This window comes from Pyrus communis, chromosome 16 (genome assembly GCF_041283825.1).
Source record: "Pyrus communis isolate YQ-2024b chromosome 16, ASM4128382v1, whole genome shotgun sequence".
Lineage (NCBI taxonomy): Eukaryota > Viridiplantae > Streptophyta > Magnoliopsida > Rosales > Rosaceae > Pyrus > Pyrus communis.
The window spans coordinates 11,479,465-11,539,837 of NC_142580.1; the positions used below are offsets into that span (position 1 = coordinate 11,479,465).

The following is a 60,373-nucleotide window of genomic DNA, read 5'->3' on the forward strand; positions in this document are numbered from 1 at the left end:
CAACTTGTTAAATAATCTAATTGAAGGTTGTAGAACAAATTGTCAAACAATTAATTAATAAGCTTCGATCTTGATGTCTAGAGTTGGAGTCGATCGAGAGCATGAGAGAGTCTTCCATTTCTTCGAATATTCAAACTAATCAACATACAAAGCTAATCTTTGATTCCTAATCTTTATTCAAGCGTGACTAATAGTTTTGTTTTTTCTTTTCATCAACAGAGCTAGCGCGATTAATAGTCTTCGGATTAACATTTCTTTTCAACATTTGGCGGGTTTATGTGTCGATGATATATATTGTTATCGTACTTTTGTTAGTATAACACCGAAACCCTAATTAGTCATAACCTAAATATTTTGGAACAAAATTGATCTGGCCGTAAATGTAACACACACACAAAAGTTTAGTTTTAACCAATGTTAATTTGCTTGTAATTCTCTTATACGTATATCATCGTATATTTACAATTTTGCACGTGCAATATATACACACGTGAGAGAGAGAGAGAGAGAGAGAGAGAGAGATGTTGGATTTGGTATAAAATTGGAATTGTATTCCTAACTAAAGTAGGAATCCTAGTTGTAATGAGTACAGGAAACTTGGATGCAAGTTTCCAGGTGATGTTTGGATTCTAACCTAGTTTAGGATTAGGTTTGTGGCTAGGTTGTCTAGTATAAATATGTGTAAACCTTAACGTTAGGGTGTGTGAATTTGAGAGACTTGAGAGGCAAGAGAACTATTGTGAAGATTAATGTGAGTTCTTTTGTAATCCTTTATTAATTAATAAAGTGAGTTTCCGTTGTTCATATCTTTGTGTGATTGTTTTGGTTTAGTCATCTTACTTGTGTTACAACAAGTGGTATCAAGAGCTTGGTTCAGTGATTAAGCCAAAACAATGACAAAACCTGAAGACTCTAGCAAGAGTAGAGATGATGGGGGCACTGAGGTTACCAAAACATCGGTGCAAAGTGCTAGGTTCGAGATCGAGAAGTTTGTCGGGACTAATAACTTCGCTATGTGGCAGTGCGAAGTTAAGGATGTGTTGATACAACAAGGACTACTTGTAGTACTTGAAGATATGCCTATGTCGATGAAAAATGAGGAATGGCAGCAGCTGAATGCACATGCATGTTCCACAATTCGGTTATGTCTTGGCAAGGCACAAAAGTATGGTGTGATGAATATTTCATCGACCAAAGAACTATGGGATACACTGGAGTCCAAATATTTGAAAAAGAGTGCAGAAAATAGACTTTATCTTAAGAGTAAGCTTTATCGTTTCCAATATAAGGAAGGAACGAAGATGATTGATCATCTCGAAGAGTTTAACAAAATGATTGCTGAATTGTTGAATTTAGAAGAAACGATCAAGGATGAAGACAAAGCGTTGATCTTGATGAATTCTTTGCCTGAATCCTATGAATCATTTGTTACGACATGGATTTATGGTAGAGAAACTATTAAATTTGATGAGATCTCAAGTGCTGTGATGAATCATGAAGTTCGAAATCTTGATAGACAAGAGAGGAACAACTCTGAAGCACTAATGGTGAGAGGAAGATTAAAAGAAAGAAAGTCTGCAAATAGGAAGAAAAGCAAGTCTCGCACAAGAGGTAACTCAAGCAATAGAAAATTCTTGGATAAAGATGAGTGCACTTTTTGCCATGAGAAGGGACATTGGAAGAAGGATTGTCCTAAAATCAAGGCTAAAAACAAGGAAAGGAAATATGAGGATTCAGAGGCAAACATTGTTGAAGCTGATGATGAGGATTTTGTTTGTGCCCTAATAGCAGCGGAAATCATAGACTATGTAAATCAATGGGTGCTTGACACTGGATGCACTCATCATATGACTTCCCAACGTCATTGGTTCTCATCTTTCAAAAGTATCACTGGAACTGTGTATATGGGTGATGATAATCCATGTTCAACGCAAGGGATTGGCAGTGTTATGATTAAGCACCATGATGGTGTAGTTCGAGAGTTACAAGGAGTAAGATATGTTCCAGACCTCAAGAATTAATTTCCTTAGGCACCCTTGAATCCCAAGGTTGCAAATTTTATTCTGAGAATAATATACTTAAGGTAGCTAGAGGGGCGTTAGTGATAATGAAGGCTCCAAGAAGAGGTTTGCTTTACTTGTTGGAGGGCAAAACCATGGAAAAATAGGTGGCTATGGTGGCAGAATGTGATCAAGATGATACATCTTCTCTATGGCATATGAGGTTGGGGCATGTGGGAAACAAAGCACTGCAAGGGTTGATTAAACAAGGGATTTTAAAGGGAGCCAAAAGTGGAAAAATAGACTTTTGTGAACATTGCATTCTTGGCAAACAAACAAGGGTAAAATTTGGCACTGCAATACATCAAACTGAGGGTATTTTGGAGTATGTACACTCAGATGTCTGGGGACCTGCAAAGAATGAATCTTTAGGAGGGAAAAGATGGTTTGTGTCCTTTATTGATGATTACTCACGGAGATCATGGATTTATATGATGAAGCACAAACATGAGGTGTTGAATATTTTTTTGAAATGGAAAAACATGGTTGAAAAGAAGACTGGCAAGAAGTTGAAAGTCTTAAGAAGTGATAATGACGGGGAATATACTTCTGATCCCTTCTTCAAGATATGCAAAAAGGAAGGTATTACTCATCACTTTAGTGTTAGGAAAACTCCCCAACAAAATGGCATTGCAGAGAGGTTGAATCGAACATTGCTGGAAAAGGTGAGATGTATGCTTTCACAAGCAAAATTGTTTTGGGCAGAAGCATTAAATTATGCATGCCATATTTTGAATCGTCTACCTTCTGCAGCTTTAAATGGTAAGACTCCAATGGAGTTATGGTCAGGAAAAATAGCTCAAGACTATGAAAGACTAAGGGTTTTTGGGTGTGATGCTTACTACCACGTGAAAGAAAACAAACTGGATCCGAGAGCAAGGAAAGCTATCTTTTTAGGGTTCAATAGTGGCGTCAAGGGATTCAGGTTGTGGAGCACAGAACTCAAAAAGGTAGTAGTGAGTAGAGATGTGACATTTAATGAATCCCATATGAAACTTAGAGAGGACAGGAATGTTGTCCATGAGGTGGAGCTATCAACAAATAATTCTCAAAAATCAAGCATTAAGAATGACGAACAAAATAGGGACGACCAAGAAGAAAGAGAAGACGAAGAAGTTGTGGTTGACGATATTCAAGAAGAGTGCATTGCCAAGAGGAGAGGAAGAAGAGAGGTTGTGCTTCCTGCCATATTCAAAGATTGTGTTGCATGTATGGCATACGCGTTACCAGTAATCGAAGTTGATATCCCTACAAGTTTTACTGAAGCAGCGAGTAGTGGAGAAGCAAAGCATTGGCATGAAGCTATGGATGACGAGATGTTGTCACTTAAGAAGAATAAAACCTGGGAATTGGTGAAGTTGCCTAAAGGAAGGAAGGCCATTGGGTGCAAGTGGGTATATGCAAAGAAAGATGGAATAGATCATGCAAGTCCAGTACGGTTCAAAGCCAGACTAGTGGCTAAAGGTAATGCTCAGAATGAAGGAGTAGATTATAACGAAATCTTTTCTCCTGTAGTGAAACACTCATCCATCCGAATTCTACTTGCATTAGTGGTACAATTTGATCTTGAGTTAGTCCAGTTAGATGTAAAAACTGCTTTTTTACATGGAAATCTGTCCGAAGAGATTTACATAAGGCAACCTAAAGGTTATGAAGAACAAGGAAAAAAGGGTCTAGTCTGCAAGCTCAACAAGTCACTATATGGTTTAAAGCAATCACCGAGGCAATGGTATTTGAGGTTTGATAAGTTTATGAAGGATCAGGACTACACTAGAAGTCATTACGATCCTTGCGTGTATCACAAGAAATTAAGTAAAGGTACATATGTCTACTTATTAATTTATGTGGATGATATGCTTATTGCCTCTAGTGATATAACCGAAATTACAAAGCTCAAAGGTCAGATGCAGAAAGAGTTTGAGATGAAAGATCTTGGTGAAGCAAGGAAGATTTTGGGGATGGAAATCACTCGAAACAGGAATGAGGGATTGGTGTATTTATCGCAGAAACAGTACTTGGAAAAACTGCTACACAAGTTTGGCATTAGTGAGGAAACCAAATCTGTGAGTACACCTCTTGCTCCTCATTTTAAGTTGAGCACTCAACTATGCCCTAAACGTGATGAAGAAAAAGCTAGGATGAAAGATGTTCCTTATTCCAGTTTGGTTGGAGGGTTGATGTACGCTATGGTATGTACTCGGCCCGATGTTGCTCATGCAGTGGGAATTGTAAGTAGGTTTATGCATAATCCTGGAAAAATGCATTGGGATGCTGCTAAATGGATACTGAGATATCTTCATAGAACAAGGAATACAGGAATTTGTTTTGAACATAATGACGGAGAAATTGATAAGTTCTTCATTGGTTATGTGGACTTTGATTTTGCTAGTGATTTAGACAAAAGAAGGTCTACCACAGGGTATGTATTCACTATGGTGAAAGGTCTTATATGTTGGAGATCAATACTACAACCAACCGTTGCTTTATCAACCACAGAAGCTGAATATATGGCGATGGCTGAGGCTATTAAGGAGGCCATTTGGACACTTGGTTTGATAGAAGATTTGGGTGTAAACCAACACAAGTTGGATGTGTATTGTGACAGTCAAAGTGCCATTTACTTGGCAAAGTATCAAGTACATCATGCGAGGAGCAAACATATAGATGTGCGATATCATTTTGTTCGAGAGATTATAGCTGAAGGTGAGATTCGTGTTAAGAAGATTGCTACGGCTGATAATCCTGCTGATATGTTAACAAAGGTAGTTGGTGTATCAAAGTTCAAGCATTGCTTGGATTTGGTGCATGTTAGACAAGTTTGAAACTTGACAATGGTGGAGCGACGGAAGCAGATGAAGTCTCTGATGGAATTTCTTACCAAGGTGGAGATTGTTGGATTTGGTATAAAATTGGAATTGTATTCCTAACTAAAGTAGGAATCCTAGTTGTAATGAGTATAGGAAACTTGGACGCAAGTTTCCAGGTGATGTTTGGATTCTAACTTAGTTTAGGATTAGGTTTGTGGCTAGGTTGTCTAGTATAAATATGTGTAAACCTTAACGTTAGGGTGTGTGAATTTGAGAGACTTGAGAGGCAAGAGAACTATTGTGAAGATTAATGTGAGTTCTTTTGTAATCCTTTATTAATTAATAAAGTGAGTTTCCGTTGTTCATATCTTTGTGTGATTGTTTTGGTTTAGTCATCTTGCTTGTGTTACAACAAGAGAGAGAGAGAGCGCACTACAAATAAGTAAATATTTCCTTCTACATATCCATCAAAAGACATTTTTTTCACTTAGATTTAACTTTTGATTTGGAGTATAGTTTCTATATTTTGAGGAATCACGATAGCTGTTGCACCCAAAATATGAAGAAACTCGGGAGCAATCATAAGCAAGCTTTACACAAATACACTTTATGTAATAGAATCCACATAATATATAATACAACAATGTTTGGCTATTTAAGAATGAATAGAGAAACTCCTACTCAAAATTTTTGGTGTTCAAATTACAAAGTTTTGTGGTTATGATTAGGACCGTTCGTCACTTTATGAAAATCATCTCTGTAAATGAATTAAAACTAAGATTATTTAGTCAATCTATTCTTCGGGATAAAATTTCAAGTACAAACTTTGCCCGACAAAATCATGTATGGCAAAACCTTTAACCACGAAATCCTTATTTAGTCGGAAATCTTTTCGTTTGAAAAGGTAGCTTTTTTGTAATAATCATATCCCTAAAAAAAGTAGCATAGTTAAGGGAGTACTAACTAGAAGAGTAGTTGAGTGGGACTTGCTCCCAACTTGGATTGAGCTCCAAAACCATACTTACTAAGACAAATTAAAAGATAGGCATGTGATTAATAACCATTCAAGTGATTTCCATCCTCAAGTTGGTGGGGTTTGGATTTATTGGCTGAATATGCACCAAGTTATTCATACCATATGGCAGCAAAATCTACAAATTATGGCTACGGTTATTTTCAAAACTTCATGATTACTTGTGCCACATTAGTAGGAAAACTTTTAGAGTTGTCAAAACCAGGTTGGGAAAAAATAGTTTGACAAGATATTGAAGCAATAAGTCATGGGTGCCCAATATTAGATTATGAAAAACTACCGAATTGGTTCTTTTTGTATGCATGACGATTCACCAATATTCATTGGTTTTGCGTGTAACTGAATTTTCATATTAGAGGCCTCATTGCGCAAGGCCTCTGCATAAGTGTATTTCAAAGGGTTAGGTCTAAGAATGGGTAGGTAAATGTCAATATAAACGAGGTAGTATGTATATATGTGTATATATAACCTTTTCCCACGTTAGAAACAGAAGTATCATTAGACTAATAGTTAACTGGCGAATATAGTGAATATCACATAATTACTAGGAGATAAACTAATATAAGCAACTAGAATGCTAGAAATCACATAGTTGGTGTTAGAATGCTAGAATGCTAGAAATATAAGCAACTAGAATGCTAGAAATATAAACCTTGTTTGTGATCCCATCTAGACAGAGAAAACCTTTGTAGTTGTCTGCATATCCCAAAAATGTACAAGTTGTTGTTTTGAGTTGTAGTTTTGAGTTGTTATAAGGTTTTAATAAAGGATAACAGGCACATCCAAATACTTTGAGATGTGTAAGAGTTGGAGGTTTACCAATTAAGAACTTGTAAGGGGATTGCATTTTTAAAGAAATACAAGGCATTTTGTTTATCAAATAAATGGATGTTAAACAAGCAAAAAACCAGAACTTGGATGGAAGTGTAGCTGTTTGCAATAATGCGACGGCAGTTTCTAGAATGTGCATGTGTTTCCTTTCTGCCAATCCATTTTGCTTTGGAGTGTATGGGCAAGATTTTTGATGCAAAATGTCTTCGGATGCTAGTAAGTGTTGAAATTGATGACTTGTATATTCACCACCACCATCACTTTGGAAGGTTTTAATATGGGTAAAAAATTGGGTACTTAAGAATGCATGAAACTTAACAAATATTTAAAATACTTCTGCTTTATTTCTCATTGGAAAAATCCATGTGTATCGAGTACATTCATCAATAAAACTAGCATAGTACCTATACCCTTCAAAAGACAACACAGGGGAAGGTCCCCATACATCACTATGAATCACCTCTGATAGGGTTACAAACTTATTTCAGGAAAAGAAAAAGCCAATTTTGTAAATTTGCCTTTCAAACAAGGAGTACAAATGGTTTGACAAGTATCTGTGAATGTAGAAGCTTTGGTGTGTTGCAACATTGCAGAAGTGACTGTATTTAAGGGATGCCCTAATCGTTGATGCCATAAGCTTGTAGTAACTGGTTTGGCTAGATAGCATGCATGTAATGTGGATGATGCAGGTAGTGTCTTCTGTGGAGATTTAAACGGAATGGGGTAATAGCCAGCTTTACACAGTCCCTCTAGTAGAATTTTCCTTGTGATTTTGTCTTGAACCCAAAAGGAAATATCATCACATATGAATCTACATTTGTTATCCTTGCAGAGTTGATATATGGATAATAAGTGTTGTGATAGTTTAGGAACATGAAACGCATTTTTCAATGTAAAGGTATGACTAGGAGCTTGCAGTGTAGATGTACCAATACTAGAAATTGTTCAACCTGTACCACTCGCAGTGGTTATTGTATTTGTGCCTTGATATTGAGTAGCCAAATCAAGATTTGCAAGCTCTAAAGTCATATGAGATGTGGCACCAATATCCACAACCCAAAACTGTTCAAGTGGTGTAGAAGGATTGTGACCTACTTGCATCGCGGTGAGATTAACTGAGGGTGGTCTTCTTTGGTATGCAAAGTTGTTTCTGTGATAGCAATGAGTAACAAAGTGCCCAAACTTCCAACATATTTGACATTGAATAGTTGCTTCATGTCCTGCCGTTGGTATATTATGCCTTTGAAAACAATCTGCAACCACATGACCTTTTTTGTTGCAGATTTGACAAGTAGGAATCTCATTTGGATGATCAGGGCAGGTGTGTTGAAAAACTTTTGGAGCTCCAAGAATTCTAAGACTAGAATTGTATGCTGGAGAGTGAAATATGGGACCATTGTTATACTGAAACCTACCTCTTCCTTGTCCTTTATAGTTTGTCCCTTTATATCCCCCAGAAGAAAATGAATTGCCATAATTGCCAAATATGGGACCATTGTTATACTGAAACTTACCTCTTCCTTGTCCTCTATAGTTTGTCCCTTGGTATCCCCCAAAAGAAAATGAATTGCCATAATTGCCATTAAAATTTCCAAAGTCATATTGAGAAGATGACCCTTGTCCAGAGTTATATCCATTAGAAGTAGATCCTCCATTGAGACTATAGCCTTGGCTCGAAGACCCTATGTCAAATCCCTGAGACTGAGATGAACTGTGATCAAGACTAAGAGCTTTTCCTTTTTCAGACTGAGTGCTTGCAACCATTGCAGTTCCAAAAGAGGAAGACTTACAAGACTGTCCAATTATAGCTTCTTCAGCAAGAAGCTATGATCGAAATTCTTTCAAGGAAATCCCAGTTTCTCTTCCTCTAATAACACACCAAAATGTATTATAATCAGTAGACAACCCTTTTAGAGCAAGGATGATTATATCATCATTGTCAAATAGAACACTGGCTGCAGCAAGATGGTCTCTGTCATCTTTGATTTTTTGTAGATAGATAGATATTGAATCAGATCGTTTTTGTATGTTCTGAAGCTCTGTCTTCATTTGAAAAATTGTAGCCTTTGTAACCATATAAAACCGTTCTTTGAGATTTGTCCACATTGCATGAGAACTAGTACTGCCAAGAACACAAGAAATCGCAGTAGATGACAACATAGCTATGAGAAACTGTATAGGAGCACGATCGTGCATTTTCCAAACCTGATAGGCATCTGTTTCAACTCCTTCAAGATTTGCCTTATCAAGAACCGTGGAGGACATTGCTTGGATCCATCAACAAACTAAGAATTCCATAACTGTCTAGCAGAAGATTGATCTGAAAACTCCATACAAGATAGTTTGAGTCATCCAATTTGACTGTAATAGAAGATGACACAGTAGAGATGGGACTTTGTAATGGGCGATTGCACAATTTGCAAATTGAGCGGCGGTAACCATTGTTGTAACAACAAGATATTTCTTTACTTCGAACTTTTATTGAACAGTTGGTGGGCAACTATTTAGGAGTCAAGTATCTTAAGAACTGGGATTTTGATCAACCCAGAAAACACACAGAATCAACAAATAAGAAGGTTGAGAGAAAGAAATATATGTATCAGATAATATGCGGAAGCTTTGGATTCACCTATGGCAATGATACTATGTTAGAACTACAGAAATCTTGAAGAAAGAAAGTAGAAGAAAGAAGAGAGAATTAGAGAGAGAATCAGGCTAAGAAAGAGAGAAAGAAAGATGATTGTATTTTTTTCAGAATGTAATTTTCACTGTTTACAAAAATTGTTAATTCTCGTTACAAAGCTTTCTCTCTAAGCTAAGAACTAAATGCCTAACTACCTTATAACAGACTATGTAATCTCTTGACAAGTGTCATTCATTTTTGCCATAGATTTATCTGTCACTCGGATGTTGGTTTTCTTCATTTCACTACCCTTACAGTTGGACTATGTCATAACCATTAGTCTTCAAGTTTATTTCTTTCTAGGACTTGAAGTTTAATTGAAATAACCAATAGTGAAACAAGGATCGACAATGAAAGAGGAGAAGGGAGAGTCAGTCTTCCTTAAAATGAGAAGAAAAAAGAAGGACAATTATGCCATTCGGAAGAAGTCTTCGACAAAAGGAAAGCATGTTACAATTAAGTAGAGAGGTTGGATTCTTATCTCATTCCATTTTAGTGGCTCATAACAAGCTTTCCTCGTAAGATATGCATGGATTATTGTCCATTGATTTTCTTCAAATTCATTTGATCCAACGGTAAAAAATTAAGAGAAGTATGTAATAAGTAAAAATAAGTGTGTAGATAGCATCATCCTTTTCAAATCTCAAAATAGTTTTCAAGACCAATTTCGCATCATAAAGCATTAATATGAAAACGTGAGCTTTTAAAATGGAACATATTTTATTGGGTGTGCCCTAGTCTCACATTTTAGCGTTTTCAATTTTATCTTGTATTGAGCTGTTCTATTTAGGTCTTGCTTATGTTGCTAGAATTTTTTTATTTTGGGCCACTACATCTTGTAATATTCCATATTAAATTGAAAAGATAATATTTTCTGGCACATTTTTTTCCCGGTTGAATATTTTTAAACAAACAATATTATCTACACTAAGGGTGAGAGGTAGGCTAAATCTCACAATGGACTAGCAATAATGTGGTTCAAATTCGCCTTTGACGATAATTGAACCTAAAACCTCTCACATATAAATGAAGAGAAATACCACTATACCGTAGTACTAAGTGGCTTTTTCACAGTTGAATTAATTAGATAAGATTTAATTAAATTTTAACCATATTTTAATATGAAATAATGCGCAGGAGAGCAATCCTCTTGGGCCTTCTTGTTTATCTTCTTAAGCCCATAACACAAATAACCCATACCACTTGGGCCTTCTTGTTTATCTTCTTAAGCCCATATACATTTTTTTTTTTTCAAAAGAAGGGGAAAAGGCCCATATTTCACAATACACGCGCTCGCACTATAGAAGCGCGTGTGTGTCTATAACTTGCCACGTCATCCGCGAGAGTAGTTGGCAGGGCCGCCAACCGTGACCATCTCTGATGCAGATTTGCAGACTATTCACTCTCTCTCAGTCTCTCTTGTCCAATCTTCACCTGAAATTTGCATTCAAATACGAAATTAAATTAAAAATAAAAATGTTATTTAATCGGAGCGCCTGATTCTGACATGAATCGCTCGCTGTCTGCGTCGTCTTCGTCTTCTTCTTCGTCGTCTTCCTCCGGTTCTTGGTTCTCCGGCGTAGTCCGGGGCCGGTCCGACCGGGCCGGGTCTGTCAAGATGGGAGCAGACTCCGTTTCGGGCGGTTCCGGCGACCATTCCGGTCCCGTTGTGCGGAAGAATCAGTTCCGGGGTGTGCTCTTCAAGTACGGCCCCAAACCTATTGAGGTCTGTCAATTTCTTATGCCAATTAATGCTTCTTGTTTCTGGATTTTTCTGCATTGTGTTTGAATTTTGAGTGGCGATTGAGTTGTGAGAGCTCGATCTCTGTTTGGAAGTTGATAATTTGAAATAATTGAGGTAATTGGTGCCATTTCGATGTCCAAAAATGTAAATTTTAACTTTTTGGCGGTCTGAATTATGTTAATGGGGTGTTGGGAAGATTGAAATTTGGTGGATAAAATATTTTTTGAGCAGTTGTCAATTACTGAGATTGGTATTTCGAAGGAATGGGGTTAATTGGTGCCATTTTGCTGTCGAAAACTGTGCAATTTTTAGCTGTTAGATAGTATGAAATTATGTTAATGGGTGTTGGGAAGATTTGACTTTGGTGGGTAAAGTTTTTGTTGAGCAGTTTCCAATTACTGAGATTGGTAGTTTGAAAGAGTGGGGTAATATGGTGCCATTTTGCTGTCGAAAGATGCAATTGTTAACTGTTAGCTAATCTGAATTATGTTATTGGGATGTTGGGAAGATTTGAATTTGGTGCATAAAGTTTATGCCAATTACTGAGATTGGGATTTGAGGTGAAATGCTGGAGCTTGGGTGGGAACTTAGAAAGTCAGGATGGATTTTGATAACATGCAAAAGATAGATGTGAAGTAGTTCACTGGCAGCTACTGAGAGAGAACAGCATTTAAAAAATGATAGGATTTTCAAAATCATTTGTTTGGATGCTATTTATCTACAGAAACTAAGAGGAGAAATTACCTGGTTCTGTGGTTTGAAGATTCAGTTGTGTCTTCTCTATCGATTGTACCTGTATCCTTTTAGTTCAATCGAAGCCATTGCTCTCCATAAAAAATGTTGGAAGGTTCAGTGAGCTGCATCAAGAGCACAAGTTTCATGCATATTGGTTTAACTTGGTAACATTTTGCAAGAGTAAACTTGTAAACTAGATTTCTGTTTAAACTTTAAATTGCTCATAGAATTAACTAATTAAGTACTTTGGATTTTGGGGTAAAGCCCACCGTTCGAACAGAAAAAGTTACTATCTTAGTATATAGGCTAGTTCAACCAGATCACACTATGGAATTTTTTTTCTTTTCTTTTCCAGTGCATGTATTATATGTCATTCTGTTCTGATAAATCCTCTATTTTCATTGAATATAAATTATAAAGTTCTTGCTGTTTGTTATTGGTGTCAAGTATAGGTTAGTCACTGTTATTGTGCTTGCCTTAGGAGTCTATTTTTTATTATGCTTATACATTAATTTCCTTGATGCAGGTTGCATTTAAAACAGGTGATTATAGACAGCAAGTCATTTTTATTGGTGGATTGACTGATGGTTTTCTGGCAACAGAGTATGTAACATTGCTTGTTAACTTTTCATTTGAAGTGATATTTTGTCTTACATCACCAACGCTTGTTTGTGTGACTAGATTTCAGCCTATATATGATTTTCACTCAGAGCAGTTTTCTTCATTCAATAAACGGAAGTTCACTGCACAATGTTGCGAGGTGCTTAAAGAAAATTTTAATAATGTGTCATTCCTTTCATTTCCTTCTTTTATGTGATTTACAGATACTTGGAACCTCTTGCAATTGCTTTGGACAAGGAGAAATGGTCACTTGTTCAACCTCTGTTGTCATCTTCATACAGTGGATATGGCACTTCCAGCTTGAAACAAGTAACTTAACTCAACTAATTCCTTGCTTTTTTACATAGGTTCTTGATTCATGCCTGTTTCCTATGTTTTTAGGTACAATAGGGTAAAACATACCCTTGCAAGTTGCAAGACAGTTTTAAGTGTATTGTATCATTATGGTTGTAAGGATCCATGGTGACTGGCCTGGACCTTTTCATCAAGTTTAGCCTGTTTAGGTTATTACATGTTTAAGCTTTCGATTTTTAAGTGGGCTAAGTTGGCCTGGAAAAGTGAACTTTGGTTGTTCAACTTTTTTTCTAAATATTCATATATATATATATATATATATATGTTATATATACATATTTTTCTCTCTATTTTTAGGGTTTGGGTGCTGAAGTTACAAATATTACTGCTTTTACTTATAAGATATTGTCGCCTTATGTATTGAAGGATGCAATTGAACTTGATCAGCTGATCAGTCACTTTATAAACAAAGAAGATTCCGAGGGTGTGGTACTGCTTGGCCATAGTACTGGCTGTCAGGTTTGTGTTGATTGCATTTAGACTTGAGCTTCTGAAGTTAACGAGAGCACTCATCGTTATCACTTTTTGATGCATATAATTAGAATTCCATATTTTTGTTCCGACTCTAGGATATTGTACATTATATGCGCACAAATGCTGCATGCTCCCGAGCGGTTCGTGCTGCCATTTTGCAGGTACTACACTTCCCTTAATTTGGTTCTTTTGGTCATGTTGAAATGAAAATTTGAATGCAAATAAGTTCAAACTGCTAGATGTGAAGCACCTCATTCAGACTTTGTGTTAAAGATATCATCTTGCCATTTGGGTGTTAAGCTGGCTCCCTTGTTACTTGTTACTTGTCACCAAATTATCAGTTATAGATTGTAGTTGATTGGAAATATGTTAAGAGATTTGTACTCACAAGATCGTAGTTTTCATCAAAGAAAAATTTTGTCTAATTCATATTATGTCAACATCGTGTTGAGCCATCTTTTATTTGATGTCTGATGACTCGATGATTGATGTAAAGTCCTTAAATCTTTCTTGCGGCAATATCTTCTATCCTTGTCTGTATGAAGTTATGAACCTATACTTGAATCTATGGTCATAATGCCAATTAAATGTCAGGCCCCAGTCAGTGATCGGGAATACAGAGCAACTCTTCCTGAAACAGCTGCTATGATTGACTTGGCTTCAACCATGATTACTGAAGGACGTGGTTCAGAATTAATGCCAAGTGCAGCTGATCCAGGAGCCCCAATAACCGCCTATCGGTGGGTATACACCCATATTATCATCATCCGTAGTAATAAGATATGAAAGTATTACCAGTTTTGAAATGAGCTTTATTAGAAAGAATAGGCTTCAAAATACATAGAGGCTTGCAATGGGTTGCACCATGACATTAAGATCATCTTGCTGCTCAGCAATCAAATACCATATTGCCTTTCATTAGTGCTATTCGTCTTCGTCTAAAGAAACAAATGCCTCGCAGGTATCACTCCCTTTGTGCATACAACGGGGATGATGACATGTTTAGTTCTGACCTTACTGATGACCAGCTGAGGCTGAGACTCGGGCACATGACTAACACACCGTGCCAGGTGGAGTATCCCTTATTTTATTTTCTTATTTGCAAGGAAGAGTGTTTCTAAAGTAACTTAATTTGATTTGAAGTAAACCATTAGGCAAGATGTTAACGACTTTAGATAAGAACACAATTAAAGGAATTTCAGAATAATATAATTATATATTTTTGTTAGGAAAGTACTTAATCATAGATTTTTTAGAGGGGACGATAGGAAAAAGGATAAGAAATATAAGAAGACAAAGGTAGAATTGCATTGCTTCAGGATTCCAACATAAAAATGGCAAATGCATTATCAGCCTCTTGGTTGTTATCTCTAGTGACAAGCATAAGTTTTGTTTACCTTTTATGTAAGAACGATGCTACTTTCTGGTTTAGTGTATGGAATACAAATTAAATTACTCATATTTCTTTTGTAGGTTATATTTTCCATGGCTGATGAATATGTGCCAGACTATGTTGACAAGAAAGCACTGGTTCAAAGGTTAAGATATAGAAACTTTTGCTTATTTTACGTGCATTTTTTATATGACATTTTGTGTTGTTAAGAACCTCGCGAAAGTAGTACAAACAAATTAATACTCTTGCTGGTTAATAATGCGTTTAAAACAGACTTCTCCTGTGGTGTTTCCGTGTGCATGTGCACACTGTATCTGTCTCTGTCCGTGCGCAAGGGATTAATCTCTGATCCGATTAAATAATTGTACTGCTATTTGTGGATCTCATGCAGATTGTGCAAAGCTTTGGGTGGTGCTGAGAAAGTTGAAATCGAATACGGGAATCACTCCCTGTCCAACAGAGTTGATGAAGCTGTCCATGCCATCATCGATTTTGTTAAAAGAGATGGACCGAAAGGCTGGGATGATCCATGGCATTAGTTGTAGTGCGCTGCTCTGTTTTACTATTTTCATTTCTAAAGTTCTTTCGTTTATTCTATTCTCGTTGATTTCTTGTCTTCAATTTTCTGAGCTTTTCCAGTTTCTTCTTCTTCTTTTCGATCTTGTTTCACTCACATTGTTGAAATTGCATTGATAGAGAGAACATTACCGTTTTCTGTGAACTTGTCAAGAAAGAAAACATAGAAAATCACTTTTTTTTGCACTATTGTCTGGCTTTAGCAGTCTGGAATCAAATTAGAGCTGTCTTCTTGTTTACACACATGGCTTGCTCCTTCATTTGCTGGCGCACCATCACTTCACCAGTGCTGCCATTTAACACAATTGCCAACTGTTATCCCAAATGTACGCATGAAAGGATTCAACGGTGGGTGACCGACGACCATTGAATTAAATCCAACCGTCAAATATTTACTAATGCTGAATGATTGTAAGTACTTAAAGAAAAATTGCAAACAATACAAACGCGAAAGGCAACCGCGGCAGAAAAGAAAAAAAGGAAAATTGCCAATTGTTAGACCAAATGTTGGGCTTTTTTTTTTTCTTTTTTTTTTTTCAAAAGTAGAGAAACATTGTTTAAATAGACAGATTACAAAGTATGTAGTCCTAGAAAAGACCGGTATTAAAAAAAAAAGGAAAAAAATTGAATCTGTTTTATGGGGCTTTTCATTTCATTATTTGGCATCCCATTCTTACCAACCTGCTTACACAATTCAAGAAAATTTGGCAAACTAAACCCTCTTTTCGAATAGATTAATTATAATTACAAGGTCACGAGGAAAAGAAAAGACCCCAAACTAAAGGGAACAGATTCAACCCAAAGAAAAACTAAACGATACAAAAATACAACAAAAGCCAACTGAAAAAACGGCCAAACACCAACCAACAGCTTAATCAAAGACAATAACTCATAAACAAATAAAAAGTTTTGGAAACTTTCATGGAAAAAGGCTTGGATTAAGTTTATCTTAATAAAAAATCATGCTATAACTTTATTTATTGAAAAAAACTTAGATTTTAATAATAAAAAAAACTCTTAAATTTTAATAAAAATGACAAACAAAAAAAAAATTAAATTTTAATGAAAAAGATATCATTTTAATATTTTAAAAAAGAAAAAAACTGACGCACGAACCTGCGCGCCCTCACACAAACTGTTTATGAAATTTACTACATTGTTTATAAAACTTAATGGCACTACACTTTTTATGAAACTTACAACAATGTTTATGAAACTTAACGGTACTACACTTTTTATGAAATTTAACGGTACAACATTGTTTATGAAACTTAACGATATTACATTGTTTATGAAACTTAACGATAGATGCTCGTCCCAGATTTTCAAGTTCTTTCACCAAACTGCAATAAAAAGATTTTAAAAAATGACAGAGATCAACGTCCACATCGTTAAAGTCATGCATGGCTAATAGCTCAATACCATTACTAGAAAAATGGGTGATCAGTCCAACGATGTTGTCAGTGATGTTGCCCCACCCCTACCCCCAACCATCACAACCCACACCTAATCGACTCCCTCCTAACCATACTGCCTCAGATGTGGTTCTGAATCGAACGGAACTCACTTCAATTTGAAATTCTAATTTTAGAGGAATAAAATATGCTTGAATTATGTCAAAGGGTTATGCAACTGAAGGATTGGTTGGGTGCTCTTTGCATGAGCCTTTAGTTAGGTTTTTTTTTTTTTTTTTTTTTCTTTCTCTTGTCCTTATTATTAAATAAAGTTATAGGATGGTTTTTTTTATTAAAATTCAAATTTTGAAACTTTTTTCATTAGTTTCCCTAAAAGTTTTTTAGCCAAATAGTCTTTGATATTGTCATAACTCTTCATTTTGATCCTTGACTTTGAAAATTAATAGAAGTGATTCGTGAGTTTGTCCACCGTCAATCATTTTGGTTTTTTCATAAAAAATCTTCGTTAAATAGAAAAGCAAGTTGAAGGATTGATTGGACAAAATACCCTCAATTTAATGGAGATTTTTTACAAAATGACTAAAATGATTAACCGTGGACAAGCTTATGGACCCCTTCTATCGAATTTAATATCAAGGAACAAACTAAAGAGTGATGCCAATTTTTGTGACAAAAACACCAAATACAAATCCAAAACAAATCACAAAAATATAAAATAATTATAAATAAAAACACAACAAAACCAAAAGGGCGAAACAAGTATCAAAAGAAAGCCGCGTAATTAGCAGCTAATTAAACGGACAATGCAAAAGGGATATCATATGAAGATCCCAAAAGATATCGATCTCAGAAGGAAGTTGTTCTTCCGTTGCCCCAAAAGATATCTATCTCAGAAGGAAGCTGTTCTTCCATTATTTATCAAAGAAATACAAGTGAAGTGGTTTAGGGTTTGGACTGCAGAGAGGAGAGGCTGCATTCGAATCCGCCGCTGCATGTCCGGCGATGTTCATCGTCTTCGTCACCGTCAGATCAACCGCACAAGGAGGAAATTGAGTCACATGATCAAGTGAGTTTTCTTATTAATTTCCCACGTAATGCATGCATGTGCTAATTATTGATTAAAATTCACGTAATATGAAATAAATGAATTAAAATTCGCTTTTTCATTATCTTTGTATTCTCTTTACTATTTTGTTGAATATATTTTATTGGGATAGGATTAAATTAAGGATAAATATTTTTACAAATACTTTTACACTCTTTTTAAGTTTTTTGATTACATAACATTCAATGGTTCTTATTTATTCATTAAATGACATGGATGCTTATGTCGATTTTAACTAATATAAAAAATAAAATAAAACTGAAAAAAAAACATAAAAAAAAAAAAAATATATATATATATATATATGTGTGTGTATGTGCGCGCGCACGCGCGCGTATACAATGTTGAGGGATTGCAAGGTTTTCCAAGTAGAGAATTTTCGAGCAGTACTAGTTGTGGGAATTGACAGAAACCAACAGCCATCCAGAAATCCCTCATCAGGCTTTCTCTTATGGAAGGTGAAGTTTGAATAATTCTCAGGATGCAAAAACAGCATGAACCTGACATGTTACAACACTGTTTATGAAACTTAACGATACTACACTGTTTATGAAACTTAACGATAGATGTTCATCCTAGATTTTCAAGTTCTTTCACCAAACTGCAATAAAAAGATTTAAAAAAAATGATAAAAATCAACGTCCACGTCGTTAAAGTCATGCATGGCTAATAGCTCAATACCATTACTAGAAAAATGGGTGATCAATCCAACGATGTTGTCAGTGATGTTGCCCCACCCCTACCCCTAACCATCCCAACCCACACCTGACCAACTCCCTTCCAACCATACCGCCTCAAATGTGGTTCTGAATCGAACGAAACCCACTTCAATTTGAAATTCTAATTTTAGAGGAATAAAATATGCTTGGATTAGGTCAAGGGGTTGTGCAACTGAAGGATTGGTTGGGTGCTCTTTGCATGTGCCTTTAGTTAGGTTTTTTTTTTTTTGGTCTTTTGATTTCTTTCTCTTGTCCTTATTATTAAATAAAGTTATAGGATGGTTCTTTTTTTATTAAAACTCAAAATTTTGAAGTCATTTTCATTAGAATTTTAGCCAAATAGTCTTTGATATTGTCATAACTCTTTATTTTGATCCCTGACTTTGAAAATTAATAGAAGTGGTTCCTAAGTTTGCCTACCGTCAATCATTTTGGGTTTAGGGTTTGAACTGCAGAGAGGAGAGGCTGCATTCGAATTAATAGAAGTCGTTTAGGGTTTAGGGTTTAGGGTTTGAACTGCACAGAGGAAAGGTTGCATTCGAATTAATAGAAGTGATCCCTGACTTTAAAAATTAATAAAAATGGTTTAGGGTTTGAACTGCAGAGAGGAGAGGCTACATTTGAATCCGCCGCTGCATGTCCGGCGATGTTCATCGTCTTCGTCACCGTAAGATCAACCGCACAAGGAGGAAATTGAGCCACATGATCAAGTGAGTTTTCTTATTAATTTCCCACGCAATGCATGCATGTGCTAATTATTGATTAAAATTCACGTAATATGAAATAAATGAATTAAAATTCGCTTTTTCATTATCTTTGTATTATCTTTACTATTTTCTTGAATATATTTTATTGGGATAGGATTAAAGGATAAATATTTTTACAAATACTTTTATACTCTTTTTAAGCCTTTTAATTACATGACATCCAATGGTTCTTATTTATTCATTAAATGACATGGATGCTTATGTCGATTTTAACTAATATTAAAGATAAAATAAAACTGAAAAAAAAAACATAAATATATATATATATATATATATATATATATATATGTGTGTGTGTGTGTGTGTGTGTGTGTGTGTGTGTGTGTGTATACAATTTTGAGGGATTGCAAGGTTTTCCAAGCAGAGAATTTTCAAGTAGTACTAGTTGTGGGAATTGATAGAAAACTGGCAGCCATCCAGGAATCCCTCATCAGGCTTTCTCTTTCTTATGGAAGGTGAAGTTTGAATAATTCTCAGGATGCAAAAACAGCATGAAACTGACATGTACTACAGGCCTGGTGGCACTGTACCGTTCCAATATCTGATGCAAGATTATTTTGAACGTAAAAATCTTATGTTTGAAGTAATTCATTTCACTTTCGATGGAAATAGGATCAAGGAAGATCAAACTCCTAAACAGCGCGAAATTAAAACTAAAATTAGAAAGGGAAGAAACTTTAACTAAAATTGGTTCTCCCATCTCCATTTTGATCAAAACTTGGATTCAGACTTTGAACCCTAATAAAAAAAATCATTAACTGATTTTTTTTTTTTCCAGACTTGGTACAACTAGGGTTTCTGACACACCCCGTCCCGAAGGAGGGCATGCTGGCCGTCACTTGAGAGTGACGTAACCATTTGCACAGTTCGGAAGCTTTAAAAATATACAACTTCTAAAATGAAACACCCGAAGGTGAGTCCTTATTTGGTCCATTCTGTCAGAACACCGTTGGATTCCTCGTAGCCACCACACCTTTGCAATTCTTGAACCTGGAGGGGCGCAAAACAAGGTTGAGTGGGTCAGCAAAACAATTCTTTTCCAAATCCAAACACTTCTCAAAACTTTGTAACCCCTCGCCGTAAAACAAGTATAATTTCCCAAAAAATAAACATATATACGTATGTACAAATATGCCAAACATGCTCCAAAATATGCCATTCATGCTTGAGAATATGTCATTCATGCTTGAGAATATGCCATTCATGCTTGAGAATATGCCACATTAGAATCTCATAATAAATGTAAATGCTCAAGCATAATTCACATCAATAACATATAATCTGGCAGCCGGGAGTCACCTAACGTGACATGTACCGCTGCATATAGAGCTCCAATCTCAACTCAACATCTGAATCTGCACACGAGTCGGAACCACCTAACGTGGTCTGTACAACAGGCTGGTGTAATATATATATGCTCTAGTGCTACGATCACGTGAAGCTGGGCGATAAATCGCGGGTCACCTACGAGTCGGAACCACCTAATGTGGTATGTACGACAAGCCTATGCACCTAACTTGGATCCAAGGCGAGCATGCGGTGCGGGTGAACATACACGTGAAGGCTATGCCCCAACTCTGGGCGGGAGCACTAACACCGGGGGTGCAGATTATGAGCTCTCTAAGCATCTCAAACTACTATTGCATACAAACATGGATACCACTTACCTGTGCGTCCACAGCACCAAATACACATATATAAATGTATGTCACTACTAATGCATGTGATGATAGTATTTCAATCGTAGCTTACCTGGGCCTCCTCAGCACCATGCAACAGTATGCATAATTATGGTAATGCACATATTAAAATATGATGCATATATGACAGGATAATTAATTCGTATTTCTTTTAAAATACGTTTCTGGGAAATACGTCAAGCATACGTATATATATATATATATATATACTGAAAAATAACTGCCCACTCACTGATCACATCGACGTCTCGTAGGTCCCTGAGCCTCCCCTAGATTGGTTACATTCTTCTTCTGTATAATTTTCACCTATACAAAAAGTAACCAAATTGACGTTATTTAACGCACATACACCAAACATTCGTCCATAACTTTCTTATACGTTACTCAATTTGGGTGTATGAATATACCACGGTGATCTACACGACGTCACGAACGCGTGACAATTTTCAGAACTCAATTTGGAGCTCTCACGCGCCCCCACGCGCCCTGTTCACGCGCTGCCCACGCCCGCGTCTTCTTCCTCGCGTCGCCGGACTGGTTTCGCCGGCGGTGGGTGTTTTGCCGGAATTTCTGGATAAACTTCAAAGTGTTATAACTTCTTCATTTCTTAACCATTTTCGACGTACTATATATCAAAATGAAGGTATTGACGAGACGAACGCATCTATACCTTCCTCGACCCCTAACTCGCCGTGGATTCGCCGGAAAATCCCTCGAAAGCTCCGGCCAACTTTGACCACGATGATCCCGACGTCCAATTCCTTCAAACAAAGCACTCCGAGCTTCCTTAGGACCTCACCAAGCTTCCTACAAGCTTCAAAATCCCAAAAACATGCTAGTTTAAGTTTGCATGAACAGTACCTAAATCGGATTACCTCGAATCGACATGAAAACGAAGGATTTCTCACCTGAAAATGGTATGGTTGCACTCGTACGAGCTTCACGAGTCCAAAAATGCCCTTGGTTCCTTCGATCCATCAAGGTTTGGGTGATTTGTGTGTTGTCCGTACGTTTTTGAAGAAAGAAGAAGGAAGAACGGAGCTTGGGAGAGAGAGAGAGACAGAAAAGAGACAGAGGGAGAGGGAATCACGGGAGAGAAAGAGTGTGCGAGTGTGTGTGGTCCTACAACACTACACAACACAACACTACACGTAAATGTAACGAACTAGGGGTAAAATTGTAATTTCAAATGTACGTTTCGATATTTTCGGGACGGGATGTCACAGTTTCTTCCTTTTTTTTAATTTTAGTTTTAATTTTCTAGATTTTATGTTTTTTTTTTCAGTTTTATTTTATCTTTAATATTATTTAAAATCCACATAAGCATCTATATCATTTAATGAATAAATAAGAACCATTAGATGTTATGTAATCAAAATGCTTAAAAAAATATAAAAGTATTTATAAAAATATTTGTCCTTTCAATGTATCTCATATTTTAGATATATTTATCATTAAAAATTTGTTGATTGCTTTTCAAGGTTGGTTTAGAGATTGCGTTATCACAAAACTGTTTATTCTGGTTTGTCAGTATATAATACAATGGCGTTCCAATTAGTTTACAAGTTCAAGTTACGAGAAATACTTTCCTTTTAAGGATTAATTCTGTAATAAATCAATTAAATTAATTTTTATGGTGCATTTGTTGTACTGAACTATCTCGGACTGGACTAACTTTGTGAACTAAGTTGGACTGACTTAGATTAGACTAAGCCAAATTAAGTTAGTGAAGCGTTTAATGCAGTGTCAGACTAAAAACAGAATAATTAATAAATTATAATATTTAATATATATCTAATAATATTTTATTATGAATTCAAGCTTCTCCTTCTAAAAATTCTAAACACCCTTCAACGGTTCTACCTCTCTCTAGAGAGTACTTTCTTCCTCTTTGGTTTCATCGCCATTATTTCCTTTCCTCCCATCTTTTTTCCTTCAAAATGCGTCAAAGTTCAATTTCAATTTTTTTTTTTTTTGCAAAACACTTCAAAACCATTTTCCTACAAAATCATCCCCAAAGCTACTCTATGTGAAATCCCGTTTCTGAATTTCATTGTTATAATCTACGTATTTGTATTATTGAGATTTTATATTATTTCTCGAGAATTTATTTTAGATTGTTTGAATTTAGATTTTAACTAAACTAGTTACAAAGTTTGAAGTTTGAAAATTAATTGCTTAACAAAAGCCGTTTGCGAGTTCGAATTATAACGGTATAGTTACGGACATTTGAAGTTGTCTTACCAAACTATAAATTTTAAATCGATTAAACTTCCACAAGGAAGAAGCCTTATCAATTTAAGCAAAAATAAGAGGACCAATCAAATAAAAAAGTTGGGGGGGGGGGGGGTGGGTTTGTTCTGAAAAAAGAAAAAAAAAGAAAAAAAAAATAGGGCTGCTGCTAACCCATTTTGGGGGCGAATTGGACCCGTTAACCCACTAACTTGACATGCTTGTATCTCTTTCATCCGAGCTCCGTTTTTGGTGATTTTGGTGTCCATGGAAAGCTCTTGACGAGGCCTACATCTCTGTAGGGTTAGATTTCCCATTTTCTTTTCCATCTTTGCAGTTCAAAGCCACAAAGCCCACGAGTTTTCCAACGGTTTTATCATTTTTCCTGTGATTCCGACAACCCTTTCCTTTGAGTGAGGTATGATACTTCATCTACTCTTCATAATCTTCAAGTTGATATGCTTAATTTGTGCTTTCGTATTCATTTTAGAGTTAGGTGTTTAGAACCCTAGAAATCTGATTTTCTTCGATGAATTTGGACGGTTTCCAGTTAGAATTTATCATCAGCCTAGTTGCGAAAAGTGTTTCCTTTGTTGAGCTCTAGCTACCACGTAAATTTGAACTCATTTAGTTAATATTGGAAAATTCGGGGTTTCTAAACCTTCCACCTTGACTACCACCGCATGTGGCGGTGTGTGGGACCGTCCACGAGTGTTGTCTAGGTACCAAATCCTTCTAGTGACTCTGTGAACCTATGTCTAGCTCGGTTTCCTAAAATTCCATTGTTTGGTGTGGTGATCAAATTGGACCGCCACTTGTTTGGGTGATTGACGATAATTCGACCGTTGGATTGTCACCAAACCTCAATGCATTATAGAACATTATATTTAGTTAAAATTAGTATTAATGGAAGTTCTGTGAGGCTTTGCGGCTTATCTCGGTGAGTGACTTTAACATATGTAATATGGTTATTACCTTAATTTTCTTATATTGGTATCATCTGTGAATATGACTTGGTTTTATAATGTGATTGCTATTGAAATGTGATTATATATATATATATATATATATATATATATATATATATAGCCATAGAACTATGTTTATTAAACATGATTTGGCTTGTGTACTGATGATGATAGTGATATGTGATTTGACGTGCATATTTGAAAGGTGGATGATTTGCATAGATGGTATGATATGATGAAATGTGAGTGACTTTAATGCATGTGAATATGAAATGGTTTTATAATTATGTTTCCTATAAATTTTTAATTTTTATATTTAGCCATCAATGTCGTTTTATGAAGTGGGATTTGACGTGCATATTGGAAATATGGTTTGTTTTGTATGATTGGCTTGATTTGATGAAAGGTAAGGGCTAGTGGTGGACCGTTAACCCATTGGCATGGGGTTTGTTGCTTCAAAACATGTTTCACCCCTCGTTCCATTATTTCATTTCTTGTTTCGTTGAGCCTTTATAACTTGAGTAACTTGATTCATGTATTGTTCATTGATTGGTTGTTATGCATTGTGCTCCACGATTCCGTTGAGTGATGGTCCGAAATCCCTCCTACTCTACTCCACAATTCCGTTGAGTGATGGTCCGAAATCGTATATTGGTTTGGGTTTCGTTGAGTGATGGTCCGAAATCCTTCATACTTCACTCTGCGATTCCGTTGAGTGATGGTTCGAAATCGTATCCTAGTTTGGATTCCGTTGATTGATGGTCTGAAATTCCTCTTACTTGGTGTTTTGGTTCCATTGAATGGTCTGAAGCCTGATGTTGATGGATTTCGTTGAGTGATCCGAAATCGCATCATTTGATTTGTGGGTTCCTTGGATTCGTGTTCAGCTTCAGAGTTGTAGGCTTTAGCCGAACTGTGTTGCACTAGCCTTGCATTTTGGTGTATTGTGTTTTATTGATGATGTGAAAGTGGAATTATGTTGATTGTGATTGTGGGCATTATGAGTAGATTTGTTGATCAATATGGCTAGAGAATATGATTGTGCTTCGTCGTTTGTTCTTTGAAATATTGCATGATATGCATTGTAGTATATTGTTGAGATATAGCGATTTATGTAATGAATATTCGAGTGTAGTGAAATAATGAACTACGAACGGCTTGATCCTTATTTAGGGTACGTAGGCAGTCTAATGAGGATGTTAGATGCAGCCATAAAGTCTATGAAGAAATATTGCGCAGTTGGATCTTAAGTTGTGTTTTGCCATTATCCGGTGACGGGGTATGTTAGAGATATGGGTATTTGGTGACGTCACGTGTCGATCCTGGACTTATGTCAGGATCGGGGTGTGACACTCTCCTCCCTCGCCGTTTCTCCATCTCTTTTTATCCCCAAAGCTACTCTCTCCCCTTCTCTATCCATTTTTATCTGAAATTTTATGGGAAAAATAAAAATTATCTGGGAGATTTCTAGGAAGTTTCGGGACTAAGGAAGAATTTTTCTATTGAGATTGTTATTGTTATTGTCTTACTTTTTCTTTTCGAATTTTGGTGGCTGGATTTTGAGATTTAGGTTATGAGTGGGATTGGGTTTCAGATCCGGGCATGGGTGGGCAAACAGAGTTGCCCAGAAGCATGCTTGCAGACTTGCAATGCATACATCGTATGCAGTTCTGGAAATGGGACTAACAATTCCATGGTTTTTAAGGGGTTTCGCTAAGACCGGCTAATCCCATGGTTAGTCGAGGCAAGTGGAGGTTAGTGTCATTAACGTTGGTCCCAATGGGTAACAAACAGGGGACTGGACTAACACTTAGTCCAGTCCAGTCCAGTCTAATGAGAATTAGCAAGGGCAAACAAATGTGCCTTTAGGGTGCGTTTGTTGCACCGGACTATCTCGGACTGAATTAGCTTTAGGGACTAAGCTAGACTGGCTTAGACTAGACTAAGCTGGACTGACTTAATGAAACGTTTGGTGCAGTGTCGGACTAAAAAGAAGGATAATAACAAACTACAATATTATATATTTTAATTCATATCTAATAATATTATATTAATTAATTCTATCTTTTTTATTCTAATAATACTCTCCCTCTCTCTGGAAGCCTCCATCCTTTTCTCCCTCTTTATCTCCCTCATTCTCTTCATCCCACACTCTCCTTCCATTTCCTCTTTTTTTTTTTTTCTGATTAATTGCCAAAAAAATTCTGCAAAACGAAGAATCGAGCTTGGTTTCTCTGGTTTTTGTTTGGTGCAAGATTCCAACTGGGGGGAGCTTTCCAATTCTGTGGATTCAATCGGAGCCGCAAGTCTTTGGAGCGGCGGAACCGGCCTGCAGTGATTCCCAAGCGTGCTTAGAATATCTTCTATGCAGGAGAAGCCGACTGCTACTGAGTCGTCGTCGCAGCAGCTGAACTACAGTACCATCAGGATGGAGCAACTGTCATCGTCGCGGCCAAGTTCGAGCCGAGCTCGGATCTCGGCGGAGCAGAAAGTGAAGAAAACGAGGAGAGAGGAAGAGGGGAAGGGGGAATTGGCGAAGGGGAATGATGATGGCTCTCAGCGTTTGTGAACATAGAAGCAGCGGAAGACGCGAGGGAGTTAGTCCCCTCTAATCCCATGGTTCTCAACGGGTTTGCTAGCGAGGGAGTTAGTCCCCGTGAGTCCCTTCTAATCTCATTAAACTTAGTCCCAGACTGTCAACAAACATGGGACTAGATTACTACATAATCCAGTCCAAGCCAGCGAAAGCTAGCGAGCTCAAACAAACACACCCTTAGTGTTTAACAAATTAATATTTCATGAATTAGTGTTTGATCCCTAAACTATTTCGGATTTGGTTGATTTTTGACATGGTTAATATTTGAAGACAAACACACAAATAGGATCATTGTGTAAAAATACATTTTAGAAAACAAAGCTAAGAAAAATAGATTAAGAAAGTTCAAATACAAGTGTTGCTGGTTATTTAGGCCGGCGTTATGACGTGGAAATCCACCGGGGTTTTTTGCTCCTGCTCAACGATCAATGGTTCGATTTCTCAATGGGTAGTGCTATCTATATCCCTATTTTTACTTTTCACACATTATTTTTAATTTTTTAATCTCAAATAAAATAAATTAAAAAAAATTAACAAACGTGCATATAAAATAAAAATTAATATGTGAATATTACTATCCTTTTTCGATTTTGGCCTTTTTATTTTTTATATTTTTTTGTTTCACAACCACTCGAACATCTACACGTGATTCCAGGTGGCATGATATCCCAAACCACCGTCACCATGCACAATCAATATTTTTATCATTAATCATAATGCATTAATTGATATTAAATACCCTTATCTCACACCCGCCAATGCTCCCTCCAGTTGGTCACCCTGTCGGCTGTCGGTGACCCACTACTCATCAACCGCACCGCCATCTTCATCCAAATCCAAGGGCATTTTCGTCCATAAAAATTGAGACTGACTTGCCCTCCTACTCCTTACCAGTTTCCTACTAATAATTTGGTATGTCGTTACAGGTATTTAAAACTATTATATTTAAGTTTTATAATTATCTGAATATTTTATTTTTAATCTCAGCATTCACTTCTATATCATTCCATTTTACATAATACTGTTAAATATTTTAAAAGTGTGCCAATTATCTAACTTTTCAGAAATCAGGGACTATGAAAAGTTTAAATATATGTGTTTTTTGCATAGCTTATAAATTATAAAGCTAATGTTAAGCAGCGTGGATTTGTAGATAAAATCTTTAAACTAAATGATATATTATTAATAAAAATAAACACGTTCATCTACAAATTTAGTTCCCTCACATTCCTCAAATTATAAACAGCTACCATTAGAAACAAAATAGAAAGAGGACTCCTCTTTCCTTCTTCTTCCATCAGTAGGACTCCTGCAACCAGAAATAGGAGAGAGAGAGAGAGAGCTGCATTCAAGTTCACAGATTGATTCTTTCTGTTTTCAGAATTTAAGGAGCAGAAAAAAAGGAAAATTTAACACTGTACTACTGCAACCTCAGACCAAGTGAGTATTTTCTTACTTTTTTCCCCGTATTATTATATGCGCGCACTGCCTCGAACAAATCGAGAAAAGCACATTCCTTGTCGTCAAAGTAAACAGCTTTTTACCATCTGGGTTTGGTTTTTTAGTGTATTGTTGTTAATGTTGTTTTTGTTGATGCAGTCTGTGAGAAATGCCGGAGAAGGGGCTGAGCTGGCCGTCTTCGCAGCCGTGGACGGGGAGTCAAAGGTTCGGTCATCTGCTTCAATGGCGAGTTGGGTTGTTAACGGCGGTGGTTATCGTCGGAATGGTGGTGGTGTGGAGCGTCGATGCCACAACTATGCAGAGCTTCGTCGAAGCTACGAGGTCCCGCCAAGCTTACCTCACTACAAAGGTTAGTGCTTTAGCTAATCTCGCCCAAACCCATCAAAATCTCGACTTTAAATCCTTCCACATTGCGGTTAACCAGACCCAGAACCAAACGAATGCGACCCAGTTCAAAACCCACTTGGATTTTCAAAAGCCAGTAAATTTTTCCCAATCTGAACCAATTTCTGCCCATAATACAACTGGGGTTTCTCTAAAATCAGGAAGTATGAGTTGGGTTGCAGCTGGATTGGAGCCTAATTTAACAAAGAATCTTCTGGCTCGGTGGCTTGCTCCGGGAGGAGAGCCCTGTAAAGATTCTAAAACAGTAGAAATTTCAATTCTTGATTTGGACGGTAGGGATCTGATCGAGTTATCAGCCGGTGAAATGTATGAGTTTCAGTTTCTGGCATTGGGGGAGGATAAGAACCCTACATGTTTGGGTGGGGATTACTTCGAAACCGATCTTTCTGGGGATTCATGGAAATCTAGGCCTCTGGTGAGAGACTTTGGCAATGGTTCTTATTCTGTTAAGCTTCAAGTTCATCAGGATTTTGTGGGGTTGTACAATTTTACTGTTATTTTACTCTTTAGGCATTTTGAGGGTCTTAGATTTTCACCAGCTAGGTTTGCGTATGATCGAGAGCTGCGAAAGATTCCGATCAGGTTTGTAAAAGGCTCGGCGAAGTTGCCTGAGCTGCGTACTTGCGAAGAGTCCGATTTTGGGAGAGAGATTTGGGCTGGAAGGTGGACTAGGCATGGGAAGAACGATGACTGTGAAATCAGTAATGATGGTCGATATCGCTGTTTAGCTCCGAATTATCCTTGCCAAGGTCCATGGTGCAATGGTTCATTGGGGGTGTTGGAGAGTAATGGTTGGGTTTACTCCGCACATTGTTCGTTTAGATTGTTTTTGGCTGATAATGCTTGGAATTGCATGAGCAACCGGTGGATTTTCTTTTGGGGCGACTCCAATCACGTAGACTCAATACGGAACATTCTCAATTTTATCTTGGATCGGCCTGATATACCCTCAGTTCCTAGACGGTTTGATATGAACTTTTCAAACCCGAAAGACCCTTCACAGACGGTTCGAATCACAAGCATTTTCAATGGTCATTGGAACGAGACACAAAATTACCAAGGATTGAATTCTCTGAAAGATGAAGGATTTAGGAACTTATTAAAGACGTACTTCTCTGAACAGACGGTTCCAGATACTATCATCATGAACTCTGGATTACACGACGGTGTATTTTGGTCCAACATAAGATCATTCTCTAATGGGGCAAGCTATGCAGCAACATTTTGGGTGGAAATTATGGAGTCGATAAGGCAGAGAGGATTGACGGTGCCAAAAGTCTTTTACCGGACAACAATAGCCACTGGTGGGTATGCACGAACTCTGGCATATAACCCTAGTAAAATGGAGGCATTCAATTGGGTATTGTTAGAGAAATTGAAGGAAGCCGGGCTCCTCGCCGGTGTAATTGACAATTTCGACATGACCTTCCCATGGCATTTTGATAATCGGTGCAACGATGGGGTGCATTATGGCCGAGCTCCTGTAAAGATGAAGTGGAGAGATGGCGAAATCGGGCACCATTATTTTGTAGACCTTATGTTGGATCATATACTGCTGAATGCACTCTGTGCAGGAAGGCAAGCTTCTGCAAACATGTGAAGCAACTTCAAATTTTGCGGCGATTTTAGAACACGAGATTCCCCAAATGCAGGTTTTTTCTGGTGCTTGAAGGCAAAGTATGAGGGTGATGCATTCGTATTGTTCATTAGATTGAGCTTTTAGCATTCTTTATTTGTTTTGTCTATATCTAGTTACATATGGTGTTAGACTACGTTTGTACATCATTAGAGAATTTTGTATTTCAAGTAATTAAAGTTTAAGCCTCCTAAAGCCAAGTTATCGTTCAATATCAGGATATTTCGAGCTTGTTTGGTATCCTTCTTATATCTAATTTTTGGCTATCCAAATTTCTTTGGATTTTAAGTGCTCGAAGTCGCAAAATAATTTTTGGCCATCCAAATTTCTTCGGATTTAAGTGCTCAAAGTCGCAAAATATTAAATACTCCGGAGTACTATAGATTTTTCGGTAAATTAGTTTCTATTTAAGTTTTGAATTTGGTATGTGGTTCTGATGACACTAATTTGAAATCAATCCTAAAATTTAAGGAGCCAAGTAGTGTTTAGTGTCTAAACCACACAGATTACGTCCTCAAATCAATTTCTTTTCTGATTCTAATCAAGACGCAAATGAGATATGAATGAATCGGATGAAAGTTGAATGGCAGCATTGATGAACCAAGCAGTGAGCTGCATTAATTGGTTCTTGAAAGGTTTGATTGGTTTAGCTTGATTTGGTCAAGTTTTAATGGTAATCAAGACAGTCGCCTACTCAAACAGGCTTGAGTGGTCCGTGCAGGAATAATAATATGCTTAACTTGATTCATAAATTGTTGAGAATATCGATCCTACATCGGAGAAAGATAGAAGTTGTATGTGCTTATAAATAATTGGGTTACTCTCTATATTATCTCTTGGTTTTATGATGGAAACTCAACTTTCTTCATGGTATAAGAGCAGGTTGTCCTGCATGTGAAGCCTAACGGTCACACGTACTCCACATTGCTCAATTTGTGTTGTTCATGTGCTTGGCTTTAAAATTCACTACATATTAAGGGGGCGTGTTGACCCTAAGTCACCTGGGATGTGGGTCCATATGCTAGGCTTTAAAATTCACCGCATGTGAAGGGTATGTTGAGAATATCAATTCCACATTGGTGAAAGAATGAACTTTGCATGTGCTTATAAATAATTAGCTACTTCTTATATTACCAATAGCTCAATAGCTCAATAGCTCAAACATCATATCATAAATCCATAAGAGCGTTTTAGCTCAAATCATCATCATAAATCACATTCATGAGCATATTCATAAAGTGTAAATCCAATAATTCATAACGTTTTATAAAACGTAAATTCGATAAATCATAAATATATTTCATGAAACATAAAATTAGGAAATCATGCTTTTCATGAATGCAATCCTAGCATTTTAATAAAATCATGCAATTTGAGAAATGGTCCACTCATTAATACTTCATCACTGAAGAGAAGACTGGATCGCCACTAACAAACGCACCTAAGCACATAAAAGGAACAATTAGTAAAGCCCTACTAAAATGATTGAATTTTGGAAAATGGAGCGCGAATTTGGAATCAGGGTGTCGAAATACCCTAAAAGGGGTATCGGGCAAATTTCATAAAAAGTCAACGGAAAAGTCAACTGAGACGCTAAGTCAGTCAACTACGTTAAAACTTCAAAATTTCACTAAACGGATGCTAAAAACAGATTCAGGACATCAAAATTACTCTAGGAGGATTCTCAAGAAAATTTTGTAAAAGTCAACGCAAGGAATATTCCAAATCCAATTAAGAACCGATCGGGTCAGATCTGGGTTTGGATCTGGTTCACTGGTTGGGTCCTAGGGCAACAGGTTAAAGGGTCTGGTCAACAGGTTCTCGGTTATTGGGTCGGGTCGGGTCGGGTCAACCTAATCTCTATCGTAGGTTTTCGCGAAAAAGAAAACCAAAATTTTAAAGGCTCCGTTAAGGGTTAAAACTTAGCTAAAACTAGTAATCCAATATACCAATTTGAAGCCCAGGAAATAAGGAATCGAAATATACCATTAGAGTTCTTTGCCATGGCCGGAGTTGGCTTAAAAATGGCTTGCAAGGTCGCAGTTCTTGCCGAAAAACAGGGTAAGCCTTCCCAGAGTTGTTTTTGCATCCCATCTCCACCAAATCAGACATTCATGGGATAAATTCGATTGTACACAACGAAAGGAAGAAGAAAGAGGGTGACCCGAGGCTTATTTAGTCGGAGATGGTGGAAATTTGTCGGATTCAATGGGGCCCATGTCTCAATTCGAGCCCAGCATTTCGTCTGAGGTTCTTATACTCGAGTAGAAGTAAAAAAAGGATGAGGTGATGGTGGTGGTGCTCGCCGAAGTGGCGAGTTGGTGGTGCCGCTGTTAGTGTTACAGAGAAGAGGGAAGGGACTGGAGAAATAAGGGAAATATAGAAGTGAAGGGAAGAGAAGAGAGAGAGTTGGGAGTTTGGGGAGAGGAAGGACACGGGGCAAGAGAGGATGAGAGTTTGAGTGGGATATGGGTCCCACATGGCACAAAAAACAAGCCCATAAAAGACAAACATAAAATATCTCTCGAATGTGAAATTATCAATTTACCCTCAACATTCTGAAAGTCGTAAAATCCTTGTTCTAACTCTAAATTTAATTCTTCTTGCGCCCATGCGTTCGTGGCAACGAGCATTACAAGAATACGCTAAGGAAATGAGTCTTACGTGACATTGCATTATGGGCAACAAAAGTCAACATTTTTTGCCTCAATGGGCATTCTGGTATCACACATACAATTATGAAAACCGTAAAATTAGGGACGAGCTATTACACCATAGTTTTATGATCCTTAAACTCAAAGCAAAATCATATTTAAATGAAAAAAATTGACATTTTTAAAAGGCTACATTTGTGTGATTGATTTCCAAGTCATAAGATCCGTTTGGTGGGTTAGATGGGATAGGTTGTGATTAATTAAAATGGGCTTGAGTCTAGTATGTTGTTTGCTATGTCAAAATGTGATATGGACAGGATTTGACAAGATAGGTTTGAATCCGCAATAAAGTGAGTTATCTAACTTATTCTTATACATAGGTTATAAGTTCTGCCTTACAAGTTCATGCCAATCCAATCCTATACTTAAAGCTCAATCTCATCCAGCCCACCAAACATTGCCCTAAGGGATTTTGATCAAGTTAATAAGGAATACGTCACAAAATATTAGATAGAATTCGAAAACCTATATGAGCATTAGAAAAACGTGTGAGAGAATTGCAAATCTCTATTTGAAAGGAATCATTTACAAATCCGTCTGACATGCATTTATAATGCTCATATGGTGTATTTCTAATTGTTAACGGGGTCATTTTAGGCTCTTACAACAGTGCAAGCCCAAGAAGGAGCCCGACAAAGGCCCAGGAAATAAGAGAAGACCAAGGCCCAAAGTAAGAGGGGAAAACCAAGACCTTAGGAGTTAAGAGGAGACAACTCTTTAGCACATGATATACCATGTCTGGAGTGCTAGGAAAACGTGCTAGGCAGCAGTGCTAGACATGAGTGTTAGGAAAATGTGCTAGAGAAGGGTGCTTTACCAGGACCACTAGAAGGGTGCTTTTTCGAGACCACCAGAAGGTGCTCTACTAGGACCTCCAGAAAGTGCTCTAATTAGACCACCAAACCAAGGTGCTTTAATTAGAACACCAAAGTGTGAGGAAGACCATCTCTTTACCGAGACCACCAGAAATAATTAGACCATCTAACCAAGGTGCTCTAATTAGACCACCAAACTAGAGTGTTCTAATTAGAACACCAGAGTGCTAGGAAGACCATCTCTCTACCAGAACACGGTGCTCTACGAACGACCAGTACGATGACCAAGATCAGATATTTATTAGACTAGATATGTTAGTTGGCATATTTAATAGGGTGGTTAGGTGAATGCCACACCACCTTTATTTTTTTAGTACAACGACATATTTTACACTAAGGGAAGAAGGAGTTCGGCTAAACCACATAATGAGCAACCTAATTTTGTATCGAATTCGCCATCTACTATATTTGAACCTAAGATCTCTTAGTGAAGAGGAATATCACCAGAATATAGTACTGAGTGGCAGAGAAAAGAGGGAGCTTTGAGCCATTTTTATGTAATTTTAAGCAAATATATAGACAGACTAGAGTGGATGTAATCCCGTTTATAGGTAAACCACTATATATTCTTGTGTTCATTTTTAGCCCAATATTTACAGACTAGAATGGATGTAATCCCGTTTATAGGTAAACCACTATATATTCTTGTGTTCATTTTTAGTCCAGTATTTAACAGTTCATGTCCCAAGCCGACCAAGGGCTAAGTATCTTTCATTGTTTCATTCAGAATCTGTGACTGTCCATCGGGATTCGTTTGGATTTGGCCTGTTTGTAATTCATCCCTAACTAACTTGACGTAATTACCTTGAAATTTAACTTATCCAACCTTGCTCTCCATTGTTAAGTTTGGTTAACCATTTTCTGAGCCCATGGGCCAATGAAAAGAAATTCAAGATTAATTGAGTCATGAAATGCATAAGAAACCCAAAGCAAGCAGCCATCATTGAGCAAAAACTATCCAGCCCATCTACATACAGATTGGGTTTGTCAAGTTTGAAACAACTTTCAGCCGCAGTTGTTTTTATTTTTTTAGTTTATTGCTTGTTTGCTAAGAATTTTAATTTGTCTTTTGACTTTTTTCTTCATTTTCTTCTATGCTAAAGTGTGTGTACACACACACACACACACACACACACGAGCCAAATGAAAAATTAAAGATGAATGAATGGAAGTGGTGGTGGTGGGAGGGAGGAGGAAAAATTTAAAGGAGGCTATATGAAAACAAAATCCATTAAAATTCCTCAAATCTCAGTTAAATACACCCTCAACCAATTTAGCTCATTTTCTCTCTATCTTGTTGTCTTTCTCCAACCCTCTGCTTTATCTCTTGTTGTTCCTTATGGTAACTGGGTACGAGCCTGATATGCCATTCACAATGGTCATCTATACGCTTGATGCACTACGAGACCAATATTGTTCTAAAGAGGATGATGAATAGGTTTTGGAACCTAAAATTTTATACTCAAGTGCAATTGATGCTTTGTTGTACTTAGTTTAGTGCACGAGGCTGAACACCTCTTTAACTGTGAATATTTTAGCAAGATACATTCATGCGCCTACACGTAGACACTAGAAAGGTGTAAAAGATGTTCTACGATATCTAAATGGTATTATGGATTTGGGTTTGTTCTATCCCTACTCAACCATGAGTGGAGTTGTCATACTTCTCGATCCTCGAGTTGATTCTTGCTCTGTTGGTTATGCTGATACTGGACAGTTATATGACCCGCATGAGGCAAGACCCTAAACGGGTTACGTTTTTATAGTTGGTGGAACTGCAATATCTTGGAGGTCTACTAAGCAAACTTTAGTTGTTACCTCTTCGAAGCATACTGAGATAGTCACCCTCATAGCGCTCGTGAGTGTACATGGTTCAAAGTCGTTGTCAAGCATATTCGAAGCACTTGTGGATTGTCATCTATATTGATGTCCCAATAATGATATTGGAGGATAATTGTACATGGATAGACTAGATTCAGAAAGGATATATCAAGGGAGACCATACCAAGCACATTGCGTCGAAGTTCTTCTTCTCTCATCAGCAACAAGGGCATCAAAATATCAAAATCAAGCGAATTCGTTCCAATGACGACATTGCCGATCTCTTTACCGAGTCATTACCAAAGTTCAGTTTTCTGAAGCTAGTCCGAGAATTTGGAATGCATAAACTGTCTGAATTATACCGCTTGTAGTCTAATTAAAGATTTTGTTAAACTCAGGAGAAGTATCATTTAGATACCTGGTTGATCTTAATGTATGCTTTTCCCTTAGTTCATTAATTCATGAGCATTTCTTCCATTGTGTTTGCTAACCTAACAAGGTTTTTTTGAGCAAGGCACCTATCCTAAGTTGGTCATACTCTGATGTGAGCATTAATCGCCACTTGTTTTCTTTAAGCTTCGACTTTGCACTTCTCACTTTTTCCCCGAAGCTTTAAATTTTGTCCCGTTTTACGTTTTACCATTATTAAGTTTTTGTGAATATTATCAGTTTTCTTGAATAATATTAACTACAAGACTCCCTCAGTGTGTAACAACAAAATCATAAGACTACCAAATAAAACAACCAATTGCAACCCATAAAAAAGAGAAAGAAAAAAAAAAGGCAATTACGAACCAATTGAGCCCCATTTCTCTCTCTTGCCGTCCCTCTCCTACCCTCACGGCCTCACTCTCTTGATTTTCCTTCAACACCCTTTTCATTTTACACGCAACAAAACATGAAACCATCGCCATCATCCACGTTACATCATTCAGAGTTACATAAATCACAAGATTTCAATACATCCAAAAAATACTCAATACATTCAGAAGCAAACCCCAACCCACCTATCATTTTAATCTCCCCACAAGTAACTCCAGGAAAACTTCATCAACACACACCAAATTATACAAAAAATATTAAATGAATAATTAATTTTATCAAAACATTTTCTACGACTTTCTGTGCCCTCCTGCAGCCTGCTGATCTCGGAAGATTTCTCCATCAAATCACGCAGATTAGATAAGAAGGCAAGAAAACAAAAACAGTGGGTGCCCGGAAAAGAACGAGGCAGGAAGCCCGCATCTTTTTGGAGCCGAATCAAATCTGGCAAACCTTGAGGGGTTGAGGCCTCGCTTGTCGTTGAAGCAACCTATTTACAACGACGACGACGAGGAGTGCAGGCCTTGGCGTCGGAGATTTTCCATGGCGTTCACTTGGGCTTCTGCTCTCAGGACCACTCTCCTCCTCCTCCTTCTGGCCGCCGTTGCCACTGCTTGTTTTACTCTCCCTATTGAAAAGGTTCGGTTTTTCTTATCTGGGTCGGTTTTATTTTCGTGTTTTGATAGCTTAATCTGTGAGTTTCTTCCTTATGGGTTTTGTTTTCCGTTTAGTTTTCGGTATGGGGTTTCGATAATTGGATGATTTTGCTTGTGCGTTTTGATTGATTTTGTGATGTTTGATTGGGTATGCATCTTTTTGTTGATTGGATTATTGGGTAGGTCTTACATTTCGAATTGGTGGAAATTTTGGATTTTGCTGCAGCTGTGTTGATTTTTTTCCCACTAGAACTATTCTTTGGTGCTTTACATTTTTCTGAAATTGAGGGTAAATTTTGAATGAAATATAGGGAGGAGCCCAATTTGAATGGGATTGCGTTTTCAAGCATGCCGAAAATGCTGAACTCAATTTGATTGTTTGTTCATTTCTAACTAGGTTCTTATCACTTGAATAGTGACATGGATATCTTTGTTGCTCGTTAGTCTATCTACAATTGCAGTTTCCTTTTCGTTTGAAATGTGACAATGCAGTACGACTTCTCTTGCTAAATTGCATTAATTCTGTCAGCTGCAATAGGAGGTCTTTTTGTGGATCACTTCCTTGAGACCTTTTCGTACCTCAATTATTTGGCAAAGATGCTGATACCGAAGTCTCTTATTCGAATATGGTCATGTTTGTTGATTGATAAAGTAACTGGTACCTGCAGATTTTGAAGGACTTCTTATTATGGGTTGAGCATGAGCTTGGTCCTTGGGGTCCCCTTGTGCTGTAAGTAAATTTTAGGACTTTAATTTTGTTTCTATTTCTACCATTTTTTTTTTTCTGGGTTTTGACTCTGACTAATAATAATGTGCATGTCTCATTTTGATTGCTGTCATAATTTCAATCATAATGCTTAGTCACAGAAACAGATTGCTGACAGGTTAAATTGTCCACAAACATGAGTTACTGGTTAAACAGTGATAGACTGCCTCTGTTTGCCCTTTCAACTTATATTTCTTTGGGTAACATGCAGGGCTATTGCATACATCCCACTAACAGTTTTGGCAGTACCAGCTTCAGTACTTACTGTAAGCATTTGTCCGATGCCTTAGCAATTGTTGTTACTGCACTGTAATTCTTGTCGAATAATGATCTAGCATATGCTTTGCCTACTTCACTTTAAGTTTTCTTTTACTGTTATATTCTGCAATATCCAGTCATGGTCTAGAGGGGAAAAGAGAGGAGAAAACTCCAAGAAAGAATTTTTTTTTAATTTTTTTTATTAATGGTTCAGCTCGGTGGTGGTTATCTTTTTGGCCTACCTGTTGGCTTTGTTGCCGACTCAATTGGAGCCACTATAGGTGCAGGGGCTGCTTTCCTTCTTGGAAGAACTGTAAGTTTCCATTCTAAGCTCTTGTTATTTAGAAAAATTTCCTGGTGTTTAAGTTCTGAAAAAAAAAGATAATATATAATTGCATTTGTGTGTGTGTTTGTGTGTGTGAATATATAATTGCATTTGTGTGTGTGCGCGTGCGCGTGCTCCCATTGGTCATAAATATGGTATGTATGCTTTCTTTATCTTATTCTTAAATTCCCACACAGATTGGGAGATCATTTGTTGTTTCCAGATTGAAGGATTATCCTCAGTTCCGGGCAGTTGCCATTGCAATTCGGAGATCTGGATTCAAGGTTTGTGTGATTCATATTTTACCTTCAAAAAATGAATTAACATTTTCAGTGTGCACATTTAATGGCGTTTCCACGTGCATCTTACCTTATTAATTTACCCTAATTTAATTTTTTTACAAATGGTAAACAATGAAGCATGGAAGTAGTGAAATGGCTACAGCGTAGAATGAACGTTATCTATAGTAGAATGTAAATAGATGCTGATATTACTTGTTTCATTCTTTCTGCAGATTGTTTTGTTGCTTCGTCTTGTGCCCTTGCTCCCCTTCAACATGCTAAATTACCTCCTCTCTGTGACTCCTGTTCCAATAGGACAATACATGCTGGCTTCCTGGATAGGGATGATGGTATTTTCTTCACCCTCAACTTTTATGTGATTCCATCCCAACATCTTGCTATACTATGTTCCGTTCTAATCACAAGTAACGGACACAATGTTTTTCTTTTTAAAATGCATAATGGGATATTGTCATAGTTTATCATCGCTTTTCTTTCGATATATATGTTGATCAAGATGGTTGTCTTAGTGTATCATTACAAGAATATAATTGTGTGCTTGACTAGCATGCTTTGTTCACGTTGTGAAGTTAGCATTTACCCCTTTCAGTTACTCCACATGTTATAATTTGAGCTTGAAACATGCTTACCCATTCATCCATCATGACTTCTTGTGGTCCATCAATTACACTCGATTGTGAAAATGGTTCAGCATCTTTTAGACATCGGTCATATCAATTTAACGTATTAGAGGGAGAGTTGCACTGTGTTAAAAGGTGGTCTGTATATTCATGAATTTGTGAATTTAATATGTGATGCATATGCACGCTTCCATCTGTCTCAAGCTGATGTCAGTCTTTTGTTTGGACAATATATAAGTTCTGAACGTAACATATAGTCATATATTGGTAAATACGTGTGTAAGTTCTGATTAGGGAACTTGTGTACGAATGCAAAATACATGTGCTCTTTAGGTCCCTACCAGGCTGAGTAATATTAATTGTTTTATCAACTGGTATTTTTTGTTGCAACATAGTTTCAGAGGACAACTGGACAAGTTTCCTGAGCAGGCTTCAAACTTAAAACTTTATGTTAAAGAGAGATCTTTATCATAGGGGGAGATTTTTTGTTTCACTTCGATGTTCATGTGTTCGATGTTGGTTCTGTTACAGCCAATAACACTTGCGCTAGTATATGTTGGAACAACTCTTAAGGATCTTTCTGATGTGACGCATGGATGGGGTGAATTTTCAAAGACCCGTTGGGTAAGAGCTACCTCATCTTTTATCTGTTCTGGACTGCTTGTAATTTTTTAATTTGTTCAAATGATCTCTCCTCAACATTGTTTACTGAGATTTAGTATCTGGTGCATGTTGCAAGCATCATGTCCCAAAAGGGTGTATCGTAACTGTTTGTTATGGACATATAAGCTCTTAGAGAGCACAATTTATAGATTTCGAATTAGGCTTTGGGATTTGTATAGCATTGTTTCTTCATTTTCTTTATCTCTGACATATGTTCTCTCTCTTATATTTTGTATGCAGGCTTTTATCATACTGGGCCTTGTAGTCTCCGGTAAGTTGCAGCATCTGGCAAGCACACACTACCTGTTTTTTTTTCAGCCAACCTTCTCTTCTTCTTCTTCTTAGTATAGTGGGAGCATCGGAACTACCATGCTTGATAAAAATGTTTGGGTTCTTACTATCATAGCATGAAGCTTAAGATAAAAATGACATGTCAATGAAACAAAGAAGAAAGAAATAAGCAGCGAAACGGGAAAAAGATGATTTTTGAACTTTGGCACACTCTAAGTAGGAATGCCGGTGCTGTTGGATTTACAAGTGTGTTGAATGGCTAAGGGGGGAAATAATGGGAACGGGAAATATTTAAATCACTCGTGAAATTTGTAATGTTAGCATTTTTTACATGTGTGGTAGTCATTTATTAATTGCAGTTAAACAAAGCATTTTGATATTTCCCCAAAAGAAGATTATGGACCAGGTGAAATTGCTACTACTGGAAAGGGGCTAATAAGCAAAACTTGGTTATACATTGTACTACAATTGAAGTTTCTGTCCATATATTGAAGTTTTGAAGTATTCTGTTTTCTTTTTCTTTGGCTTGTTTGCAGTGATTTTAATGATTTGTGTTACAAGAGTTGCCAAGGCCGCTTTGGATAAAGCTTTGGCTGAAAATGAGGATATTGATAACATCGATATTATACCAGAGTTACCTGTTGTCTCCGAAGCACCAGTGCATCTCAACCAGCCGCTTTTAATCAAGATAGATGCGCCTGACGACCATCATGAGAAATGAAATCCACGCTCTCTGTAAATTCTTCGTCCCACCTCCTACTTTCAAAGTGTTATGCTCAATTAATACTGCAGCATCAGATAGTCATCAATTTGATCCCTGTACAGTCTCCCATCCTTTAGATTTTGTAATTTGGAACAAATATGGCTTAACTTGACCATTAAGAATGAATTATTTGAGTCTAACTTTTGTCCTTTTCAACATGAAATGAAAGATTAAAGAAATCTATTTGCTCCCTATAAGTCTAGTATTTATACAGAAGATTTGTTGTGCCCTGGTTGTCCTCTTGGACAGTTGGTCGAAATACGAGTTGCTTTTACCATTATTTTATTATAAATTTTCTTTCTGTGACGAATCAACGGTTGGATTTGCCCTGGTGTCAAGGTAATGTATCTGTTGAATATGATGTTGTGGGTGGAGAATAGTCTGAAATTTGAAGATTTGGTTTGGCAAGAAATGAAGAAATTGATCCACCTGCCACAAAATTAGGCTTTGTGTTCTACCAGCACAAACACCCACCCCCAAAAGTCAAGGGAGGATTCTTGTACATCACACAGGTATACGTCTCCGTCACCCCTTAGCACTTCTGAAGTGAGTCACGTGAGCTATAAGGTGATGGCGTTATATATCTCCGGCCACGCGCGAGTTTCCGCCAGGGGCCATGGCCCATGAGAGAAGTTCCAATCTGCTTGTGGTCCAAATAACCAGGGTTTGATTTATGCTGATGGATAGGAATTGGAGTGATTGTGGGAAGCAAAAGGTGATAGCTTTGAAACTTGAACAGGAGTGAGTGAATCAAAAGATAAGTTGGAATAACCAAATGGAAAGCAACATCATATACAAATGAGACCTCATCATTAAGCTTGGCGTGCAGTGTGGGTGCCATCTCTCTCTCTCCCTCCCAAACAAAGTAAAAAAGCAGTAAAAAGCAGTCTTTACCATTTTTAATTAATTTTCTGTCTCCACGCTTTCTTGTGTTGAAATTTTGGCCCTTTGAGACCCTACCACTTCCTTAATGCAAGGGCTAACAATATTCTATCATGTCACATGTTCCCCTAAGGAAAAATTATAGTGTGTAACTAGGATATAATCACTTGTTATAAATCTAAGTCTTAATTAAATATTAATAACCTATTGATCAGATATCAACGACCGATCAAATGTTGACGAAATAGTGATCTTATATTGAAACACTAATTATTTTAGCAATCGGGATTTGAAAAATAACCCATTTTGCCCATTTCATATTCATATTTCCCACTTTGAAAGTTAATCTCAATAAACTTATATTATAATATGTAAACTGGTTATACAGGTGGTTGTATTCTAGTACCACCAAACTAATCACAGCCATCCATTCAAGAATATGAGAAAGTATGTCATGAATTGACTTTATGGGGGTTAATCACAGGTTATATATGGACTTAAAGATGTCAAATATGAGTGGAGTGAATCTTCTGCAACACAAAAAACCCAAAAAATGCATGTTGTCTTTAAGTCCAAGGTGGCCAAAGTCACCAAACATTTCAAGTCACTCCAATCAAAAATGCCCAGATTTGGGATCTTCCCAACTGGTGGCTGCTTTGATGGATGCAGGGATCACACACAGCAATCCTCAGGATTTGGAACTAGGGTTTGGAACCTGAGTGACAAGCCTGTGGAGCTGCAGATAAGAGTTGGGTCCATACTAAAAAAAGTTCACACTTTGAAACCAGGCTGCTCAAAGAGGCTGAAATGCAAGAGCATATACAAGGCCTACATGCCCGGCGGAGAGAGTGGCGGCAGCGGCGGTGGTGGCATGAAGGGCTTGCTGTATTACTACGACGAGACCTGCCACCCTTACGTTTGGATTCATGACACTGGTGGTGATACTTTGAGGATGGTCAAGCAGCAATATATCAGCCTTGAGGACCTCAGGGACTCTTGTGAGATCAGGATTTTCAGGGATCATCAGAGAGGCTGCGTTTTGGTTCGGAAGAAACCGAGGCCGGATTTTTGCTGATGGGATTGGTTTTGATTTTGCTATCTGTTTTTGTTAGTCTGTAATGTTATGTGTTTGTATTGGCATTGTTAAAGCATGCTAATCTTTCACGTCTTTTGATTTTTTTTTTTTTCCTCGTTGGAGGGTTAATTTGTATGTTTTATCGTGTGTGATTGAAGAATTCAGATGTTTTATGGTCAAATTATGAAGAAATGTGTATGTAGCAGTAGCACCAAGATGTATACTGAATGAAATTGTTTCAGGTTTGGATATGGTTTTTCTTTATGTGGAGCTTGGTCATTGAGAAAAATAAAAAGGGAGAAGAAGAGAAAACGGAAAAAAAAAAATGAAAAATGAAAAACGAAATGGTACCTAAAGGCTTTCTTGTTGTTGAATTGTGTTGTGGGGGGAGGGGGCTGGATGATTTACCGTTTTGAATACAATAAAAATCATGTATGTCATCGGTGATGCCACTGAGACAATATATTGATTGCAAGAGAGTTTACCTAGTGGCAATGTTATGATATTGCATAGGTGCTGGCTTTGAACCGAAATTAGTTGGCTAACATGTTGATTGTGTAGTGTGTTTTTAGTGTTTATTTTGTTGCTGGATTCTTTTTGTCATCAGGACTTGAAACCATATTTTGTTATAAAATCAAAATGAAATCGTTGAACAAGGCAGTTTTAGTTGTTTAATTACACTAGAGTGTATAAATATATGAAAGGTATGAATACGGCAAACAACATCATTCTTATGTACTACCAATTAACGCAAGTCATTCAAATGCAATCATCAATAAAACAAGCTTCTTCTTCCCACTTTTAGTCCGTGAACACCAGGATGTAAAACAAGGCAACTATCCCACTCGAACTGGAGTACCAACTAAGAACACACGGGACTAGCAATGCATTGGACAAAGGCAAAGATGGCTCGGAGGAAAAGATCCTTGACGTAGAACCTGTAATGGTATACCATTTGTATTGGGGAATTCTCACATAATCATTTTAATGTCTCACACTTTTTTTTTTCTTTTTAGCTATTTAATTGAATAAATCGGCTATGATTTTTTTTTTAATACAATTATATATTTAAACTAAGAGGATGAGAGAATAAATTCGTTGTGAAATTACCATTCTCGAGATTCGAATATAAAATCATCTTCAACCGAAAGGACTAAACATAGCTACATCTAGAATTTTAGCCCTGCCTCAATAACTTATTAGTTTTAAGTTTATACTTTAAATTTATTAGTTAATTTAGTTAAATTACCATTGGATGTTTTCAAAGTTAGCCATTGAATTTGAATCAATTATTTAACTGGAGAGTCGGGTCCCAAAAAAAATGTGCTAAAAGAGGGGCTACATTTTGTAAGCCTGATGCCCCTTTCACCAAATATTGGTATGGTGGACTCTACAAAACTATAGTGCAGTCGGTTGGAGATGAGTTTTTGAGCAAATCAGATCATTTTTTGACATTTGAACCTTTGGCCTTCTCTATTGGAGATGGTCTAAGATTTCTAACTCACAGGTGAAAAAAAATACTATTAAACTATAATACTAAGTAATAACTTCAACCATGATTAAACAAAAGCATGTGAGAGACTTAAAAAGACGTGTGCTTATCATTTCCTTTGCAGACGTGATGTGAAGAAGTTACCTTTCCAAAGACCAGTGTCGCGAAGAGCCGATCGCACCATCCATACGCAACCAACACTTCCAACTCGAGTGAGCGGCAACTCGAGCATTGAAAAAAAGGCGCATCATTTTTCACTTACCCACTGCCCTACCTGACTTGCGCATCGGAGAGTGGTTGCCCAACATTGCTACCACAACTACAAGGTGACCTCCGCCACAACTTAAAGGAGCAAGAGAATACCCGAGCTAGAGGCATTGCAGCCTATCTCATTTGGGCTTCAGTGCATTTTGACCCGTCGTTTCGTTGATCTATTTTTATACACAAAATTGAATCGGAATCTTCTTATTTGTAAATAAAGTTAAGATTTTAGCACCCCTGAATGGTCTTTAAGTGTTCGTAACTAAAAGATGAGTGCAAAAAAGACCCATTCGTTTTTTATTTTAATGTCAAAATATGAAATGAACATGACAGAATATGATGAGTTATAAATCTATAATAGTGTAAGTTATTTAACCTATCGTTTTGCATGGGTTACAAGTTTTGTTTTACAAGTCTCTGCCAATCTAATTTTATCTTTAAGGTATAATCTCATTCAACCGACCAAACGAGTAAAAGCCTTAAGATCAATCCCTTCACAATCTACAATCGATTCAATTCAACCTTACGAAAAGAAGAATTAAACACATTGATTTCGAGTAAAAAAATGTTGAATTGTAGACCAACTTAAATAAAAGTTTTATTTTAGAAACAAAAAAAAAACTCTATATAAAGCCGCAAAGAACCAAAACCGTGACAAATAGTATCGCTTTAACTTTTTTACTCGACAAATAATTTCTCTTCACGCGAACAAAACGCGATCTTGTTCCTTTCTCCTTTCTCCTACAGTCGTCGTCTACAGTACACGGTTCCCATACCAAGTCCTCCACCTAAATCCACCATTTTTCTCCACTTACAATTCACAACCCAAAGCTTTGATCTTGACAAATGGGGATTTCATGGAGCACCAACAGAAGAAGGAACAACTATTACCAAAACCCACCACCACCTCCGCCGCCGCCGCCGCCACGTCAACCCCATTACATCTCAAGTTCTCATCCTTATTACTCATCGGAGCATGCCTCTCTTTCTCCACCTCCACCGCCACCACCTCCTCCTCCTCCACCGCCACCTGGCCCTTTGGTTTCAACTTCTTCTTCTTCCTCCTCCTTTTCATTTTCTTCTAATAACAACTACCCATATGCCAATTCCGCCACACCTTATGCCCCACAAGGACCGCAACCCAGAGCTCCGTACCCCACACACTCGCTCCCTCTCCCACCTCCTCCTCCTTCTCCGCCGCAAACCCATTACTGCTACGGCCACTACAACTCCTGCAACCATGGCAATTCCATGATGGGGCGCTTCAGTTACAATTACAATTACAATTACCAGCAGCCTTATAATTATGGTGCTACTCAGAGTAATGGGTGGCCCGCAATTCGGCCTCCTCCGCCGCCTCCGCCGCCTTACGTTGAGCATCAGAACGCCAAGAAGGTGAAGAACGATGTCAACGTGCATAAGGACACGTTGAGGCTTGAGATTGATGGCCTGAACCCTGATCAGCATTTGGTGTCTTTCGTTTTCGATGCCATGTATGATGGGAGGTGAGCAAATTGGGATTCTTTTTGTTGTCCGCTGGTTGTTCGCTTCTTGAATTGGTCTATGTCTTATGTTATGTCTGTGTTTGAAGCTTGTGTCTTGTAATAGATTGTGTGTTTTTGAAATGTGTGTGTTGATTGGTATGTATTCATGCTCAGATGTTGTGGACAAGAAATGGGATGGGGTTTTGATCTCAAAGTTATCGGCATTTAGGACCTGAGAATACTAAAGCCTTTAACCGTATAACCATAAATTTAAGAATTTGAGTTAGCTGAGATGGAATTTTCGTAGCAATTAATTGGGTAGAGGAAGAGAACTGTAATGCTTTTGGATTCATTGCTGCCATATCCATGGAAATGGAGTGCTAGTGTTGCTGCTATGATACTGAACCGGAAACAATTAGGGGAGGTGGGACAAATTTCTGATATGTGTTCATTTAGAAGGGTAAGGAGACAATACCCTATGTGTTATACAAAACTTGCTTTCATATGCAAGTCTGCAATTACATTGATTATCTAAGCATATGAAATATTAATAAGATGTGGGACTTATGAAGCGATTGTCACTTGATGCTCATATTTGAATCTTTGGATGATGTAATTGCTGATGGACGCCTTAAAAGAAGCTCATGAATTTCGCTTTTTAATATGTTTCCTAGCTTGGGGGATGACAGTGGTAGATATGACCATAAACAAGAAATTAGCTACAGACGTCAATGTTCGTTGGCAAATCAATGATTCGAACAACTTCACATTACGGTTTGAAGTGTAATTTTTTGGTAGAAATTTTTGCTCTGCACCCTGAAGCTCTAGGTTTTTATCTATCTTGAGAAGGTATGGGTCCTCCTTCTCCAAGAGGAAGGTTCCCTATCATATACAAGGGGTTAATTTTCTTGCTTTTGTTTGTTGAACACTGCTCTCAAGAGGAAGTAGAAATATGAAGGGAGATAATTTACTGCAATCACTTGTTGGGCTAGCGTTTTTTCCAGATTACTGCTTTTCATGATAAACTCTGGATTAGGATGTCAAACTACCTTTGATATATTTCATTCTTCCTACAAAAAACAGGGGTCATACTGGCATCTAACTGAACCCTCTCAGATCTGGTTATCTTTACCGAAGTAAGATGAAGCTATGTTGAAACTGTTTCTTAGAGTTTTCGTCAATTATTTCATAGGTTTTGATAAATCATTAAGTAAAGTAATGGTTTTATCTTTGTAATTGAGTCTGCTCTTGTGCTTCATTTACTGCAATTGTTTTTTAAATAACTCTTTATTATTTGGTCCACACTGTTTATAGTACCAATAATGCTATAATCCATGTCTTGTTTATCCACATTTCTTTCAGTCTAGAGGTTCATTGAAGTATTATATTTAATTTGCTTTTCAATAGTGCTTGGAAACAACTTTCTTGGATTAGTGCTACTTGTGTTATGCAGAAAACCATGCTGGTAGGTGCTTTAGGTTGTTTGTACTTTTGTCTATATATTTGATGTGATTAGCATTCTTAAGTGATAAGAGTTACCGTCCAAAACTAGCACTACTGTGAAACATTTGGTGTTATGATTGCTGCATATTCCTGCTGAGCATTTGCGTGTGGCCAGCTAGTATATGTTGGGCATGTATATGGCACTCACCCTATGCATTTTCCCTATATATAGAAAATAAGTGGGTTCCACTTACATCACATGCCTATTGGCCATGGTCATGATTCTCTAACAGTAAAGACCATGGCTAGTTCTCCATGGTTATATGGTAACAGTTTCCATTTTCTTAGCAGTCTTTTTAGGCGATCTTCATTTCTTATGGGCTTTATCATGTTCCTTTTTTCTGATCAAATCTTCTTATTGACAGCATTACGGTCTTCTACTTTGCCAAGGAAGAGCCAGACTGTAGGTTTGTTCCACTATTTCCTGAAGCATTTATGCCAGTGAGAGTCCCCTTTCAGAAGGGTCTTGGCCAAAAATTTCGCCAGCCCTCAGGAACAGGGATTGATTTAGGCTTCTTTGAGTTGGATGATCTTTCAAAACCATCACCAGGAGAAGATGTATTTCCGCTTGTAATATCTGCTGAAACATGTCTGCCACCTGATTCAACAGATGAGCATATTGTTGGGCCTACCCCAGATACATCCCCTCGTATGCAGATTACTCAAGCTGTGTTGGAAAAGAACAATGGTGACCATTTCCAAGTGAAAGTAATTAGGCAGATACTGTGGATTGATGAAGTTCGGTATGAGCTACGTGAGATATATGGAATAGGAAGCTCGACAGTGGAAAGCTTTGATGACACTGAACCAGGGAAGGAATGCGTGATATGCATGACTGAACCTAAGGACACTGCTGTGTTACCTTGTCGACATATGGTGAGAGTTTGTCTAAGATACATAGAATATGCTGGAGGATCTGCACTTATACCATGCGGTAGAAAATCTGTTGAGACTGATGATCTGGAAGGCTCAAGCCCATTGTGCTCGAGGATGTCTCTTGTGAATAGACTGATCCAGGCAGATGGGCTTGACTCATCCGATCACACATCTATGATAGTCCAACTCCCACACTAGATTTCTGTTAAATTTCGGGTTCTCTTGGTTAGTGGTTAGGAGCAAGAGCATTGGATGGTTGGGTCAGTAACATGCTACCATGGTTTTTGTTTCTTTCTCAAATTTCTAACTGCTGTAGATTTAGTTTCTTTAGATGACGAGAAATATAATTCTTGATTAGAATTCCTTTGTAACTCCTAGAATGTGTATGACAATGCAAGCTAGGATACATACCTCAAGCTTTTCACTTTTAAGACTACAGTTGTTTATTCTCACTTCATTTGTTTTTTCCAGTGTATGTGCAGTGACTGTGCAAAAGAATTGCGGGTTCAATCCAATAAATGCCCCATCTGCCGTCAACCCATTGAGGAACTTATAGAGATCAAGATAAATAAAAGTGAGCAATGAAGATACTTGTTTCTCCATACTATGTGGATTGTGGTATGGCTATCGAATTCTTTTATTTGTGTGTTTTCACCTGTTGTATAAAGGGGCATTTTTGTTTTGTTTTGTATATTGTAATTGCTGTGTTGCTTTCTAATATTCATGTGATTATCTTACATAGATGACTGAAATTTGATCCTCAAGAATTAACTTTCTTAACCATTATATATACCCATGGTGTGTGCAAACTGCAAGCTCTCGGTTCCCTTTGTAGGCAACTCGTTTAGAACTTGTAAACTAAAAAAATAAGTTAAAGTGCGGGTTTGATTTCCTTGAATGTTTTGTGGAGTACTTGTACATTTAAGGAGTCTTCATCTTTTTTTTTTTTTTTTTTTTTCTTTTTTTTTTTCTTTTGAATTTTTTGAGGTTTACAGTATTTAATTAAAAGAGATCAATTTCCATGCTTTTACTTCACAGTCCTCATCATTTTCTGTCCTTGGGGGAGAAGAAGAAAGCGCGGGAGGCATGTGTTTGTTTACTTTCCGCTGCTTTAGTCAATTCTCTATGGTATCTTTACATTCTATATACTTATATCTTTATGTGTACATATGGAATCAAGGAAGAGAATGAAGAACATTCTAGGTTGGGACATCTAGATAGGACAAACATTCTGTGCCTCATGGAAGTACTTTTTTTCACTCTGGGATACATCTCAAAAAGAGTCTGGGAGGGAATGTTTCCTGTTGAAGTTAGCGGGAAGGGACAAATTAAGATTCTAAACCTATAAAGCTTAGGTGGGTCAAATTGCATCTTATTAAACATCCCTACTGTATTTTCCCTCAGTACTTTATTTCTTATATGTGTGTTTGTGTGTATTAGGTTCCTTATAGAATCAAACCATCTTATTCTGTTGTATGTTAGCCTCAGTATTCTTTTTAACTTTTGTATTTGTTCACTGTTTAGCGTTTGAACAAATTAATCCTGATCGTGTTACTGGTTGATATGTTAGCCACTGAGACCATGGACATCTGAATCCTTCAGACTAGTATAGGAACATACTATATGACCAGTTAGGAGATGTATTTTCTCATGCTGATTCAATTACGTGACCCTCGGCTTTCTTTGATTTCTTCACTAGTGAATATTCTTTGTGGGTGTGGGTGTGGTATCTCTTGCAAGAGAGGATGCGATTGACTTGTTTTAACAGACGATTCCTTGCATCAACAGCGTCCGATTCTGTATGCCAAAGCTGTCATAGTCTTCCCTTGTTTAACCTCCCTTAACCACACTACAAATTGCTGGTAACATCGCGCTTTTATCCTCCACGCGGTGTGTATGTAATCACCAGCTGTTTCGTTGTTATCGCACAACAGTGTATGCTTTACCCCGTCACGAGGTTTTCTTACGCATAAGGGCACCCCTTGTTTTCACTGCTATTTGCCTGCACTGAATGTTAGCTATAACTCCCATATGATTACCTACTTTTCTCTGTATATCCTTTCCTAATGTTGTCTGTGCTGTCCGTTAACCATTGTATATATATTCACTTCTGCAACTTGTTGATATCCTTCCGAAACACTTGCGCTCCGAATTGGTTTCCTTTTTAATCTTCTGGTAAAAAAAGAAGAAAGAAATCTTGTTACAAATTTCATTAATCACCACCGTCATCGCGTTTGGACTTCTGTTCGAATCTTGTTACGTTCACATAATCTGCAGGCAAAAATCTAATAAATGACGACCTCAAATCTTCAAATCTCTCTTATCAATCACTATCTGCAGAAGGCCATGTGGTGCTTCATGTGCCACCTTCTGCATAAATGGCAATGGCATTGCTTGGCCGCCCAAGTCATTCCTTATTAAAACCTCCCTCACAAGGAAAAGATGTTATGTCAAGTTCCATACATAGGAGAGGGGCTATAGAGCTACCCACTTTGACATACATTCAAGTTTCAACAAAGTTCTAAAGCTCCCATGCATGTAGTTTAGACCGTTCTGCTTTTTAAGTGCTGCCGTGTTGCCCACCGTCTCTTTGTGTATGGAGGCCAAATGGAAACCTAATTAATAGTTTTCAACTTTTTTTTTTTTTTTTTTTTTTTTTTTGTGGTTTCAGAGAGGCTGTTAGTTATCTCCGGTTGTATATTCACTTGTGTTCGTATATCTATCTCATCGCTACAACCGATTGTAAGATAAATTTTACATGATGAGAGAGAGACATAAGCAGATATACATAATTGGTTATAAATCATATTTTAAATGTAGTTATAGCAAACACACAACTGGAAATAAGGATATGCAACTAGTTACAAAGCAGATCCCAAGTGATGAGATAGATAGACACAAGTGATTAAGAATCAATTACAATCTCCACTGTTTATGAGGAGATTTTATAGTGATTAGTTGCATGATGTGAGAGAGAAAAAGGGGAGAATATATTCTGCTCTGATTATGAATCAACTTTGATTTTGCTTAAACTTTACCCAATCACTAAGTCACCTCAAAAACACAATCAATGTTCCAAAATCAATTTCTCTTGGTTTAAGTCCCTTTTCACACCTGTCCAAAATAACATCTTTTTACTAGTAAAGTTACCACTTCAAAGGGGTAAACAGGAACGCAAAAGGGGAAAAAAGGCACTAGGGTTTGTTTATACATCACCTCTCTCACCTCAGGCTTTTAAGGACATCAATGATTTGTAACCTTACGAAACAAGTGTCCAAAACTCATGAAAAAAATCTACCCAAAACCACAAGCAAGCAAAGCATGATTCATCTGCATCAATGGAGGAGGAGAGGACTTTGCTTGTGGCCCTCAATAGTTGCTTTCTTTTGCCTAATTGCTGCTAAAGTAGGCCATACACATGATCAAAAACACCAAAGGAGCTTTTATTAGTTTCATAACCTGACCTACAGCTTGCTATTTTCCTTTCTAAAATGCTTATGTGACAGCCAATGCTCACAATTTGTTCACCATGGATTACTGCTTTTGTGGAAATTACCAAAATCTTAGGTTGTTTATATTGCAAAAAGCTTCTTTCACTTTTCTTTTCTTTTTCTTTTTTTCCATATTTTCCCACATTTCATAAATAATGGGCCTTACATTGCACCAAACCCTAGCTCAATTGGGAAATTTTCTTCAAGTTGGTGTAGCGACAACTGGCAAACCATTTTGGGGAGAATGAATGATATATGCACAAAAGGATGAACTCTTTTTATTTCCACCATTTGGGAATATGATATCTTTGCATGGGGGTTTAGAAATAGTATTGTGGAATTAAGCTAGTCTATTTCACATACTTTTATGTTTTTTTTTTATCAGTTAATGGCATTTAAAAAAGAAGATCTAAACTTTTGGCCTGTACCAATTTTACCGGAGCAATTTCGGGTTTTTCTTCGATAGTTCAAGTAATTAGACCTTCTAACAATCTTTACCGTTCAATTTCATAGAATTAATTTTTTCCGTTCATTTCCGGACTACTCTCAAACTATTGAAGAAAATTAGAGCATTTCCGTTCGCTTAGAGTGACCTATGCGCGAGTAGGTGGCTATTCACACGGACAAATCTATTTGGGAACTAAGATAAGGCAGGCGTTTGTTAACTTTTTTTCTTCTTAAAACTCTTACCTTAGATTGTATTATTGAGAAACACCAATTAACAATGTTGGTTTTTTTTTTATTGTTTTGTTTTTTTATAACTAAAATGATTCCTGAGATTGTCTTAACTCTCCACTTTGGTTGAAAATCGATAGAAGTAGTCCATGAGTTTGTTCACCGTAAATTATTTTGGTCTTTCTATGAAATATTTATCAGAATTCTTGTTACTATTAACTTAGAGGATCGAAGGAAGATTAAAGAAACCACTAAGGTTGCAGGAAGGTGATATTCTTAAAGATTCAAGATTGTTTGTACTTAAGAGTGTGATTTCCCTTGCTTTGTGCAGTACAACCTTGAATCCTTCTCGTTAACGTTTTGTAATGTTTCCTCCCTCCCTTCAAGACCTCCGACTTCTCTTTTTGCAGGTGAGTGGTTCCCTTTTTTAGGCTTCTTTAGTGAATCTTAGTTATAGCTAAATCTTCCTCTTTCTCCCGGCACAACTGCAACCTTTTCTTTTGGTGTAAGACAAAAGAACGCCATTGTTCTCGTGAAGACTGCATCGTGTGCTCTTCCTAGAGCACTCCTTGCTCTGGTCAGCTTCCACATGCGTTAATTCTGGTAATGCATCTCTTGGCTTTTATTCATTGTTCTCCTGCGTGAGTTAGGAAGTTCGCCTCTCTCTTCATTAAATGCGGGCTCTGTTGGGCTTTCACGTGAACTTAAGGCTTTGAGTCTAATTCCTTTTTAACTGACTTAGTTGGCTTGCTAAGGAAAAAGGGAAACTAGGTTTGTTCTCTCTCAAACTCACCTACGTGGACTTCAAAGATTGTGGGCTTGGATATTTGGGCTCCTAAGCAACCCAAAGTCTTCCATATCTTGACCCTGCGTAAGCCCAATAAAATTTCGTAAACATCCACACCATGATTCACTTGGCAAGGCATGGCACGTGGCTTGTGCATATTTTAGTGTGAATAGTAGTTAGCAAAATAGAGCTTGGCGTGATGAATATGCAAGGATTTGCATAGGCGTGGCATGATTATACAAAAATCTGGTCCGATTATCATTATTTTAATGGCATGGCATGATTGTGAATGTTTTCTCTTCTCAACTCCATGCCTTGTCATGTGTTTAGGCTTGATTCAGGGCTTTTACGACAATAGGGCCTTGAGACTTAATTGAGTTTGCATATGACATTTTTGGACCTCAACAATTGTCAATGATGATGTATTATGTGCATTGAGCATACGAGCTCGACGTAAGTATCTTCTATGCCAAGCGAAATTTTCAAGACCACACCTCTTGAAGTGTATATTTGTCAACTCAAGCTTCTTATGTACACGTGTTAAATCCTTAATATGCAGGAATTGTTTTTTTAAACACAGTTATCAAATCAATACATCATCTAAATTTTCTTTTTTTAAAGAGGTAGAAAGAGTTTATTTACCGATTTAAAGATATTTTCTTTTATGGTCGATTTTCCTTTTTAGTCTCCATGTATTTTGACGTAATATTATATTTTGAGTATTTTTATTGTACAAGTTGACCAAATTAAATGAAATATGGGGTTCAGAGTTAGGCTGTAACGTGTATGCGGTGCACCTAGAGTATTTACTTGTGTAAGATACGACTATGAACTTTTTTATACGTGTAAGTCGAATTAGTATGTAATCTTTTATGAGTTAGGGGTATGGTTGATCTACAAAGAGGTTATGATATTCCTATTCTATAGATGTAAGAAAAGTTTTTAGGTAATGTAACAAATCTCCAAGACAGAGTTTCTCTAGCTGGAAAAGGGTTGGAGACCCCCCCCCCCACCAGGCAGGCGGCCACGGGTCATAACGCACTCTTCGCACAACAAATCCATTTTGAAGTTGACTTATTCGCTCGGCCAATCGTCGGAATGTGTACGAGATGCCATAAGGGCCCAATATCCATTCTATTTATATTTATTCCAGAACAAGCAGTAGCCTTGCAAATCATCCGACGCGTAACAAAGATTCAACCATCAAAAGCATGGATCGACTCTATTTCCATACCTCTTTGCCCTACTCAATAAGAGCGAGGCATATTTTAATGTTGAATTTACGGATGACTTTATTTCCTCTAATTTTCTATAACATTGCATTTGTCAATTTCATCTCACATGTTTTATGTCCCTAGCTTAAGTTTAACGACCTTTATTATTTTGAATATGTCAATAAACCCTAATAACTTGTGTTTTCTTTCAATAATCTTTAGTGAAGGTATATAATTTAGTTCAGTTAGCTGACCAGATTTTGACATTTGGTTACAGAAGTAATCAATTTTATTATCATTTCTGCAACAAAAAGTCAAAAATTGATTATTCCAACTAATTGACCTATAATCTAATCCCAAAATTTGAGTTTTTCTTAATAAAATACCTCACAATTTTGTTTGTTTGTTTTTTTTTTTTTTTGTTTTCTTTCAAGACCTCTTTACATAACCACACATCGGTGCCCACAGATTGATTCATGTCAAAAAGAGTTCACACCGCAGGAGTGTCATTACTCAAAAGTTACTACTCAGAGGCACTGGATTCACCCAGATCCTTAAAAATCCGTTGGATTTTAAAGAGGTGATCTGGTAAATTGCTTCTGCCAAGCTCAAAGTACGAATAGCAGCAGCAAAGTACACAGAGGAGGAGGAGGAGGAAATTTTTTTAATTATGACGGATACACAAGTGGTATATTACGAGTTTAAATAGAAATGGTGGAAAATTTTATTTTTTAAGTTATTAACTTTTTAGCACACATACGCCATAATTTATATAATGACACATAATATACAATTCCGTATATAAATCACATTGAAAAATCTCTCGAGAAGAAGGATTGGAGGAATCAGACTGTAATAAAAAAAACTATCTAAGCACATATACGAAAGAGAAGGTCGAATATAATGGCATTATTTATTTTACCACCGATATCGGGAGAGGAAAATCTGACACAGTTTTCATTCGTATCTGCTGAAAATAATTAATAATTATCAAAGATTAAATTTAATAGTTGAAACGAAATCTGACCCTCTTCAATTCACCAACGCTATTTAACACTCACCTCCTCATCCTCAGTCCTCACTTCTCACTCCTCACTCCTCCCTCCTCCATAGTTCTTATGAAAGCCAAGCCAGGAAGCAATTGCTAGCTTCCGAGCCAAGCCAACTTATAGATCGGAAAATACAAATAATAGCAACAAATAATAAAGGCCTGAAAATATAAGAGTGAGAAAACGTCATGGAGGAGGCACCACTCTAGAGTCTCTTTTTCTCTCTCTCTAACCCTGAAATAGAGGAAGCAGAGATGCCCATTTAAGTTTAATGTCTACCCACCTCTTCTTCTGAGCTTCCTCTCTCTCTCTCTCTCTCTCTCTCTCTCTCTCCCTCTCTCTCTCTCTCTCCTCTCTGTTTTCTGCAGCGTCTGTTTGATAGATCTATCAGCGACCCTTTCTCTGTTTTTACTATTAATTGTAACATTGTGTTAATTTGTTGCATTTGAGCTGTAACTATGAGTAAGGAAGAGTTCATGAAGATCCAGGTACACTCTCTCACTCCCCTCTTCTTAATTCTTTGCTTCATTTGAACTCAAATGTTCTTAACTTTATAAAACTTTTTAAATTTTTTTGACCGTTGTGAATATTTCTTTTTCACTCTGCTGTATTCTTTGGGTTATCTGTACATGCAGAAATGTGTTCTCAAAGTGAACATCCACTGTGATGGATGTAAGCACAAAGTGAAGAAAATCCTGCAGAAAATCGATGGTATCCTCCATTTCACCCCCCCCCCCCCCAAATATTTAATTTAATTGTGCTTAATCACATTTACCCTTTGGTTAATTTTGAACAGGGGTTTTCACCACCGACATAGATTCAGAGCAGGGAAAGGTGACGGTCTCCGGAAATGTAGACCCTGCTATTCTGATTAAGAAGCTTGCGAAATCCGGCAAACATGCAGAGCTTTGGGGCGCTCCAAAGGCGAACAATAACAACAACCAGAGCAAACAAAATGACAATGGCAAAGGCGGAAACAACAACAGCGGCAAAGGCGGGCAGAAGGGTGGCGCTGGCGCTGGCGCTGGCGGTAACAGTCAGCCAAAGGGCGGCCAGCAACCCCAGCAGCAACAGCAGAACCAGCAGCTTCAGCAGCAGCAGCAGCTGCAGCAACTCCAGCAACTCCAGCAGCTCCAGCAAATTAAGGGGTTACAAGATCTGAAGCTGGCCCAATTGAAAGGCATGCCAATGCCCCCTAATTTCAAGGACCAGAACCCGAACCCGAACCCGAATCAGAAGGCGGTGAAATTCAACGTGCGGGAGGAAGAGGATTTGAGTGACGATGACCTCGATGACCTCGATGATGATGATGAATATGACGAGGATGACGATGAGTTTGATTATGACATGAATGAACCCCTTCATCCTCTCACTAAGGGGAAGCCTGTGATGATGGGCAATGGCGGCCAGGGGATGCCGCCGAACATGATGATGATGATGAAGGGGAACCATCCGCAGATGATGAATGCCGCAGCCCAAAAGGGTGGTGGTGGGAATGTTGGTGGTCAGAATGGCGGTGGTGCTGCGGGTAATGGGAAAAAGGGCGGCAGCGGTGGGGTTGTGCCTGCTCAGGTGAATATGGGTGGTGGGAACAATGAGGGTAATAATGGAAATGGAGGAAAGAAGGGTGGCGGCGGTGGAAACCAAAACCACAATCAAGGAGGCGGGGGTGGAAAGAATGGAGGCAAAAGTGGAGGCTTTCCGTCGGATGGCAAAAATGTTGGTGGGGGAAATGCCAAGAATGGAAATAGTGGTCAAGCGGGTCCTAATGGGAGCATGGACAATGGCAATGGGGGTAAAAAGGGTGGTGGAGGAGGCGGCGGCGGCGGAGGAATGAGTGAAGTTCAAGCTTTGAACAATGCTTTCCAGAACATGGGTGGCCGTCCTCAGGGCATGCCTGTAGGTAATGTGGGACAGATGGGCAACATGAACATGGCAATGGGTCCAATGGGTAGCATGCCTATGGGCCAAATGGGCCAAATGGGCAACATTCCAGCTGTCCAAGGCCTGCCGGCTGGCGCCATGAATGGCGGTGGTGGCGGAGGCGCCGGTGGAGGTGGATACTTCCAAGGAGCTGGGCCTGAGGCCATGCCTGGTAACCCGTACCACCAACAACAATACTTGCAGGCTGTGATGAACCAGCAAAGGGCCATGGGCAATGAGAGGTTCCAACCAATGATGTATGCTAGGCCTCCACCTGCTGTTAACTACATGCCACCCGGCCCACCGCCGCCATACGCATACGCTCCTCCTCCAGCAGGTGAACCATACTCTCACTTCTTCAGTGATGAGAACGCCTCAAGTTGCAATGTGATGTGAAAACGGAAAAATTGACTGGAAAAATGGTCCTGCTGCTGCTGATTTGGGTTAATTTGCTGAGTTTGTGGTGGTTCTGGTGGTGGTGATTTCAGTTAATAGTTCCAATGACTAGAAATCCGATGCCATATTATACATGGAAATGTTTTTTAAGCTTTAATTTCTCTCTTTTTTTCCCATCTATGATCATCTTACCTTTTAATCCTAAGTTAATTAGGGTTTAATTATTAATAGAGAGTATTTATAGATAATATTTTTAAAGTAATTAGGGGAGCAGATGGGGATGTAAGTGGAAGGAGGTGGAGATAGTGCTCTCTGCTCTCTCTATTTTTTATGAGGATGTTTATATATGTTTATATAAGTTGCAAAAACAAAAATAAGATGAAAAGAATGGGAAGCCCATCTCTCTGCCCATTTTCTCTCAATAATTTCCAAGTCCGAAATCCTCTCTTTTCTTTTCTTTATTTATCAGAATTTTTTTTAGTTCAAACAATATTTTACGTTAAAATACACTAATCATCGAAACGCAATAGGTTGAAGAGGAGTAAAAGAACAGTGAATATGGCAAGTGCAATGTGCATTGTTGCTCATTATCCATTTACAAAATTTGCCTGCCCTCCCTGTTTCCTCCAACGTGATTGACATCATGGATGTTTGGGTGGTGGGTCCACCTAAATGAGTAGGGCTAGTGGAAATCTGGACCCACAATCCTCAGCAGTGTTTTTGGTGATGGTGTTTCATGTATGCCCCCCTTGCTTACAGAGAAAAAGAAATTATTGATTCTCTCTACACCCTTTCAAAGTCTGTGCTGTTAGAAAAAATACATGTAATTAGAATATAATAAATAAAACTTTAGTATTAATTAACAATATAGATTGTTTTTTATTTTATTTTGTTCTTTGGGACCCATAAGTAACAATTTTTCCTCACATATGCCATATAATTTGACATATGTGGGCAAGTTTTCCTTCTACATACATATCAATTCACGTCTACACATTAAAAAAATAGCTGTTGCGGGTAAGAAGTTAAGCAGTGCTCTTTCCTTTACTTTCTGCGGTGAAGTTTTCATTTCATGCGTCTCTTTATGCATTCTTTTTATTTTTGTTCATTAAGTCTCCCTCCTCTAATAGAAAAGGGGTGATTTATGTACTCTCTTTGACCTTCTACACCTCTCTACTTTAATTATGATCCTTGATTTGCTTTGAATTCATGATAACTTTCAACCACAGCATGGTATTTTACCAATATCACCGATATTATTCCAACTTAACCATTTATTGTTGGTGTTGAGTTTCACTACAAAGGGTCTATGTGATATAAGAGATGAAAACTTTTATGTATTAATTATATATTAGTTTGTCATACACTTGATGTTAATCTTATTTTCCAACAATTCATTCCAACAGTTGGAGGATAAAATGATTGTGAAAAAAAAAAAGAAGAGGATAATAAAACACTTTTTTTACTCTTTCTAAATATTTTTGTTTAATCTTGTTTGTTATGTTAATTTGATTTGTTTAATTTTTTGGTTTTGAACAAACGATATTATCTATACTAAGAGGGAGTAAGTGAGCTTAGCCTTACAATGGACTAGCAATAATATGGTTCAAACTCGCATTTGGCGAAAATCAAACATAAGACCTCTCACTCACAAGTAAAAATAAATATTACTAGACCGTAGTACTAAGTAGCCACAAATAAATAAAGATTTGTTAAGAGGAAAAAGTATTGTGAAAATCAACTAAAAAAGTAGAATAAAATGGAGGTGATTTTGAATTTTGTGTAGATTTGTTAAGATCCTTTCAAAAATGAGACTGCTGTCATCTTACGTTTTTAGCATAATATTTAATAATATTGATATAAAAAATAACATTAATCTGTGAAGTAGTAAAAAGTTCTATTTTAGAAGTGTCTCTTTAGTATTTCTCTTTCGCATACATTGGGCAAACGAGAAGATGAAGAAACAAAGAACAATGGGGAGCATTATATTATGCAAGGAAAATGTCTATATTGAACGCACTGCGACATACCATTGACAAAGAAGGTGTTGACAAAGACAAGCTAACAACTTTGT

At 37.4% G+C, this 60,373-nt stretch overlaps 6 protein-coding genes across 7 annotated transcripts; all 6 read left to right on the forward strand.

The window, feature by feature from the left end:
• Positions 1–10,768: 10,768 nt before the first annotated feature.
• Positions 10,769–15,500, forward strand: LOC137731751 (UPF0613 protein PB24D3.06c). The gene is made up of 9 exons (XM_068470947.2): positions 10,769–11,140; positions 12,420–12,496; positions 12,718–12,823; positions 13,235–13,327; positions 13,438–13,503; positions 13,937–14,082; positions 14,304–14,412; positions 14,816–14,880; positions 15,127–15,500. Exons 1-9 carry the CDS (start codon positions 10,922–10,924, stop codon positions 15,272–15,274), a joined length of 1,029 nt encoding a protein of 342 aa, XP_068327048.2. The 5' UTR covers positions 10,769–10,921; the 3' UTR covers positions 15,275–15,500.
• A 12,080-nt stretch (positions 15,501–27,580) lies between these two features.
• Positions 27,581–30,546, forward strand: LOC137732166 (uncharacterized). Its single transcript, XM_068471465.2, has 2 exons — positions 27,581–28,253; positions 28,413–30,546. The coding sequence occupies exon 2, from the start codon at positions 28,423–28,425 to the stop codon at positions 30,277–30,279; it is 1,857 nt and encodes a 618-aa protein (XP_068327566.2). The 5' UTR covers positions 27,581–28,253; positions 28,413–28,422; the 3' UTR covers positions 30,280–30,546.
• Positions 30,547–36,592: 6,046 nt separating this feature from the next.
• Positions 36,593–41,388, forward strand: LOC137731495 (uncharacterized). Of its 2 annotated transcripts, none has more exons than XM_068470614.2 (9): positions 36,593–37,186; positions 37,872–37,933; positions 38,181–38,235; positions 38,442–38,540; positions 38,750–38,836; positions 39,067–39,183; positions 40,006–40,098; positions 40,378–40,408; positions 40,965–41,388. In XM_068470614.2, exons 1-9 carry the CDS (start codon positions 37,091–37,093, stop codon positions 41,147–41,149), a joined length of 825 nt encoding a protein of 274 aa, XP_068326715.2. In that variant the 5' UTR covers positions 36,593–37,090; the 3' UTR covers positions 41,150–41,388. The 2 variants fall into 2 exon arrangements, with proteins under 2 accessions (XP_068326715.2, XP_088543879.1); XM_088687753.1 differs by lacking the exon at positions 40,965–41,388 and adding an exon at positions 40,788–40,958 and having other exon boundaries at positions 36,698–37,186.
• A 1,183-nt stretch (positions 41,389–42,571) lies between these two features.
• On the forward strand, positions 42,572–43,399 carry LOC137732685 (uncharacterized). The gene has a single exon (XM_068471979.2). The coding sequence runs from the start codon at positions 42,627–42,629 to the stop codon at positions 43,146–43,148; it is 522 nt and encodes a 173-aa protein (XP_068328080.2). The 5' UTR covers positions 42,572–42,626; the 3' UTR covers positions 43,149–43,399.
• A 2,155-nt stretch (positions 43,400–45,554) lies between these two features.
• Positions 45,555–49,505, forward strand: LOC137731609 (putative E3 ubiquitin-protein ligase LUL4). The gene is made up of 3 exons (XM_088687752.1): positions 45,555–46,406; positions 48,254–48,764; positions 49,236–49,505. Exons 1-3 carry the CDS (start codon positions 45,748–45,750, stop codon positions 49,347–49,349), a joined length of 1,284 nt encoding a protein of 427 aa, XP_088543878.1. The 5' UTR covers positions 45,555–45,747; the 3' UTR covers positions 49,350–49,505.
• Positions 49,506–55,836: 6,331 nt separating this feature from the next.
• On the forward strand, positions 55,837–58,724 carry LOC137730835 (heavy metal-associated isoprenylated plant protein 33). The gene is made up of 3 exons (XM_068469817.2): positions 55,837–56,468; positions 56,616–56,691; positions 56,777–58,724. Exons 1-3 carry the CDS (start codon positions 56,439–56,441, stop codon positions 58,297–58,299), a joined length of 1,629 nt encoding a protein of 542 aa, XP_068325918.2. The 5' UTR covers positions 55,837–56,438; the 3' UTR covers positions 58,300–58,724.
• The last annotated feature ends 1,649 nt before the right edge of the window (positions 58,725–60,373 follow it).

What these genes read in the sequence shown, in the direction of transcription:
- LOC137730835 (XM_068469817.2), top strand. Translation starts at nt 56,439, where the DNA reads ATGAGTAAGGAAGAGTTCATGAAGATCCAG. An exon ending in AAGAGTTCATGAAGATCCAG is followed by an intron (nt 56,469 to 56,615) that starts GTACACTCTCTC and finishes CTGTACATGCAG; the next exon opens with AAATGTGTTCTCAAAGTGAA. An exon ending in AATCCTGCAGAAAATCGATG is followed by an intron (nt 56,692 to 56,776) that starts GTATCCTCCATT and finishes AATTTTGAACAG; the next exon opens with GGGTTTTCACCACCGACATA.
- LOC137732166 (XM_068471465.2), top strand. Translation starts at nt 28,423, where the DNA reads ATGCCGGAGAAGGGGCTGAGCTGGCCGTCTTCGCAGCCGTGGACGGGG.
- LOC137731609 (XM_088687752.1), top strand. Translation starts at nt 45,748, where the DNA reads ATGGGGATTTCATGGAGCACCAACAGAAGAAGGAACAACTATTACCAA. An exon ending in GATGCCATGTATGATGGGAG is followed by an intron (nt 46,407 to 48,253) that starts GTGAGCAAATTG and finishes TCTTATTGACAG; the next exon opens with CATTACGGTCTTCTACTTTG. An exon ending in TGTTACCTTGTCGACATATG is followed by an intron (nt 48,765 to 49,235) that starts GTGAGAGTTTGT and finishes TGTTTTTTCCAG; the next exon opens with TGTATGTGCAGTGACTGTGC.
- LOC137731751 (XM_068470947.2), top strand. Translation starts at nt 10,922, where the DNA reads ATGAATCGCTCGCTGTCTGCGTCGTCTTCGTCTTCTTCTTCGTCGTCT. An exon ending in GCACTTCCAGCTTGAAACAA is followed by an intron (nt 12,824 to 13,234) that starts GTAACTTAACTC and finishes TATGTATTGAAG; the next exon opens with GATGCAATTGAACTTGATCA. An exon ending in GCCATAGTACTGGCTGTCAG is followed by an intron (nt 13,328 to 13,437) that starts GTTTGTGTTGAT and finishes TTCCGACTCTAG; the next exon opens with GATATTGTACATTATATGCG.
- LOC137732685 (XM_068471979.2), top strand. Translation starts at nt 42,627, where the DNA reads ATGCATGTTGTCTTTAAGTCCAAGGTGGCCAAAGTCACCAAACATTTC.
- LOC137731495 (XM_068470614.2), top strand. Translation starts at nt 37,091, where the DNA reads ATGGCGTTCACTTGGGCTTCTGCTCTCAGGACCACTCTCCTCCTCCTC. An exon ending in TTACTCTCCCTATTGAAAAG is followed by an intron (nt 37,187 to 37,871) that starts GTTCGGTTTTTC and finishes TGGTACCTGCAG; the next exon opens with ATTTTGAAGGACTTCTTATT. An exon ending in TTCGGAGATCTGGATTCAAG is followed by an intron (nt 38,837 to 39,066) that starts GTTTGTGTGATT and finishes TTCTTTCTGCAG; the next exon opens with ATTGTTTTGTTGCTTCGTCT.